The 70,906-nt window shown below is 42.4% G+C and overlaps 4 protein-coding genes and 2 long non-coding RNA genes across 6 annotated transcripts in view; 4 read left to right on the top strand and 2 right to left on the bottom strand.

Annotated features, from left to right (window-relative positions):
- Positions 1–637, bottom strand: part of LOC119776772 (myosin phosphatase Rho-interacting protein-like) — a 37,092-nt gene extending 36,455 nt beyond the window's left edge. The window contains exons 1-2 of the mRNA XM_038275365.1: positions 404–637; positions 1–147 (exon numbers count right to left, since the gene is read on the bottom strand). The exon at positions 1–147 is cut by the window's left edge and continues 51 nt beyond it. Of these exons, the coding sequence (XP_038131293.1) occupies positions 1–114 (114 nt within the window). The 5' untranslated portion in view covers positions 115–147; positions 404–637. The remainder of the gene's footprint in view (positions 148–403) is intronic.
- A 13,316-nt stretch (positions 638–13,953) lies between these two features.
- LOC119776771 lies at positions 13,954–27,207 on the top strand. The gene is made up of 4 exons (XM_038275364.1): positions 13,954–14,130; positions 14,685–15,146; positions 20,539–20,641; positions 26,976–27,207. The coding sequence occupies exons 2-4, from the start codon at positions 14,702–14,704 to the stop codon at positions 27,205–27,207; spliced, it is 780 nt and encodes a 259-aa protein (XP_038131292.1). The 5' UTR covers positions 13,954–14,130; positions 14,685–14,701.
- Positions 27,208–28,679: 1,472 nt separating this feature from the next.
- LOC119776768 (ATP-sensitive inward rectifier potassium channel 12-like) lies at positions 28,680–33,334 on the top strand. The gene is made up of 2 exons (XM_038275363.1): positions 28,680–28,853; positions 30,874–33,334. Exons 1-2 carry the CDS (start codon positions 28,762–28,764, stop codon positions 32,510–32,512), a joined length of 1,731 nt encoding a protein of 576 aa, XP_038131291.1. The 5' UTR covers positions 28,680–28,761; the 3' UTR covers positions 32,513–33,334.
- An 11,043-nt stretch (positions 33,335–44,377) lies between these two features.
- On the top strand, positions 44,378–44,974 carry LOC119776770. Its single transcript, XR_005279822.1, has 3 exons — positions 44,378–44,542; positions 44,629–44,881; positions 44,957–44,974. It is a non-coding gene; the product is annotated as an uncharacterized LOC119776770 (long non-coding RNA).
- Positions 44,975–45,064: 90 nt separating this feature from the next.
- On the bottom strand, positions 45,065–58,291 carry LOC119776769. Its single transcript, XR_005279821.1, has 2 exons — positions 57,836–58,291; positions 45,065–45,211 (listed from the first exon to the last, which is right to left on the bottom strand). It is a non-coding gene; the product is annotated as an uncharacterized LOC119776769 (long non-coding RNA).
- A 2,164-nt stretch (positions 58,292–60,455) lies between these two features.
- On the top strand, positions 60,456–64,236 carry LOC119776777 (transcription factor Sox-10-like). The gene is made up of 4 exons (XM_038275375.1): positions 60,456–60,604; positions 60,891–61,527; positions 61,691–61,959; positions 62,326–64,236. Exons 2-4 carry the CDS (start codon positions 61,085–61,087, stop codon positions 63,108–63,110), a joined length of 1,497 nt encoding a protein of 498 aa, XP_038131303.1. The 5' UTR covers positions 60,456–60,604; positions 60,891–61,084; the 3' UTR covers positions 63,111–64,236.
- The last annotated feature ends 6,670 nt before the right edge of the window (positions 64,237–70,906 follow it).

The raw sequence follows: 70,906 nt of genomic DNA, 5'->3' as shown, positions 1-70,906 counted from the left end.
GAAGTGCATATGATTCGGCCGCAGGCACGAGCTGCAGCGGGAGGGGTCAAAGGCATTGGGCTGGAACCGGCAGCAGTAACGGTCTTCAGCAGGGGGCGCCATGCTGATCCTCATTCTGGTTTATCTGGAACTTCAGCCTCTGATTGACTTGATTAAAAAAAAAACTGCTGTAATGTTATTTCCCAGGATAACAAACCTCATGATAAAAAGCTGAATTATTAGCTGTAATTCGACAGGTTTAAGACCTTTCAGATGTATTTGAAACGCGTATATGTTTTCAGAGTTACTAATTCTAGATAAAGTTAATAGCCTTTAGCTGAAGCAGACGGCTAAATAGATCCTCAGTTGCTTTTGTCATCAAAACAACATAAAAACATTGAGTGAAAAGCAAAAATGTCGTTACCTGCAGGTGATCCAGGCCTAAATTAAAAATCTCCACAACAATCATTATTTGGAAGGACTCCAACAGGCAGGAAGGCTGTAGGTTGACTGAGGGAGTGTATCAGGGGTTGAATCTTTTATGGAAAATAGCCTCAAACCTTCACTGTATCTCACCTGGTGTCAAAACAGAGTAGCCTATCAGGTAACATCCTCCGAAGAAAAGAGAAACCTGCTACCAACTCTTCAGAACAGGTGCTTTATGGACAAAGCTGCACAACAGCTGCTAATCTGATGGCGATTGACTCGTCTTTCTTACTGTCATTATTCTACAACAGAATAAAACCAACAATAACTTCTGTAAAGAGGACTGACCTCTGATTTTAGGAATAATTTTTAAATTAAAGTTGAACAAGAATTGATTTGATTGGAAAATTATGTCAAAAGAAAACAGAAATTCTTAAAAAATAAAAATCAACTAAAACATGTTATCTGCTATGTTTAAAATTGAACTCTTTTGGTATATCGTTTTAAATTATACATGCATGTAATATTTACTTTGTTTTATTAGTAACAAATCAGGTATGATAAAATCTCCAATATGATATTAAATTAGAATTAAATTAAATTAGGATGTAGCCCAGCTGAATGAGTGAGGGGTTTTGGCTAGCTAACGTTAGCAATTTAGTGTGTTGGGATATTCGCCATCCCTGCGCAGCAGCACATGCATTTTACTTAGGTTACACCGAGAAAAAACTTTATGGACTAGCTTAGCATGAGAGAAACACTGGACAACATCTTCTCCGTCGGCTGGCCTCCATAACTCCTCCAGAGTCAGCCATTCATTCACACAGAACATGGAGGGTGCGTGCACGGGCAATGACATCATCACGTCACAGAGCGACAAATGTGCTTAACACTTCCACTCAAAGAAATGTTTACTGCTCTCTCTACTGCGGAGGTCTTCAACAGGGGGTCTGCGACCCCTAGGGGGTCCACAGAGGTAGTGCATGGGGGTCGCGAAAGTTTTGGTTTATTAGACTTTTTTTTATATTCCCAATTCTTTCCACTAATTGAAATGTGTTTAAATCCACATAAACATGAATCCAACAGACTGCAGTAAACAGATAAATGGAGGCAGAAGATGTCTTTCAGTCATCAATGCTCACATTCAGCGACACACATTAAGCTGGGCACCGTTTCATTCACAACACCTGTCCCATCAACCAAGAATCAGGAATACTTTATTAATCCCAGGGAGGGATTACTTTAGTTACATTACTCCATCTGTAATAGAGTGACTATAGGACCAGTTTGATAGAACACTATTTCATACAATATATAATTAGGGGGTCTCTGCTCTATCTTGCCATCAGTTTGGGGTCCTTAGATTAGAAAACGTTGAAGACCCCTGCTCTACTGTATACTAGGAAACAAGAACAAAAACATATCTAATTTTGTACTGTACTCAGTTACAGTATAACCCATAATAAAAAAAAAAAACATTTCACATACTGGCAGTTCTGGAAACCTCCTTTACTTCACTTCTTTGTAACATTAATTTCACCTGCCAGCTTCCATTGCTCTCCGAACAAACAACCAGAGGTGTCAAGTAACAAAGTACAAATACTTCGTTACTGTACTTAAGTACAGTTTTTAGGTATCTCTACTTTACTCCATTACTTATTTTTCTTCCTACTTCTGACTTCTACTCATTTTCTCACCAGTATCTGTTCTTTCTATTCCTTACATTTTTAAAACAAACGTTACTCGTTCCTTTTGGCTTCGGTTTAATGTTTCTAAATCTTTATTTCCCGTCATGTGCTCCATCCAATGCAGATCATTGGCTCCGCCCACATCTAGTGAAAACTAGTGTGATTGGATGAGTCATAGAACGCAAACACTCATTGGTTAGCTAAAGGAAACCATCAGAAGCAAGCAGGTGTTCTTCAAACTGCTAACGTGAATTGTCTATGCCATGCTACAATGTGGGATTCAGAAAAAGATGTTGAAATGTCTGAAAGGTCGGACACAGGCGAGAGCGTATCGGGAGACGGAGACCAACCAGACCTCCCTCATCCTTGGCCCTATCTCACAGAATTTATAGAAATAGTCCAAATATTGAGCTTTCAGTTCATATAGCGGCATCTGGCTGTTTTTTTTAAAGGTTATTTTATACTTTTATACTTTAAGTAGTTTTTGGAGCACAACATTTTTCACTTTGGGTGAAAACAGGGTGTTTTCCCTGTAAAAACATAGTAACTACTGTAACACCTGTTATGAATCTGAGCTGTGGTTTGCCCTGCATACGTCCATAATTGCTTTGGGAGGTTACTCTCCAATAGCATGCATCATGCCACCTCGAATAATGTTCTCCATCCCCGTTCTACTGGGTTGGGTAGGGTGCACTTGTCTCATTCCTTATCCCATTACTCCTAAGTAAGGACTGTAAATCTTGCCCGGTTAAACTCTGTACCGTTGTCAGATCTATTACACTTAATCTTCCCATAGGGAGGATAATCTGCTATGAATTTTTCTGTAGCTTGCTCAGCATAGCTTATTGTCTTCAGAAAATAGGGAAAAATCATCCCACTGTAATCATCAGTAAATGCAATTGTACCCATCTTTATCTGCTGCTTCTATCAGCCCACACAAGTCTGTGTGCACTAGCTCAGGTATGGAGGTAGCCTTTGCATCTGCCTGTCTGTTTCTGCTTTGCGTGGAATTTACCCTGTGTGCATATTTCACAATTTTGGTTGGATTTATCATTTTTGCCCTTAATAGACATCCCTTCAACCGCATTCTCTATTTATCATGACAACCATATACTTTATCAACCTTTTCTCTCTCAGCTGTGCTAAGGTAGTACAGCCTACCGTACACATCCATTTTGATTTTTCTACCGTCCCTGTTGATGAGCCAGCTCTTTAAAACGGACCTCTGCGCCGTTGCCTGTCACTGCCTTGACAGAAACGATGTTCTGTGGGAATGATGGGATGTAGAGCCCATGCTTGAGTCTCCTTCTCACTCGTCGTCCCAGCAAGTAGACCTCGGCGTCTCTCCTCATCTTCGCCATTCCGCTCTCCTCGGTTCTGTTGGCCATCTCTATCATGTGGTCCTCTTGTCTGAAGCTCTTGTCCACCGTTTTGAACCTGTTGGCATTGTTGATCATATGTGATGTGGCCCCGCAGCCAACCATGAGCCCTTTCTTGTTTTCTCCAAGCACTTGACAGTCACTCATCTTAAAGAAAAATGACTGTGTATCTGTCTGTTCATCTGCTTTCTTGATTTGATCACAACCGTGCCCTTTTCCTCGCTGCGGTGTGTCCCATGCTTGATCATCTCTCCTCTGTTGCACGTCATTGGGGCATGCTCGTGCCATGTCTCCTCTTTTCTAGCACAGCGCTCCATGTCGGCCAAGTCCACCTTCTTTCCTCGGCCTCTCCAGCGCGCTTTCATTGCCCCTCCTGTCCTCATCACGTTGTCCTCGGTCACGTCTCCTCTTCTATATTTCTCTGTACTCTCATAGCTGCGCATTCTACTCTTAAATTTGCCAAAAGCCACGACTTCATTTGACTCGGGTAGCCCTTTCACTACCATTGCAATCATAAGTCCATCACTAATTTGCTCATATGCTCTCCTTAATGACATGAAAATAGTCTCTGCTCGAATTATGTATTGGATAATTGTCTCATCGCTAGCTTTGCAGAGTGGCTTGTCCTGGCTTGTCCTTACCAACGTAATGCTTTCGCAGAATATCCAAGGCCTTCCTTCCATCTCGTTCAGCTTCTCTCATTACTAACGATAAACTTTTGTTGTCCAAAACTTGTACAAGTTCCGCATACGCCTCACCATTCTTTGCCTCATCTTGGGCGAGAGCTACTCCATCTTCACCGTCGATTTCTGGCGTCTCTGTGATGGTCTCCCTGAGACTACAAAGTTCCATGTGCACGAGGAACCATGCTTCCCAAACTTTTCTCTTCACCTTTGAATAAAAGTCTGTTCCACCTGTGCCCTAACTGACTGGGCCCATAACCTGTGGGGATATTCGCCATCCCTGTGCAGCAACACTTGCGTTTTACTTAGTTTAAAAATCTTGATGGACTAGCTTAGCATTGGAGAAACACTTGACAAAATCTTCTCCTTTGCTGGCACTCCATAACTCCTGCAGAGTCGGCCATTTATTCAGACACACAGAACATGGAGGGTGCTGCGCGGGCACTGATGTCATCACGTCACACAGCGACCGGATGCTGATAAACATGTCTTTGCTCAAACAACACAAATAATCTGAAAACATTGTCATGGATGGAAATGGTGCTCTTTCACGGTTTGGGACTTGGACTTGATCACGTGCTCTGACTGCAGCGTGCAAAACACAAATCACATGTGACTTAAACAATAAAATTACCTGCAGGTCATGAATAAATATATACATATTGAGAGAAATCAAAAACTTTGTTATGGGTCCTTTGTACGTGTATTTAGTTCAGATTAAATCAAACTTGATGTCTCAAAAACCAAAAATAATGAGTTACACAATCAAATCAATCATTTTATCCAGGTTAGAGTGACGGTCATTAGTCTGAATGAACAGCTACATGTTACAGTTTTTTTTACTGTAGAAGTTGTAATGAGTAATGTAATGAATGTAACCGAGTAACTGTAACTAGTTACTTTTTACCAGCAAATATTTTTCCTTTAACATCGCAGCCATGTGGTCCTTGATTGTTTAATTCTTTACAATTTTCAAGAACATCAGAACATTTTCAAAGGGTGTGAATACTTTTAGACTCTGTTTAATAAATCTGTGGACTAGCGCTTTGAGATGAACACTTTTTCACACGTTATGCGATTAATCTGCAGAGCGCAGCAGCAGTCTGTGGTGTTTAATTACAGTTTTAGAAGCCTGCAGTTTGTCCGGCAGTGCTGAGACACAGAAGTATAATTAAACATTCTGGCACATGAAATGACAATTAAGGAGAGGTATTCTGGTCCTCCGCCGTCGGTGTGACACATGCATTCTGTTGCTACACTCAGCTGCTCTGGCAGAAGTTACAGTAATGAGAAAGTGGAGCAGGTTTCCATGGAGATGCAGTCAGAAAAGTTCCACTCATGCTCCTTAAAACTAGCAGCAAATCAGATCATCCTGTTAAAGCTACTTTTTAATTTGTTCCTCCTCATAAACAAATCAAAATGTGATGTTATACCCATACAGCGACATAAAGAGCGTGAAGAAACAGATGTTAACGCTGTCATCTCTTTTCTATTTTTAAACTTCAGCTTTAACTGGTAAATGGTATCATCAGACCAAATGCTCCATCATGGTTAGCCCAATGAGAAATCTTCTCTTCTACTGTTCCAACATTTCCAATCTTGATCAATAGTATCTTAATAGTTTTAGTAGAAGATGATCAATAATTATCTCTCCATATATTACAATAGGGCTCACTCTGTTATTAATGTTCTGGTTTGAGGTCTTCCTTCATCCAGAAGGCAGGAGGATTAGGGGTATGGTTTGGTTCCCTGGGGATGTCCAGGCTCCAGAGAGGAGTAATTGACTGAGTAAGGTCAGGTTGATGATGTGGAGCCTGCAGTGGAGAGCCGACAAGTCTCAAACTCATTTAAGTTTCCCTTTGAGCAGCTCTGGCTAAATCAGACACAGTAAGAGGGGTGGGAATTAAAGCTGATGCTAATTTTTACAGGATCAGAAGGAAGCTGCATGGCTTTATATTTTGATCAGGTAAGATCTGTTTAACTCCTCTTTAAGATCCAGTTGAAAATGAATCCTCTCTCTCTGCTCGGGTTAAGGTTAGTGTGGCGACTTCTCTGTGATCCACCGTAGATCAGGAACGAATTCCAATCTCTGAATGTTTGTTCAACTCTATCAATAAACCTCATTTATCTGCTATCTGTGCTTCAGCAAACTAGAAAACCAACATGCCAAATTAATCATTTATATTATTGACTTTATTCTTTGAAAAGCCATTGTTGCTCTGATCTCATCTCTGTTAACACAGCATTTTAAAATAACCTGTTTGACCAGCTAACCCTAACCCTTTTAGAAAATGAATTATGAGATAGAAGGTGAGTCAATATGGCTTATATCCAGATGGTCTATGATGCAACATGTAATAAAACACAAGTAATACTTTTATCTAGAGGTTTCTTCTTGTTCAAAGGGAGTTTTTCCTCTCCACTGTCGCTACAAGCATGCTTAGTGTGAGGGATTGCTGAAGAGTCAATGAGTCGATGCAATCAACTGGTTTTCCTTAGATAGAAAACTTTGTATCAATTTGACTGTATGAGATGACATGTGTTGTGAATTTGGCGCTATATAAATAAACTGAATTGAAATTGAATTGAATTGAATTGGATACCAGTTATGTTTCACCCATTTTGGACATAATATTTTTATTTATTTTTTTTACAGCTGTGTGTATGTGCCATTTGGGACAAAGCTTTAAGTCATTGGTGGCTTTTTATAATTAATTTATAAATGAAAAAAAAGGTTTGTGATAAGTTCTGTTTATCACCATAAAGTCAGATAGTCTTTGGAAAAGAGTCTTTATTTGTCACTTCATTTGGATGGGATTAAACTGATTTCAGATAATCAAGTAAAATGGATGTCCATGCCGGGAATCGAACACACTATCACCTGTACCGGAGTTACCTACTGAGCTATCCAGTTGCGTGTATATATATATATATATATATATACACTATATTGCCAAAAGTATTTGCTCACCTGCCTTGACTCACATATGAGCTTAAGTGACATCCCGTTCCTAATCCATAGGGTTCAATATGACGTCGGTCCACCCTTTGCAGCTAGAACAGCTTCAACTCTTCTGGGAAGGCTGTCCACAAGGTTTAGGAGTGTGTTTATGGGAATTTTTGACCATTCTTCCAGAAGCGCATTTGTGAGGTCGCACACTGATGTTGGACGAGAAGGCCTGGCTCTCAGTCTCCGCTCTAATTCATCCCAAAGGTGTTCTATCGGGTTGAGGTCAGGACTCTGTGCAGGCCAGTCAAGTTCATCCACACCAGACTCTGTCATCCATGTCTTTATGGACCTTGCTTTGTGCACTGGTGCACAGTCATGTTGGAAGAGGAAGGGGCCAGCTCCAAACTGTTCCCACAAAGTTGGGAGCATGGAATTGTCCAAAATGTCTTGGTATGCTGAAGCATTCAGAGTTCCTTTCACTGGAACTAAGGGGCCAAGCCCAGCTCCTGAAAAACAACCCCACACCATAATCCCCCCTCCACCAAACTTTACACTTGGCACAATGCAGTCAGACAAGTACCGTTCTCCTGGCAACCGCCAAACCCAGACCCGTCCATCAGATTGCCAGATGGAGAAGCGCGATTCGTCACTCCAGAGAACGCGTCTCCACTGCTCTAGAGTCCAGTGGCGGCGTGCTTTACACCACCGCATCCGACGCTTTGCATTGCACTTGGTGATGTATGGCTTGGATGCAGCTGCTCGACCATGGAAACCCATTCCATGAAGCTCTCTGCGCACTGTTCTTGAGCTAATCTGAAGGCCACATGAAGTTTGGAGGTCTGTAGTGATTGACTCTGCAGAAAGTTGGCGACCTCTTCGCACTATGCGCGTCAGCATCCGCTGACCCCGCTCCGTCAGTTTACGTGGCCTACCACTTCGTGGCTGAGTTGCTGTCGTTCCCAAACACTTCCATTTTCTTATAATACAGCTGACAGTTGACTGTGGAATATTTAGGAGCGAGGAAATTTCACGACTGGATTTGTTGCACAGGTGGCATCCTATCACAGTTCCACGCTGGAATTCACTGAGCTCCTGAGAGCGACCCATTCTTTCACAAATGTTTGTAAAAACAGTCTGCATGCCTAGGTGCTTGAATTTATACACCTGTGGCCATGGAAGTGATTGGAACACCTGATTCCAATAATTTGGATGGGTGAGCAAATACTTTTGGCAATATAGTGTATATATATATATATATATATATATATACACTGCCTGGCCGAAAAAAAGTCGCCACCAAATAAAAAGGTCCTTCACTCTAATAATTTGTTGGACCTTCTTTAGCTTTGATTACGGCACGCATTCGCTGTGGCGTTGTTTCGATAAACTTCTGCAATGTCAAAAGATTTATTTCCATCCAGTGTTGCATTAATTTTTCACCAAGATCTTGCAATGATGACGGTAGAGTCTGACTGCTGAGCAAAGCCCTCTCTAGCACATCCCAGAGATTCTCAACTGGGTTGAGGTCTGGACTCTGTGGTGGCCAATCCATGTGGGAAAATGATGAGTCATGCTCCCTGAACCAGTCTTTCACCATTGAGCCCGATGAATCATTGTCATCTTGGAATATGCCTGCGCCATCAGGGAAAGTCCATTGGTGGAATAACCTGGTCATTCAGTATATTCAGGGAGTCAGTTGACCTCATTCTTTGAGCACATACTGTTGCTGAACCTAGACCTGAGCAACTGCAGCAACCCCAGATCATAACCCCGCCCCCACAGGCTTGTACAGTAGGCACTAGGCATGGTGGGTGCATCACTTCACCTGCCTCTCTTCTCACCCTGATTGGCTCATCACTCTGGAACAGGGTCAATCTGGACTCATCAGACCACATGACCTTCTTCCATTGCTCCACAGTCCAATCTTTATGCTCCCTGCAAACTGAAGCCTTTTTTCACTGATTAGTGGTTTTCTTACGGCTACACAGCTGTTCAGTCCCAATCCCTTGAGTTCCCTTCGCATTGTGCGTGTGGAAACACTCTTACTTTCAGTATTAAGCATAGCCCTGAGTTCTACTGATGTTTTTCTTCCATTTGATCTCACCAGATGTTTAAGTGATTGCCGATCACCATCATTCAGGATTTTTTTCCGGCCTATTTTTCCTTGAAGATGATGGGTCCCCACTATCCTTCCAGTTTTTATTAATGCTTGGACAGTTCTTAACCCAATTTTAATAGTTTCTGCATCTCTTTAGATGTTTTCTCTGCTTGATGCATGCCAATGATTTGACCCTTCTCAAACAAACTAACATCTTTTCCATGACCACCGGATGTGTCTTTCAACATGGTTGTTTAGGAAATGAGAAGCAAGTCATTGCACCAGCTGGGGTTAAATCACTTGTTGCCATCTGAAAGATAATCGCCCATGCAGTAATTATCCAATAGGAGGCTCCTACCAGTTCCACGGCAGCTCCACAGCAGCTCCACAGCAGCTCCACAGCAGCTCCACGGCAGCTCCATGGCAGCTCCACAGCAGCTCCACGGCAGCTCCACAGCAGCTCCATGGCAGCTCCACAGCAGTTCCACAGCAGCTCCACAACAGCTCCACGGCAGCTCCACAGCAGCTCCACGGCAGCTCCATGGCAGCTCCACAGCAGCTCCATGGCAGCTCCACAGCAGTTCCACAGCAGTTCCACAGCAGTTCCACAGCAGCTCCACAGCAGCTCCACAGCAGCTCCATGGCAGCTCCACAGCAGTTCCACAGCAGCTCCACAGCAGCTCCACGGCAGCTCCATGGCAGCTCCACAGCAGCTCCACAGCAGCTCCATGGCAGCTCCACATCAGTTCCACAGCAGCTCCACAGCAGCTCCACGGCAGCTCCATGGCAGCTCCACAGCAGTTCCACAGCAGCTCCACAGCAGCTCCACGGCAGCTCCATGGCAGCTCCACAGCAGCTCCACGGCAGCTCCATGGCAGCTCCACAGCAGTTCCACAGCAGCTCCACAGCAGCTCCACAGCAGCTCCACAGCAGCTCCACAGCAGTTCCACAGCAGCTCCACAGCAGTTCCACAGCAGCTCCACAGCAGCTCCACAGCAGTTCCACGGCAGCTCCACAGCAGCTCCACGGCAGCTCCATGACAGCTCCACAGCAGTTCCACAGCAGCTCCACAGCAGCTCCACGGCAGCTCCATGACAGCTCCACAGCAGTTCCACAGCAGTTCCACAGCAGCTCCAAAGCAGCTCCACAGCAGCTCCACAGCAGCTCCAAAGCAGCTCCACAGCAGCTCCACAGCCACAGCAGCTCCACGGCAGCTCCACAGCAGCTCCATGGCAGCTCCACGGGAGCTCCACAGCAGCTCCACAGCAGTTCCACAGCAGTTCAACAGCAGTTACACGGCAGCTCCACGGCAGCTCCAAAGCAGCTCCACGGCAGCTCCACGGCAGCTCCAAAGCAGCTCCACGGCACCTCCACGGCAGCTCCAAAGCAGCTCCACGGCAGCTCCACAGCAGCTCCACGGGAGCTCAACAGCAGCTCCAAAGCAGCTCCGCGGCAGCTCCACGGCAGCTCCACAGCAGCTCCACAGGAGCTCCACAGCAGTTCCACAGCAGCTCCACAGCAGTTCCACAGCAGCTCCACAGCAGTTCCACAGCAGTTCCACGGCAGCTCCATGGCAGCTCCAAAGCAGCTCCACGGGAGCTCCACAGCAGCTGCACGGGAGCTCCACAGCAGCTCCACAGCAGCTCCACAGCAGTTCCACAGCAGTTCCACAGCAGTTCCACGGCAGCTCCATGGCAGCTCCATGGCAGCTCCAAAGCAGCTCCACGGGAGCTCCACAGCAGTTCCACAGCAGCTCCACAGCAGTTCCACAGCAGCTCCACAGCAGTTCCACAGCAGTTCCACGGCAGCTCCATGGCAGCTCCAAAGCAGCTCCACGGGAGCTCCACAGCAGCTCCACGGGAGCTCCACAGCAGCTCCACAGCAGCTCCACAGCAGCTCCACAGCAGCTCCACAGCAGTTCCACAGCAGTTCCACAGCAGTTCCACAGCAGCTCCACAGCAGCTCCACAGCAGTTCCACAGCAGTTCCACGGCAGCTCCACGGCACCTCCAAAGCAGCTCCACAGCAGTTCCACGGCAGCTCCAAAGCAGCTCCACAGCAGTTCCACAGCAGTTCCACGGCAGCTCCACGGCAGCTCCAAAGCAGCTCCACAGCAGTTCCACAGCAGTTCCACGGCAGCTCCAAAGCAGCTCCACAGCAGTTCCACAGCAGTTCCACGGCAGCTCCAAAGCAGCTCCACAGCAGTTCCACAGCAGTTCCACGGCAGCTCCATGGCAGCTCCAAAGCAGCTCCACAGCAGTTCCACAGCAGTTCCACGGCAGCTCCAAAGCAGCTCCACAGCAGTTCCACAGCAGTTCCACGGCAGCTCCAAAGCAGCTCCACAGCAGTTCCACAGCAGTTCCACGGCAGCTCCACAGCAGCTCCACAGCAGTTCCACAGCAGCTCCACAGCAGTTCCACAGCAGCTCCACAGCAGCTCCACAGCAGTTCCACGGCAGCTCCACAGCAGCTCCACGGCAGCTCCATGACAGCTCCACAGCAGTTCCACAGCAGCTCCACAGCAGCTCCACGGCAGCTCCATGGCAGCTCCACAGCAGCTCCACAGCAGCTCCACGGCAGCTCCATGGCAGCTCCACAGCAGTTCCACAGCAGCTCCAAAGCAGCTCCACAGCAGCTCCACAGCAGCTCCAAAGCAGCTCCACAGCAGCTCCACAGCCACAGCAGCTCCACGGCAGCTCCACAGCAGCTCCATGGCAGCTCCACGGGAGCTCCACAGCAGCTCCACAGCAGTTCCACAGCAGTTCAACAGCAGTTACACGGCAGCTCCACGGCAGCTCCAAAGCAGCTCCACGGCAGCTCCACGGCAGCTCCAAAGCAGCTCCACGGCACCTCCACGGCAGCTCCAAAGCAGCTCCACGGCAGCTCCACAGCAGCTCCACGGGAGCTCCACAGCAGCATTAAAGCAGCTCCGCGGCAGCTCCACGGCAGCTCCACAGCAGCTCCACAGGAGCTCCACAGCAGTTCCACAGCAGCTCCACAGCAGTTCCACAGCAGCTCCACAGCAGTTCCACAGCAGTTCCACGGCAGCTCCATGGCAGCTCCAAAGCAGCTCCACGGGAGCTCCACAGCAGCTCCAAGGGAGCTCCACAGCAGCTCCACAGCAGCTCCACAGCAGCTCCACAGCAGTTCCACAGCAGTTCCACAGCAGTTCCACGGCAGCTCCATGGCAGCTCCATGGCAGCTCCAAAGCAGCTCCACGGGAGCTCCACAGCAGTTCCACAGCAGCTCCACAGCAGTTCCACAGCAGCTCCACAGCAGTTCCACAGCAGTTCCACGGCAGCTCCATGGCAGCTCCAAAGCAGCTCCACGGGAGCTCCACAGCAGCTCCACGGGAGCTCCACAGCAGCTCCACAGCAGCTCCACAGCAGCTCCACAGCAGTTCCACAGCAGTTCCACAGCAGTTCCACGGCAGCTCCATGGCAGCTCCAAAGCAGCTCCACGGGAGCTCCACAGCAGCTCCACGGGAGCTCCACAGCAGCTCCACAGCAGCTCCACAGCAGTTCCACAGCAGTTCCACGGCAGCTCCACGGCAGCTCCAAAGCAGCTCCACAGCAGTTCCACAGCAGTTCCACGGCAGCTCCAAAGCAGCTCCACAGCAGTTCCACAGCAGTTCCACGGCAGCTCCACGGCAGCTCCAAAGCAGCTCCACAGCAGTTCCACAGCAGTTCCACGGCAGCTCCACGGCAGCTCCAAAGCAGCTCCACAGCAGTTCCACAGCAGTTCCACGGCAGCTCCAAAGCAGCTCCACAGCAGTTCCACAGCAGTTCCACGGCAGCTCCAAAGCAGCTCCACAGCAGTTCCACAGCAGTTCCACGGCAGCTCCATGGCAGCTCCAAAGCAGCTCCACAGCAGTTCCACAGCAGTTCCACGGCAGCTCCAAAGCAGCTCCACGGCAGCTCCACAGCAGCTCCACGGCAGCTCCAAAGCAGCGCCATGTCCGTTCTGTTTTTTGTTTTTATAAACGTTTTGTACTTTCCCACTGACTGTCTCACCTTGAATACTCGGCCCATCTGTTCATTACAAAAAAAAATTTAACATTTTGATCAATGAAAATACTAAATAATAACTTTACTCTGTTTGGTAAATCACATCACAACAAAGTTTCCTCAATAGATCATAACATTCATTATCAAAGAGGAATCCTTAAAAATACTGAATAATACTAATATACTACTTAAATATATAATATTTATTAGTATAATATTATAATATAAAACTGTGTTTATCATATTAATATTTAATTACAAAATATATAAATTTGTATAAATTTTGTCCAGTTTGAGTTCAGTTTAAATAGGTTGTAATCTGAGTAAATGTAAGTAATTGTAATGTAACTGAAGGTCATTTTAGAATGTGAGTTTTAAGTAGTTGTGACGTCAGAGATTATCTTGATATTATCTTAATGTGATTAAAATGAGATCTTCTCCCTTTCATTATTTCTGCAGCTGTCTAAACTATGGTCTGACCTAAGATGGCCGCCCTGTAGGCATGTCAGCCTCACTGCAGAGAGCATCTAATGAAGTGTCTCTGTATCGGTCTGTGACAGTGTACGTCACTTCCGCAAAAGCGCAATTCATTTAGAGTAGTTAGCGCCATTTCTGTGGTGAAGAGACAGCAGCAACAAACAAAAGAAAACTAATAGAGAGCAGACGTGTTCTAGTTGCTTCTTTGGAAATAATGGGACACTGGTGCTGCGTCAAAGGATGCAATAGTAATTCTAAACAGAAAACAGCAGATGGGGCCTTACGGTTTTTCGTATTCCCCACTTGGAAAAAAAATACGGACCGCAGACAGAGGACTTAACAAAGAGGCGTCGGGCTCCGTGGGTCGCTGCTGTAAGAAGGAAAGACATCACGTTTCATAAAATATCTCCTCATGCTCGTGTTTGCTCTCGGCATTTTCACAAAGGTAAGTCCTTATAAATATACACTAATAGAAATCAACACGCTGAAATGGTTTGCTTATAAAGTTGCAGGAGTTCATGTAAACCTACTGAAACATGCTGTGGAAGAGAAGCGGAAAGTGATGTTTGTTTTATTTCTTTTTTAGACCGCTAAAATTTAATAAATAATGCATTCTCTGTATATAATCATTTACACAATCTGCAATACAAATATATTTTTTTATGAATAAATATATATAAATACAGTGTACATATAAAAACACTGTACATATAAAAACACTGTACATACCCACTCATCAGCCAACTCACTGCATTTATTCATCCTGTGCAATCGACTGAAGTTTATTTATTATAATCCTTTGTTCGTTATTTATTTACCTCTGGCCTTACTAGTCCGATGTACTTGTGCTGTTTCGGTATAGCAAATTTCCCCACTGTGGGAAACATAAGCATATCTTATTTTATAACACATCTAATCTAATGGGCTCTGTTATTAAGGAGCTTTATATAGTGTTTTGAATAGATGTGTAAAACACTCAACCTTTCATCTACTTTGCAGGTCAACCCGCATATGAGATGATGGAGACTGACCCAGACTTGGCTCCATCCCTGCATTTGGGCCACACTGACATCAGACCATCAGACACAGACCGCTCTTTAAGACGTGGTTATCGGGAACAGCTGAAAAAGAATGCCCTGCAAGCAACTGAAACGGGGCTCCATCAGGCTGATGAAATCCTTCAGCGACAGGATGAAGTTACACATGAGGCGACAGAGAACCCTAACCAGCAACAGACTGACACGCAGAAGGCTGCTGAAAACGTTGGCCGGCCAAACACCAAGGATGACACAGAAGGTGGTCGTCAGGAAGGACAGACAGAATGTAACCTGTGTGTGCTCAGGTGTGCAGAGATGAACCGTCTTTTGGAAGAAAACAGAGAGCTGCGGCGTGAACTTGATGAGCTGCGGATCTCTGATTGCTTCTTTGGAGACACTAATGAAAAAGTCCAGTACTATACGGGTCTACTAAACTTGGCAACCTTTATGGCTTTGTTTAACTTTCTGCTGCCTCTCATGTCTGCTCAAAATAAAATTCTCAGTCCATTTCAAATGCTTCTGTTAACCTTCATGCGTCTGAGATTGGATCTGCCCTCAAAACACCTTGCTTATCTCTTCCGTGTTTCACCAAAGACAGTGTACAGAACATTCAATGAAATGCTGTCATTTTTATATGCAAATCTAAAGCGTGCAATTGTGTGGCCAGATAGAGACACCTTGCACAAAATTATGCCTCATCAGTTTGTGGATGCCTTTGGACATAGAGTCACAGTGATTATTGACTGTTTTGAAATTTTCACAGAGAAACCAGCTAATAAATGAATGCCAGATCAAGTACTGTTTCAACTTTATTCTTCTTTTTTTATTCTTCTTTTCACACAAATAGAATTTTGCTTTTTTTAAAGTTACTTTTGAAAAATAACAGCAAAACAAATATAAGTTTCACCATCACTTCAAATATTAACAATGTTTCTGAGGTTGTAAAAATGTGTGTACAATAAAGAGTGGATTTGAAATTTGAAACAAGTGTTGTTATCTATTCAATCAAGCAGAGAATTTATGAAAATGCAATACAAAATCTCAAATACATAAATAATGCAGAACAGTGCAAAGCTTCAAATGTTTTACTTTTTCTTCCTCCCTCGTATATAGCAGATTGCTCTTTAAATTAAATTAGAAGATTTTCATTTTCCCTGGACTTGTTTTCTCTGTGGTCTTCCGTAGATATATTACCTAACAGGTGATATCTGTGAAGAAGACTGCAGATCCCAGTGAAAACAGGCCTGGATAAAGTGAACAGCAAATACAGTGTGCAACTTATCAATGTGTAAAAATTATGACAAGTTTTTTCGTTCAGTCTGATGAGCAGCACAAACTGCTCTAATAACTGCAGCTATCTGTGCAACTGCCCACAACATCTGCCTTGTCACTATAATAATAATATATAATATCGTTCCCTAGCAGCTTTAGAAAGTTTGTCTGGGTAGGGTATCCGTTCAGTTTTCTTGTTCTTTTCCATTTAACTGATAATCCTCACTGCTGGCAGCGCTCTCCTCTTGTTTTCTGCTGTTTTCTGATCACCACAAAAATGGCGCTAGGGGGCGTGTCAGTCACGTGTCTGACAAAGACCGATACAGAGTCAATGGAGGAAACTCTCTGTGTAAAATAGAAAACCTGCTTTCAGACATAAAAGATAATAATCTCTGAGCTTTTTGACTTTTAGACTGACATTGTTTCATCACCATGCAAAGCATACACTTTTTACCATGTATGAGGAATGTGTGTTTATATATATGTGTGTTTATATGTGTGTATGTATGTGCGGAGCTTTAGCACAGCACAGTGAGAAACCTTTGAAAGGAACTGATGTTATTTTGCCTCCTCCTATCTCTGTCGGCCTGTTTTTCTAAAAAAAAAAAAAAAACATGTTGACCTGGATGAGCTCTGAAAGTGAGAAATGATCCAGCCGCCTGCTTCCAAATAAATTGGCTCTCATGGCATTTTAAGGGAGTCATCAAACGGGCCCCTGGGTAAGACCAATAAATAGCTCCATCAGCTGCACATCACATTTAACCACTAAAGGGACACAGTTCTATGTCGAAGGCTTTTGGTGCAGATTTTCCATCCTTGACCCACTGGATGAAGTTTATTTTGGACGTGTGTGAGTTGTCTCCTGTTGGGGTGGGGGGGGATGGGGTTTGGGGGGGCATGTTAAATGGGTTTTAAAGTATGCCAGTGAAACTGCCTCAGTTTTTTCATACAAAGACGGTGATGCTGGAAAACAGGATGAACCGTTTTACCCATTCAGATACAGATGCTTTGGTTTTTACCGCAGCTCTTTATTTATTTGCTCCTTTATCTCTAAATAAACCTAAATTTGTTTCCAAGTGTAAAAAAAATGTTTGATTGTAAAACCTTTATTAGAATCTTCACACACAAGTTACAACTGTTTTGTTCTCAAGACTTCACGGCCTGTGTTAAGACGGCATACTTATTCACCCACTTTATTAAGCCTTTGACCTTTGACCTACGCCCACACTTCTTACTCAGATATTGCTGCATTCCACTAATGCAATGCAATGCCCACCAGTTGTCTCTGGATCCAGAGGGGTTTTAAATATAAACCTTGTGAAGAGAGCAGATTTATTGTGAGGGGAAACTAACGTTTCCATGGAAACTAAAAAGTTGTGTCTAATTGGTAAGATGCTTCAAAGAGGTAGTGGAAAAAAAGACACAATAAAACCCTGAGTGGATGTTCTACATTCACACGTCTATCTTTCAAAAGTATTTACATAGAGGCAACATCAACCAGATCAGCTGTATTTCTACATCAAAGAGTAGAAGTGTAAAGGCAAACAGACAGACCCAGTTCACTCAGTCACTCAGAGTTCAATTCAATTCTATTCAGTTTATTTCTATAGCTCCAATTCACATCATGTCATCTCAGGTCACTTTCCAGATCAACCAGATCATCCAGTCAGATTGATTCAAAGTTTTCTATCTAAGGAAAACCAGCTGATTGCATCGACTCATTGACTCTTCAGCAATCCCTCATACTAAGCATGCTTGTAGCGACAGTGGAGAGGAAAAACTCCCTTTGAACAGGAAGAAACCTCCAGCAGAACCAGGCTCAGTGTGAGCAGCCATCTGCTGAGGCCCACTGGGGTTCAAGGAGACAGAAGCAGACATAGAAAAAGAAGCATAGATACAAAAGGCAACTGTCAACCAGCTCCACAGGCGGCCCCGTCCAGGAAACACACAGCCAGGCAGACGAGCTCCGAGCCAGCTCCCATGTCAGAGGATGAAGAGAGCACATCCAGTTAGTCACAGTCAGAGAAACAGGACTACACTGGAAAACAGGCCAAGCTCCAACATCTAGAAACAAAGGTGTTGATGATATAGAGATAGCCCTGAGCCACTCTAACTATAAGCTGTTCGCCCATTCATTCTGAAAAACAAAAAATAATTTAAATGTTGTCTTATATCCTTTTCTCTTCCTGTAAGAATCTGAGCTGAGTTAAATATTTTATAAGATCTTTTTTTTTTTATCCCCAGATAAAGTCTTTAGTGACTTTAATCTTTATAAGCGTGACGTTTTTTATGAGAAAAGCTGTTTTTTATGTTTTTATTCCATGCTAATAGATTTCTTTCTGAATGAACCGGGCGTGATTACTAAATAATAAACCACTGATAAATAATCAGAAATTAAATAAACTTTCTGACTGCAACTTTCTTTAAAATCATTTGGCTTTTATGCCTCTGATTTAATTTCAGTAAAATCCCAAATAGAAGAAAATCTACAATCTCTGGCAGCCGCTTTATTCTGGAAGAGCAATAAAAATGAGATTAAATACCTTTATTAACTATTTATTTGTCGGGGAAAAGGCAGCTGATATTCAGTGAAACTGTGAAACCAAATCTATAGAAGTGAGTTAATCTTTATTTTAAAGAAATGTACCAAAATTTAACTTTGTTCTTTGAAGAATAGCAGCACAGCTGAAAGTGGGAAAAGGGATTAATTCCAATAATCCACATCAAGGCTTATTGCATTTTTATTTTACATGCAATGATTCAATTAATAATCTGATTAATTTAGCGTCTGGCTCATAGAAAAACACAGATTTTGATCATTGGATTTCTGGAACTTAGTGAAACTGATTCGTCTTGTTTTATCTCCATATTTCGCTACATCAATTCTGGTTGATAAATTGTCTAATAAAGTGCTTTTTTTCACATTAAATAAAATTCTTCTGTCTCTCAATAAAGCAATGCTGCTATATTTAAAACATGGAAAATAGAAGCAGTGAATTTTATTTTTATTAAGCTTCATATTGTCATAATGGGTGAAGGACTCTAGCCCATATGCAGAACCACTCGGAGACTGGGTAAAGTTTAAAGGTTTATTTAAAGGACGGTAAATTAATAAAACAAGTCCAGGGTTTGGGAAACTGATCAGGATTTGGTTCCCCGCTGGTCTGGGGATGAGCAGAGCTGCAGAGAGGTTGGCAGGCCGAGGGCTAGCAGAGCTGAGTGCTGACAGGAGGTGAACTAACAGCTAGGCTGAGACAGTCTGAGTGCTGGCGGGCAGATTCCAGGCTTGGCTCTCTCTCTCTTCCTCTCTCTTGAGGACCTGGCTGAGGTGGGCGACCTTGAGGGTCCAGAGGCTGTCGGCAGGCTGAGGGCTTGGCGGAGGCAGAGCTTGGTTGAGTGTTTACAGATTCCAGGTTTGGGTTTTCCTTCTAAATTCTTCAGAGAGCGGGCAGGCAGGTCCTTGGCAGGAAAGATTCTCCAGGGTTCTTCAGAGATCAGGCGGGCAGATTTCCAACAGAGAAACTCTTCAGAGTTTTCAGGTTTTCAGGCAGGTTCAACCATAACTGGCAAACACTCTGGCGCTGGAGTGTAGCTCTCCGCCTCCTTAAGTAGGGACCTCTTGATGAGCAGATGGAAAACAGGTGTTGCAGGTGAGCACCAGCCCTCAGGAAGGGATCCTTGGCGCCCTCTGGTGGGCAAGCCTCCGGATCCCAACACATATTTTCCTAATCTATGACTCATATTGATAATAGTCTCCTGCTTTCAACCCCGACCATAAAGTAAATGCTTTGCTTTTCCAAACCATTCAAAATACAACAAACTTCAAATTATGAAAAGACAGGAGATAAATTATCTCATTTAAGTAGAAGCTTGTTATCGACACTAAAACCTGCAGTCAAAATGCAACATCTTAATGAAAAATGAAAATAGCGGCACTGTTTGCTAATAATCAACCTATTTGTTTAAATTTTTCCCAGTGGGACCAAGACCAATAGATACCATGAATTTAATCTTAAAGAAAATAATGTTCCAATAGAATAATAAGAAGTTCTAATCTACTTTAGCATTGAGACTTTTAATGCATACTGTATGTTTAAAAGTTTGTTAAAAAATGGAATTACTAAATTGAAAGTTAGAACTCTGCATCATTAATCTGCTGAGCAGAGAAAATAATGAACATTCAAACGTTAAACATTAAAACTATATAATGTACAGTTAAAAAGTTATGATCTGGAATCTGTTTTCTTCATCATATTTTTAGCAGTCAAAAAATGTCTTTGCATGTATAACTTCAATGTTTTAAATACATTAGACACATATATATATATATATATATATATATTTGATTTAAAGCTATTTTAAGAACTTCTCTCAAAGTGAGTTTATGAATGTCCCTGATAAATCATTGCTGTGAGCTTTAAGGGTTGGTTTGAGTTGGTTAAAGTTTTAAATATCTGCTCTACATCTCCGCTCCCGGGGGAAAACAATAGCACTTATAAATAGGCACATAATCAGAGCTCTCTCTGTTTCTCTCCCACACACAGGCAGGCATCAGCAGAGATACACCATCAGACAGGAGGGGAAGATGGAGCAACAGGACGCAGCTCTGGATGAAGACATGTCTAAGTTTACTCTCCAGCCTTCTGGGTGAACAATCCTACAAAACATGTTTGACTGTTAAAGACAAAGAAGGAAGAGAGGAAGGAGGAAAGCAGCCATAGAAAACCTACGACTGTTCATACAGAAACCCAGTTGGTTTTCCTGTGATTTTGGCTTAAACAACACAAATGGTGAGTGTTTATAGCTTTATTTATATATATATATATATATATATATATATATATATATATATATATATATATATATATATATATATATATATATATACTGTATATATATATGTATATGTATATGTGGAGCTTGATGCTCCTGATGGAGAGGCTGAAAGGTCTCCACCTCTTTGAAACAAACTAAATCTGAAAGTTTTGTACTGAAGTTGGCATGTTGCATTCTACCCTGATTTCTGTTCTATTCAGAGTAAAAAAAAGAAAGTATTACTTTAACTGAAATTAAGGTTTGCAGAGAGTTAACAGATGTATCACCCAATCCTTCTTCCTGCAGCACTTAGCAGTAGCAATCCTCATCACAGTCAATTGTTCCTGCGGGGTGATAATTGATTTTCAGCACCGGACAGCTCCCCTAGTCAGAATGAGGCGAAGCACGTCACGGCAAACAGCCTCGTTAAAAACCTCAGCCTGCATGAACCCATCAACCTGGATTCAGGACTTTCTCCTGCTGGGGTCTGAAGTTAATATCTTATTTTTAAAGGTTTATTTTTAATGAAATATAACAGTGAAACAGCTTAAATCATAGAAAATGGGTGAAAATCTTAATTACGTTTAGCCATCTGACTATTTAAAAGTATTTATAACCATGATGTAAACTAACCACATGCATCTTATTTAAACTGTGAGCATGTTAAGGGTTCCTTAATGCTGAATGTATCATATTTGATGTTTTTGGAGACCAATACATCATCAGTGGGACATTTTTGGTTTGGAAAACCCTGACTTATACAATCAGAAATATTTAGACAGAAAATATCTAACAAAATGAATGGAAATATCTTATTAATCACGAAAGATTTCTATTTCAATTTATTTAAGAATTGATGGTTCTTTATCTTCATTTGTCAGAATGTTCAATAACTCTAGTTTATAAAAAATATAATTTTCTCAAAGTTATAATATTAGGCCATAAGGGACTCATTGGAAATTAGTTGAATTTTGTAGTTGATGAACAAATCCCCTAATTATTAAAAGCAAAAGAAAAAGAAAAAGTCAAAATAAGCCACATTATATAATCCCGTTCTATAACAGCTGAACTTTTTCGCAGCAATAATTCGGAAGATGATAAATTTTAAACTCATAAAATAAAAGAGTTTTCTTTGGACAAACCATAACTGTCCTGATAGATAATCGTAGGCGTTTATTTAACATGACTGCAGTCCTGCTAGAGCTGAACCAGGAACAGCAGGAGGCCAGAATAACTACTCAGATATGAAGGAACATCTTTCACCAAATGAGAGAAATTCTCTTCAATTAAAAAGAAATCCTGTTTTTCTTTAGAAAGAGAATTAAGTTTGTTGAGTTTGTTTGTTTTTTAAATGTTTGGGATTCAAATCTAAAACAACGTCTTTCTGTCTTTCTTTTATCTTTCTTTCTCTAAGAAGTAGAAAGTCTGTATTATTTCTTTTCCTTCATAATTATTCACACCAGTCAATAACTGAATAAATGTTTTGTCAATAACATCTCAATGCAATCTATTAAATGTGAATTATTGATGTTGTAAACTAATAAATGATTAGCCTTACTGTTCCCTACATTAATGTTGCATCTCCATCATTGAGGTCAGAGGATGACACACAGTAGAGTAACATTCACACCATATATCAGGCGCTGTTGCTTAGCAATATTGATATTTGAAATTGTTTTCTGATAGATTGTTAGAAAGGAATGGGATATGACCCCCCCCCCCCCATATTTAATTAAAGACTCTGATCTTTTTAGAGAGCAAAAAGCTTCCTGATCCTTTAATTTCTGGTAAATCTCATATTTTTTAGCTTCTGACTGGGAAATAATGATGCTTACTACAATGTGACCCTCTTCTTGAGGGGGCCTTTAAAACACCTGGTCTATTTTAATACACTATCCCTGTTTTTACTGGATTTTATGAGTTGTAGCTAGATTATGTTAACTGCTTTACACAATAAAACATCATCACTGATTCACAATGAACAAAACAAGCCAGTAAGTGAACTAGAGAAGACATGTTCCCATGGAGACTGCCTTATACAGTAATTAAGATCATTATTACTTACCGCTACTCTCTTCCAGGACTTCTGTCAGCTGGGAAATGGCTGAGCACACACTTGAAGAAAAGTGAGGCAGGTTTACTTTGATTAGAAGGACTCAGTGGTCATTTTATCAACAAAAGCAGCAGAACGAAAGAATCAAAATTATTTTAGGCTAAATTATTGAATGATGAGCTGAATAAATGTAGGATCTGTTCCTCCAGGATTTAGTAGCATCTGGGATTATGATTAAATGGAAAAATTTGGAGAGCTTGAAAACCCTTGAATAAACAACAACATGTTTGTGAAACGAGCGAGGAGGCCAAGAAACATCCAGACCTTTATGATAAACAGAAGCTTCTGGCTCCTCAGAGACCAGAAATGTTTAACTGAGGCCTTTTCTTAGCTTTTTTATGTTGCCTTGAGGACCAAGAGTAGAATTTAAGTTAATTCAGTTTATTTCCAGATCAGTTTAGATGAAAATCAACCAGATCTTCCAGTCAGATTGATTTATAGCTTCTATCTAAGGAAAACCAGCTGATTGCATCGACTCATTGACTCTTCAGCAATCCCTCACATTAAGCATGCTTGTAGCGACAGTGGAGAGGAAAAACTTGAACAAAAAGAGAGCTCCGGCAGAACCAGGCTCAGTGTGAGCGGTGTGGAGTAAAAAACATTGAGGTATGTCTGTTCTTAGCCTCCCAGGCTCCAAACGAAGGTCATGAGAGACAAGAATGAGTCACTCAGCCTCCTTCATGGAATGAAGGGGAGGACTGCTGTTATTAGGAGATCCATCTGACCACTGGAAGATAGATTAACCTAACAGGGAACGGCCTTCATGAACTCAAGCTGTTTTTCCTCCAAATTTTCAAGTGTGAGAAAGTTCTTTATGCAGGGGGTGGGTTGGTTCCCTGCTTCAGACAGAGCTCTATCTCTCCATCTCAGGAAGTTACATAAATTTAAACCTTTTTTCTTGCAAGAAATGCCTCTGCCTCAGCTTCCTAACTTGACAGAAGCCATCTGCTGAGGCCCACTGGGGTTCAAGGAGACAGAAGCAGACATAGAAAAGGAAGCATAGATGCAAAAGGCAACTGTCAACCAGCTCCACAGGTGGCCCCGTCCAGGAAACACACAGCCAGGCAGACGAGCTCCGAGCCAGCTCCCATGTCAGAGGATGAAGAGAGCACATCCAGTTAGTCACAGTCAGAGAAACAGGACTACACTGGAAAACAGGCCAAGCTCCAACATCTAGAAACAAAGGTGTTGATGGCAGCAGCACAGCTGGAATGATAAAGTCTGACATGGGAGCTGGCTCGGAGCTCGTCTGCCTGGCTGTGTGTTTCCTGGACGGGGCCGCCTGTGGAGCTGGTTGACAGTTGCCTTTTGTATCTATGCTTCTTTTTCTATGTCTGCTTCTGTCTCCTTGAACCCCAGTGGGCCTCAGCAGATGGCCGCTCACACTGAGCCTGGTTCTGCTGGAGGTTTCTTCCTGTTCAAAGGGAGTTTTTCCTCTCCACTGTCGCTACAAGCATGCTTAGTGTGAGGGATTGCTGAAGAGTCAATGAGTCGATGCAATCAGCTGGTTTTCCTTAGATAGAAAACTTTGAATCAATCTGACTGGATGATCTGGTGAACTGGAAAGTGACCTGAGATGACATGATGTGAATTGGAGCTATAGAAATAAACTGAATAGAATTGAATTGAAATTGAATTGATTATCATAAATCAAGTCATTGACCAGCTGACTCTTTGTTATTTTAATTTTAATTAGATTATCATGATTTACTCCTTTGGGAATCTTTGCTATTTTATTACATTATGTCTGGATGGAGTAATGAGTAACAGTAGAGAAGCTGCAGAGAGGTCTGTTAAACTACTTCCAAATAGAAAATAACATTAAAGCAAGAAGTTTCATTTTAACAGAAACAATCTGTGTAACTTTTTAAAGTTTATTTCAACTCACAAAGATTCACAAAGAGAAAAGCAGCAATTAGAGAGTTTCATTGAGGTGAAGAAATGAAAAGGTTTTTATCACTCAGACTCCTGCAGAAAACATTGGTGCTGAAAGCAGCTGTTTAATGTTAGAGGTCAGCTCTGACTTATAGGCGGCAGAGAAATTTAATAAGTTAACGAAGCCAATGACAAGTTAAACTAAAGTAGATCAGGTCTTCATTTGTTAAATATTCTAAACAGGCTGAGACTGAACCAGCCTCAGATCAGTGTCCTAAACCAACCCTTCACATAATTCATCATTTTCAGTTCCTTCCAGAAGTCTTTCTGTTTCAGGTGAAGCTGTTGCTGGACTGAAAGGTCAGGAAGTTACGTCCAAACAGGTGCATCAGGGGGTCCTACGCTGAAGCACCTGTTAATGTGAAAAGGACGAACACCATCATCCAACAGAACCTAGAATAGTCCAGTCAGAGCTGTTAGCACAGTAGAGCCACCAACCGCAGCAGGATCCCATGGTTATAGAAAACAAAGAACACATATTTTCTAGACCTTATGAAGAAAAACTGTCTCCCTAAACTGTGTGTTTGATTTCCAATAATCGGATCTGTATCATGCCAGATGATGACTCCTCCATAGTGTCCAGAGCTTAGAGGGATAAAATGGTCTAACTTCTCTCTGTACAAAAGAATCGGTTGATAAAGTGGCACCAAACAAGCAGGAATAGTTTCCTGTTTGAATGATTTTACGTCTGGCTGGAGGATCTTCCATGTTTTCTGTCAGCTAACGCTGTGATTGGTTGCTGAGAAAGTCCTTCTGCTCTCTATGCATTCATGTTCAAAGATCATCCTCCCAGCCGACCAATCAGAAGCCAGTTTATAACGTCAGCTCTGGAAGCGTCACTTAGACTCAGCAAATATGAAGGAAAAGAAAATCCCATCAAGCTTGGAGTAATTTGTGTGCAGAGGGTTTTGTCCTTATTAGTAAAACATCAGTTCTGTTGAAACGTTGCTTTTAAGCTGCAGCTCGCTGGATTTATTGTTTGTTTTTCTGAAAGCATCCATCATTATTTTGTTTAATGCTGTTTAGTTATTTTAACCATAAACCACTGATGACCTTTCTCATCACATACGATTGGCCCTCTGGAGCTTATGCAACCCAGTGCTTTCTGGTTCCTCTTGCTGACATAACCTTGAAATGGGGCCAAAGAGCAGATCAATTGTTCCTCTAACAGTGGATTACCACTGATTCCGCTCTTTTTCAAACCTTCCCCTGCCTGTCTGGTTTTCCACCCGTGGTTGCTCTGAAGCGGCCTAGGGCTAATCACTGGCTAAGAATGCAATCAATAGGCTTTCATTACGCAGATCTGTTGCGTCTGCTCCGTGCATTAGGCAGTGCTGACACCTCTCGCACATTGACCATGAGACTCACGCAACCGGCCTGTTTCACACGTTCTTCAACCATACAGCAACTTTCACACTTGGTTGAAAAACAATTTCACATCTGATAACATCACCTTCTAAAAAGAGGACAGAGGCAATAGACTGGGAGAGAGATGTGAGGAAACTCCTTACTTTATGCACTATGACTTGACTTATTTTACACCAAGCAGTGAAAATGTCAACTGTGACTCTGGAGGAGCTGTAGAGACCTACAGGTGTGGTGAGAAGATTTTTATATCACCTCCTCCCCACCGACCCCCTTCCATAAACCAGACAGATGTAAATAAACTGTTGAGAAGACAGAAGCCTTGAAAGCTGCAGGACAGATTCCGTCTCTCCATCCAGCTCTATGCTGATCAGCTGTCTCCAACGTTCGCATACATTTTGAACACCTAACTGGTCACATGACACGCACCATCCTGCCTCAGATCCTCCACTGTTATCCCTGTTCCCAGGAAGACAAGGTTCACATGACCTAATGGACCCGTCACCCTGACCTCAGTGGCTATGAAGTCCTTAGAGCACCTTGTGCTCTCACGCCTAAAAGAGATAACTGACCCCCTCCTGGACCCCCTACAGTTTGTCTACAGAGCCAACAGGTCTGCAGGCAACGCTTTCAATTCGGCCCTTCACTCCATCCTCCAGCACCTGTGAATTGCAGCTCTGCCTTCAATCCAATCATCCCAGCTTTGCTCCAGGAGAAGCTCTTCCAGCTGAAGGTGTCTGACTCCACCTGAAGGTGGATAACAGACTTCCTGTCTGACAGGAAGCAGCAGGTGAAGCTGGGAAATGATGTCTCCTCCTCCCAGCTCCTCAGGGCTGTTCTTTCTCCTCTGCTTGTCTCCCTGAACACCCGCAGCTGCACCTCTAGTCATCAGTCGTTGAAGCGTCTGAAGTTCATGGACGCCGCCGCTCTCATGGGACATATCTCTGATGGAGACGCCTACAGGTGGACGTTGACCATCTGGTGACCTGGTGGAGGTAGAACAACCTGGATCTGAAAGCAGTGGAGATGGTTGAGGGCTTCAGGAAGAACTCAGCCCCAGCTATGTCCATCACTCTCTGAGACTATTGACACTGTGGAGTCTTTCTTCTTCCTGGGAACGATCATCTCACAGGACCTAAAGTAGGAGCTGAACATCAACTCCTTCACCAAGAAAGACCAGCAGAGGATGAACTGCAGCAGCTGGAGGACAACGATGGTGCTCTTCTACTCCTCCATCCTCCTCACCTCCTCACCTCCTCCACATCTTCCATCTCTCCAGGATCTGTAAGCCTCCAGGACTCTGAGGTCTGAAGGCAGATTGAAGCTCATCATTTACACCCCAACCACAATCTATTTCAGTCCCTTCCCTCTGGCAGGAGGCTGCGCTCCATCAGGACCAAAACCTACGATCTTCCCATCTGCTACCAGCCTGAGACCCCGGTCACTCTGACACTGCCTCTCTCTCCTCTGTTCAGGACCTACAAGCTACACCAACATGTCTATTGTGTATATAGTATATTTCTATATGCTATATTATGTCTTTATATTGTGTATAACTATTAATTCTATATATATATAATTTGTCTGCATCATCAACATCAAGTCAAACTCCTTGTAAGTTCAAACCTACTTGGCAATAAATCTGATTCAGATTCTGACAAAATATGTTTATGTATGCCTTGCAATGCACTCGCGGACCACTAGGGGTACGAGTAACCCCGGGTGGGAATCACTGATCTACTCCATTAGTTTCCCACATAACAAGCTTCTGGTTTTGTGAGGCTTGTTTCTCTCAGTAGAGAATTGGAGGGGAAAACTTTACTTTATAATTACATTTCATATACCTATGATAATGATATATATATATATATATGATAATATATATCATATTATCATATATATATATATATATATATATATATATATATATATATATATATATATATATATATATATATATATATATATATATATATATATATATATATATATATATATATATATATATATATATATATATATATATTTATATATATATATATCATATTCTATAGATTCTAAGGAAACATATTCAATAGAGGAACAGGCCGACGGGTTCATAAGAGCAACGCTGCAACCCTTTTTCTTTCGCCTTTGATTCTGCCTGTTTTTCTTCATTTCCTTGTTGGATAAATAATTCATAAAACACAGTAATGTGTTATTATGCAGAGTTATTACAACAGGGCAGAACCAAGGACTGTGTTGTGCGGATCATACCATCTCATTAACATTTTGTTTCTCTGCACGTTCAATACTTTCTCACCTGTCACAAGATTTACAATTAAACCACAATCTGTCTTTGCATTTAGTTATCACAGTATGAATTTTCTTTAGTATTATTCCTTTATTCATGTTTAGAGTCCATGTTTCTGATTATTCAGTAAAACACGCTCTTCATCTTATCTTTCCACAGGAAATGTTTGAAGACAAAAGATGCCTGATCAGCACCGTACGACAGGCCTGAGCTCCTACATCCTCCTCGTCCAGTAACAGTACGTTAATGGTTGCAACTGGCTGCCCCAGCCTCCATTACTGCCCTCGCAGACACAGCCTGATGATCAGCGGTGCCATGGGAGCGGTGAGGGTCAACAGGTGTGTTCACTTTAAATCAGACCATAAAACCTGAAACAAACACAGTTATTGTTTGGGGTTTTGGAGTTAAAGGACAGTATGTGTCTTCTTTTGTTTTATACATTGTGGGGCCCATTTTCAGGGATAATAGCATGTTGTGAGGACCGGCTGCTCCATGTGGGCCCCGATGCCTGGACCCCACCAGGGGAAATGTGGTTTTTGGGTCAGGGGTAACTTAGAACTAAGGTGTGAATTAAGTTTAGGGTTAGGCTAACGGTTAGACTGTAGAAATCTATGGAAGTCAATGGAAAGGCCCCGCAAAGAAAGAGAGATGGGCCTTGGGGGGTGTTGTTGGTGCTGGAGGGGCCCCTGAGCTCCTTTAGCTGCTCATAAACAGCAGGCGGATGCATTGATATCCTGCAAAGCAGAGAGTTTAAAACCCAAGCTGGTATGGGGTAGTGGGAGGTCAGGCGCAGCATTGACGTCAGCAATGTGCATCAGATTTGATTTCACATTTACTCTGAAATGCTGCGGCTCACAGGTTTCATGAGCAGGGATTCAGATCCGATGTAAAGGTCATAGGTCAGCAGGGGCAGGGGTTATTCAGAGCTGGGCTAATTTCTACCCCAGTGGCTGCATCTGACTGCACCTCTGCATGGTTAATGATCAGCTCACTTAACACCTATGATTCTAACTGGCAACCAAAATATCCTTTAGATTTTAATTATCTCACAATGATTTATGTTTCTTAGAGCGAGGAAACACTTTACCAGTCCTGCACATTAACACTGATCTTAATCTCTTTCAAATGTGTCAGAATTCATCTCAAGGCACTTTACAGTTCATCTGTTGTCAGTTTTAAGAAAATATAAGAAGAGTGTAGTCCTGTTTCTCTGACTGTGACTAACTGGATGTGCTCTCTTCATCCTCTAACATGGGAGCTGGCTCGGAGCTCGTCTGCCTGGCTGTGTGTTTCCTGGATGGGGCCGCCTGTGGAGCTGGTTGACAGTTGCCTTTTGTATCTATGCTTCTTTTTCTATGTCTGCTTCTGTCTCCTTGAACCCCAGTGGGCCTCAGCAGATGGCCGCTCACACTGAGCCTGGTTCTGCTGGAGGTTTCTTCCTGTTCAAAGGGAGTTTTTCCTCTCCACTGTCGCTACAAGCATGCTTAGTGTGAGGGATTGCTGAAGAGTCAATGAGTCGATGCAATCAGCTGGTTTTCCTTAGATAGAAAACTTTGAATCAATCTGACTGGATGATCTGGTGAACTGTAAACTGCCTTGAGATGACATTATGTGAATTGGAGCTATAGAAATAAAATAAATAGAATTGAATAGAATAGAATTGAAGAGCTGCAGAGTTAGGAAATCCCTAGAAAGAGTTAACATCATGGCTTAGAAGCTGATAACTTAGCAATTAACTTAAAAATGAAAATATTTATAATCATCTAAAAATATTATTCAATCAAGCCTAATATATTGTCTGATAATCTCATTATGAATTAAGTAATAATAAGATTTCTCTTTTTTGCGTTAATTTCTGAGAAACTGATATGGAGAAATATCAGATTATATGTTTCTGTTATATATTTGTCACGACTCAAAACAGAAGGTCTCAGTATTCAGGCAAAGCAGATTGTGGGATTATTCAAAAAGCGTTTATTTAAAATGAGCAGTCTGCGGATCTGCAGTAGCAGCAGTTAGATTTGATTATCTCGTTTGATTTGCAATTAAGGCAGGAAACTCTGGAGAAACAGAGGGCGAAGTAAGGAGGAAGATCCAGGTTCAGTCCACAAGTAGAATCCAACAAGAAGCCAAAGACAGGTCAGGCAAACAGAACAGGCAGGCTCAAAGGTCCAAAGACAGAAACGGGTCAGGATCAGGCAACCACAACACAAACTGGTAAAGCTAGAATAATTCTCACACCCAAGAATGAAACGAACCATTAAGCCAGTGATCAGCGCCAAGAAAATATTCATACCACTATGATGTTACCTGGTCATTTTAGTCACTATTTTTCCTCTTCTTTCCTTCATCCTTCAGATACAGCATTGTTTCCACTGATGAAGATGCCTTAAAGATATCCAGCTTGGGTCTCCACAATGGCCACAGTCCTCTGACTCAGCAGAACCTATCAGGGGCGTGCATTCGGGGTGAGGACGGAGGGGGAGAGTATTTAGGAGGTGAAGAAGCTCATGGGGCTTTGCCTTTGAGGATGACCAACGAGCCAATCATCCACAGCAGCTGTCGCTCCTCACCTTTGTGTCGTCTGGACCTTGATCTCAGCACCGGACGGCTGCGCAGCCGCTTCGTCAAGAAGAATGGCCAATGCAACGTGGTTTTCAACAACATGGAGGGTAAATCACGAAGATACCTGGCTGATATTTTCACCACTTGTGTAGACATACGCTGGCGTTACTTGCTGCTTATCTTTACCGCCACCTTCCTTCTGTCCTGGCTGCTGTTTGCTTTCATTTTCTGGGGAGTGGCTCTTGTTCATGGAGACTTTGAGCTGCAGCTCCCTGTAGCAGATGAGAATCCTAGAAGTAATCCAGAGGAGGCCAAAGATAAAAGGCGTCCATGCATTCTCCACATCCAGGGGTTCATTGGGGCTTTCCTCTTCTCAATAGAGACCCAGACCACTATTGGATATGGCTTCCGTTGTGTCACCGAGGAATGTCCGATTGCTGTTGTGACAGTAGTAGTGCAGTCCATTGTTGGCTGTATAATTGACTCTTTCATGATCGGCACCATCATGGCAAAGATGGTTCGCCCTAAAAAGAGGGCGCAGACCTTGGTGTTCTCTCATAACGCCGTCATCGCTCTGCGAGATGGTAAGCTGTGCCTCATGTGGCGCCTGGGGAACATGCGTAAGAGCCACATTGTTGAAGCCCATGTGCGTGCTCAGCTCATCAAAGCGCATGTGACGGCGGAGGGTGAGTACCTTCCCTTGGAGCAGACAGACATCGACGTCGGCTATGACGACGGACTAGATCGGCTGTTTCTGGTGTCCCCGCTGGTTGTGGTCCACGAAATCAACAAAAACAGTCCTCTGTATAACCTGAGCCGCTGCGACCTGCAGAAGGAGGACTTTGAGATTGTGGTCATATTGGAGGGGATGGTGGAGGCGACAGCCATGACTACACAGGCCAGAAGCTCCTACTTGGCCAGGGAGATACTTTGGGGTCACCGCTTTGAGCCAGTGGTGTTTGAAAAGGGTGACCGCTACCATGTGGACTATTCTCGCTTCCATAAGACTTACGAAGTGCCATCTACACCTCACTGTAGTGCCAGAGAACTGAGCCAGAGGAAGGGCCACAGTGGTCACTTGTCCTCCTCCAGTTCAAGCTTCTCCCGATCTCCGTCACTTTTCGCTCCGAGAGCAGCAAGACGTTTGCAGGGATCTCACTCTCCCAGTGCTTTCTGCTATGAGAATGAAGTAGCTCTGTGCTGCGGAGACGACGCAGATGATGAGGAAGCAGATAAGGACATGGACAGCCTCAAAGCAGGAAGTAAAAGGGAGATCAAAATTAGAGATGACATTCACTTGGATTTCAAAGGGGCATTTGTGAAAGAGCAAACAGTGGAGATGCTGTGTGTTCTGGACTCAGAAAACCAGATCAGCCTGGATAGACTCCAGCCGACTCTTCCTTTATACATCAGCAGAGAATCGGGAGTTTAACCACAATTTCTGCCTTTTTTGTTATTGTCTGATTCAACCAAAGTATTGAACTGATTGAAATTCAAGATATAAGATGCATGATGTGAGAAAGCGTTGTATTTTTCTAGACCTGGAATAAGTTTTGGCTCTATATAACATTTACCAATTTCATTTATAAAATACATGTAGATGCCAGTCAGTGCTCCTTTACTTCTAATTGTGGTGACCAAGTATTTATTTCCACAAATGTAAATGTATTTCCTGATCCGTTCAGTATTATTTGTGCTTGATCTGTTTCACAAACCGAATATTTTTCTTGTCAATTTGCATTTTTTTTTTGTAAATATTTGCTTTTATTAATTTATCTCAGATCTTTTCAGATCTTAGGGCAGAATTTTAACTTATTATTTGCTATAATGGCAAGAAAGCACAAAATCCTTTTCTAGATTATCTGCTTTTTAAAATTCTGTCTTTAATGCGACTATTTGCGGATCAATCTACTTTGTTTCTAAGTGACCAAACGCAAATAAGTTATATAGTGCAGAAAAAGAGACTTTAAAGTTAAACCTGTACGAATGAAGAACAAGCACTTTATTCTATTGTTATCAACAAAAACAAACATTTTGTTTTGTTTTTGTTTGATCAAAGCATCCATTAAACAGCAGTTTGTAATGTTCCAGTTTTCTCTCTGCCTCTTTTTACCGTTGCCCTCTAGTTTTACTCAGGTGTTTACCTTCTGCTTAGTACAGTGGGTAGCACTGCTGCTTTGCAACCAGAAGGTTCCGGGTTTGATTCCAGTCCTGAGTTTTTCTGCATGGAGTCTGCATGTTCTCCCTGTGCATCTGTGGGTTCTCTCTGGGTAGTCCGGCTTCCTCCCACAGTCCAGAAACATGAATGTTTCTGGAAACATTTTTCCCACAGTCCAGAAACATGAATGTTTCTGGACTGTGGGAAAAATGTTTTTTTGTTTTTTTTCTCTGGTAGCCTGGAGTTTCAGACCGTGATGCGTGTGCAGCTGACTGTGAAGCCTGTTAATGTCGGTGACGGTATAAAGAACATGCAGAACTTTAGAGCACCTTCAAATAAATGAATGACTGAACCAAATCATAAACTGCTCCTTAATCTTTTGGATTAAAGTTACACCCAGCTGAATAAAGGCGTTATGCAACACGTGTGTTTGTTGTTGTATCAGTCAGATTTAAAGAGCAGATAAATAAGGGCAGTGATGGCCTAGTGGTTAGAGAAGTTTGCTTGTTTACTCAGATGGTTCCTGGTTCAATCCCCACAGCCTCTACTCTGGGTCCCTGAGCAAGACCCTTAACCCCACACTGCTCACCAGGCGCCGCACCTTGGCAGCCCACTGCTCCCCAGGGGGAGGGGTTAAATGCAGAGGGGGAATTTCTCCAATGTGAGATTAATACACTTCTATTATTATTATTAAATAACATCTTAATTTGACCTTTTTTCTCTCCCAGTCTAATCTAATCCCACAACGTGAGACGCCTGGAGAAGCGGATTGAGCTGAGTTAGCTTTAGTAATGTCTGTGTGTTTCTTGAAATCCAACAGCTTTTCATTAATGAGAAAAAAAGAAAATGAAAAAGAGAGATCATATCTCTCCTGTCCTGGCTACTCTTCATTGGCTTCCTGTTAAATCCAGAATAGAATTTAAAATCCTCCTTCTCACATATAAAGCCTTAAATGGCCAAGCTCCATCTGATATCAGAGATCTGATTGTTCCTTATGTTCCTAACAGAGCACTTCGCTCTCAATCTGCAGGTTTACTAGCGGTTCCTAGAATTTCTAAAAGTAGAATGGGAGGCAGATCTTTTAGTTCTCAGGCTCCTCTCCTGTGGAACCAACTACCAGTTTTAGTCCGTGAGGCAGACACCCTGTCTACTTTTAAGGCTAGGCTTAAAACTTTCCTTTTTGATAAAGCTTCTAGTTAGAGTGGCTCAGGTTATCCTGAGCTATCTCTATAGTTCTGCTGCTATAGGCTTAGACTGCTGGAGGACATAGGGACCCCTTTTTCATCATTCTGCTTCATTCTATCTCTATTCTCCCACTCTGCAGAATCTGTTAGTTCAATCTCTAACGTTCTGCTCTCTCTGCTTTTTCTCATAGTAGCTTCATCTGGTCTGTTCCTGTTTGGCTGTGACTCCATCCTGGAGAGAAATATCAGCTGTGCTGCTGCCATCAACACCTTTGTTTCTAGATGTTGGAGCTTGGCCTGTTTTCCAGTGTAGTCCTGTTTCTCTGACTGTGACTAACTGGATGTGCTCTCTTCATCCTCTGACATGGGAGCTGGCTCGGAGCTCGTCTGCCTGGCTGTGTGTTTCCTGGACGGGGCCGCCTGTGGAGCTGGTTGACAGTTGCCTTTTGTATCTATGCTTCTTTTTCTATGTCTGCTTCTGTCTCCTTGAACCCCAGTGGGCCTCAGCAGATGGCCGCTCACACTGAGCCTGGTTCTGCTGGAGGTTTCTTCCTGTTCAAAGGGAGTTTTTCCTCTCCACTGTCGCTACAAGCATGCTTAGTGTGAGGGATTGCTGAAGAGTCAATGAGTCGATGCAATCAGCTGGTTTTCCTTAGATAGAAAACTTTGAATCAATCTGACTGGATGATCTGGTGAACTGGAAAGTGACCTGAGATGACATGATGTGAATTGGAGCTATAGAAATAGACTGAATAGAATTGTATTGAATTGAATTGAAAATAAATCTGCAATCATGTCAGAAATGTTGGAGGAAATAATCATAGGGAAACTTTGTGGAAGTTTTTCTGATGTTTAATATCTTCAGCAGATTTTATGTTGATTAAAACCTTTAAGATTATTTCTCTACACTCTGATTTTCTCACTTTGATTTAGAGACAGAACTTAGTCTTTGCTTCAAGTCTAAAACCCAAAGTTTTCTGACGGTGTCTTCAGAGGCCACTGACTGAGACTCAGGCGCCACCCTGTGGTTGAGTGGTGAAACTACACTAAGAGTCATTTATTCCACTAATCAACTATTTGATTTACAGCCTGTTTTTCACCACTTCTTCCGGCTTATAGGACATCTGGTGTAATAGCTTTCCTCTAACAAAAGCAAACTAATCCATGTTCAATCTTATAAAATAGTTTAACCCTTAAAGGACTGATTCTGCTGTTTACTTAAATAAATAGTGCCCAGTTTTATAAAACTACCGCTCATATATGTAGAGGTTAGAGAAGTGGTCCAGCAGGCGGATATCAGCTCACAACAAATCTGATCCTTAGGAAGTTTGGAAAATGCCTTCATAGATAAAAGTGATAAGAAGTTTCCATGAAGCAAAACACAACATACAGTAGAGAAATAAGACGGCGCCTGAACGCACCATCTGGAGGGGGACACATAGTAGTGCCAGCATCATGCTGTGGGGAATTTTATCAGCATGGACAACATCCAGAGTTCTACTGAATGTTTTACATCAAATGTATGTTCTAAAATGGCCTAGTCAAAGTCCAAGTTTTCCACATTCTCTCTACATTAATACTGAAAAAACTTTTAATTTTAAATGTTTGCTGCTGTCCGAAGATGATAATCCTGTTATGTTTGATACATTAATCCCATCATATAGTCCCAGATTACAGTCAGTTTATTTTAATCTAAGCTGAATTGGTTGTTAATCTTTATCTGATGACTGTTGCTGCTTTGAACTTTAGACTTTCAAAGATTTCCGATTATTGAAAACTGAATGTTTTCCTGTTTCCTTCTCTAGTGTTATTGTTACTCGTAATTTATAGTGTTACAAACTTTTCCTGTTCATCAAAGGCAGAATAAATAATGGAAAATAAAATAGACAGAATATTTAAAGTGACATCCGATGCTTTAAAACAGTTAAAGATTAAAGTTTGATTTTCTGAACTATGAAGTCAGTTTAAATGTCTTTAAATATGTTATATGAGTCCAGGCCTGCGGATTTCATTAGGGTTTCATTTTGGTTTATTAAAAGATTGTTTTCTAGTTTTATTTCTAATTGTTTTAGTTGGTCCTTAGTTTTCATAGTAATAGTTTCTTAGATGTTCTTTGTTTATTCCTGTTAATTCTCCTGTTCTTCTTCAGTTGCTTCTCTGTTATTCATTTTATCACCTTTTCGCTCCACCTCTATGTCTCTTCGTCTGTTTCCTGTTCTCGTTTTCTTTTTATTCTCATGAACTCACCAGGCTTCCTCCAGCTCACAATCATTCTGCACTTTGATCCAGAACCCCTGATCACTATCAGACATGTATAATAGTGCAAATAGCGTTTTGTCAGAAGGTTAGGGTTTCAAGCACTCTGTGATTTATTTTCCTTATTTTTTAGAATAAACCATTAATTTTAGCTAAAAATCTCTGGTGTCCAAATGGAAAATGTTGAGGCTCACCTTTGATTTTAGTCCCTGGGAGGCGACAGTCTACAGACCAACTGATTAAACTTATCATCAGAGCTGAATTAATTTCTGCCTGCTTGAATTTGGTCTGCAGAGAGAAGAGAAGCAAAGTGTTTTCTTCTCTAAGCAGATATTTCCCTCCCTGCTGTCATCCCGTCCTGCAGGCCGGTTAATTATCCATCCTTTTGCATCCCTCTGTCATCATCGGCGGCGAGGAGAGCAGCTGTGTGACCTGGGTGACCTTTGGTAAGGCTGCTAATGGCTGACTAGTATCCTGCTAATAAGCTGCTGTTCGTTCTGATGGAGGCTGACTGTGCTTTCATGTGTGTGACACCCCTCAGTATCTGCCGTGCCCTCTGCGGCCTCACTGTGCCCTTGGGCTGGTGACAGGGCGTGCGTGCACAGCAGGGGACAGTATTTAGGCACCGAGAGCCGCGGCTGGGGGATCTTTGATTCCATAATAAGCTGTTGTCTGCAGTAGAGCAGCGGAGCAGCTCGCTGGCTGGACAGAGGAGCATTGTTTGCAGCTGAGTGATGCTCAGCTCGGCCCGCTGAGCCACGCTGGGAAACACCAAACCTCCTCTAGAAGCTCATATATTCTTACATCATGTTATCCAAGAAATCCAACCCCTTTGTTCTACTTTATTTCTCTGAAACAGTAAAGAAGGTTTCTTTGACATTCAACGTTCCACTTTAAAAATATAAGCTAAATTATTAGGGAAACTTATCAACAGAATGGGAACCAGTGGTTTTCAGCACAATACACCCAAAAGTCACCCAAAAGTCACTATCACCAAAATATAATGAAATGCTTGAGTTTGATTTTCAACCGACTATAAAACTGAGACTCATTCGAATGTTGAGACCAAAGGTTTTAAAATCATTTCTAATCTCTCTGATTCTATGCTTTCTAATTTCTTGGTATCTTTAGAGGAAAACAAAAAGGCCCGCAGCATCACAGATCTTCCCACGTTGTTGCTTGTTGCATTAAAAACCTATTGAATGTGTGTGAGAGCGTGTACGAGCCCATCTCTCCTTGTGTACGAGCCCATTTCTCTTTGTGCAGAAGCCCATCTCTCTTCGTGCAGAAGCCCATCTCTCCTCGTGCACGAGCCCATCTCTCCTCGTGCACGTACCCATATCTCTTCGTGCACGAGCCCATTTCTCTCTTCGTGCACAAGGCTATCTCTCCTCGTGCACGCTCTGTTTAATAGTTGCTGTTTGGGTCACTCATACAAGCTAACTTTCAAAAAGAAGATTAGCATTTTCTCCATGATGTCAGACTCACCAGCGCGTAGGATTGCCTTAGGTAAACAGATCACCAGAATGATTGAAAGTTAGGAGGACCACTCATTGAGATGATCCACCCGGAAATAAAACATCAGAAGTGTCAAGTAACAAAGTACAAATACTTCATTACTGTACTTAAGTAAACTTTTAGGTATCTCTACTTTACTCCATTACTTATTTTTCTTCCTACTTCTGACTTCTACTCATTTTCACACCAGTATCTGTTCTTTCTATTCCTTACATGTTTAAATCAATCGTTCCTCGTTCCTTTTGGCTTCGGTTTAATGTTTCTAAATCTTTATTTCCCGTCATGTGCTCCATCCAATGCAGATCATTGGCTCCGCCCACATCTAGTGAAAACTAGTGTGATTGGATGAGTCATAGAACGCAAACACTCATTGGTTAGCTAAAGGAAATCATCAGAAGCAAGCAGGTGTTCTTCAAACTGCTAACGTGAATTGTCTATGCCATGCTACAATGTGGGATTCAGAAAAAGATGTTGAAATGTCTGAAAGGTCGGACACAGGCGAGAGCGTATCGGGAGACGGAGACCAACCAGACCTCCCTCATCCTTGGCCCTATCTCAGAGAATTATAGAAATAGAGCTTTCAGTTCATATAGCGGCATCTGGCTGTTTCTATTAAAGGTTACTTTATACTTTTATACTTTCAGTAGTTTTTGGAGCGCATACTTTTTCACTTTTACTTCAGTAAAGAGGTCAAGTTGATACTTCAACTTTAACCAGAGTGTTTTAAAACTGCAGGATCTATACTTCTGCTTAAGTAACAATTGTGTGAACTTTTGAAACTGCTTTAAAACATCCTCCACTATAGCTTTAAATTCTACCAGATTTAGGATAACTTTATGTGTTTAGCAGGATTATAAAAGGTTGCTTTAGTCTGACCTAAAGCCGCTGCTTTAGTCTGACCTAAAGATGCAGCTTTAGTCTGGCCTAAAGCAGCGGCTTTAGTCTGACCTAAAGCCGCTGCTTTAGTCTAACCTAAAGCTGCTGGTTGGCCTGTAGAAACGCTGATGCTTGTTATGATCATCCTGCAGGACATCCAGCCTGCTGACTGGTTGCGTCATATTTATCCCCCAGGGGAAAATAAGAGTCAAGGTTTACTAATTAAATATTTATTGAAAACAAATATGCAGTTGTTAGATTTTTGTGAGGATAATAAAAAATCATTGATATTAATTAAATATTGAATAAACTTTTTGAATTTCCAGAGTATTTCCTGAGGGTTGTGCTGCTCCCCTAACATTTCATTTTACAGTGAATATTTCACTAGTTTCTCTCCAGCATTTTAATTATATTTGCTCTTTAAAAAGCCTTTATTTATCTAACCCAGCATTTTTTATTTAACAAAAATACAGAACATTAGTATAGCCTCTCTATTTGCTACAATATTCAGAATAGATTATTTGACACTTTAAATAACTAAATTCCACCGACACCATTTTTTCTTTTGCTCAATCGATTTCACATCCTGTTTTTGCTGTTATTTAATCTAAAGCGTTAAAAACCTTAAAATCTTTTGCTTTGAGCAACTGCTGCATAACATTTTAACACCCAGTGAAATTGTTCAAATTTATGAGGACATTAGTCAGAGCAAGTTTCAGCTCAGCCAATAAAAAGCAGGAAAGTAAATGAGTGACATGAAGAGTCAACGATAAATCACCCAATTTCTCCCAAATATCTCATCCATCTTTATGTCTGCTTGTCCTTTTATCTCAGCGTCTGCGCCGACAACAACAGCCTCTTTCATGTCGCCATCTTTGACTCGGAGCCTCGGGCGCTCGCCTTCTTTCCCCTTCGTTCACACGGACTAATTAAATGTTCTGAGAAGAACTCATGATGGGAAAGTCAAATCCACTTTCTGTTTTTCTCTTCTACTCCAAACTAAACCTCGATTCACAGTATTTGAAATAAGAGACGAATCACATTTATTTCCAGAGATTTGCGATTTTTATTCTTCTTCTTTTAAATCAGATTACATTTTAAATCATTGAGAACATTTAAAGAGTCATCGCTTACAAACATTACAAACAATAAGATAAAAGTAGAAATCTCATATTTACTCTAATTCAATAAACAGTCACTTTGAGCAGATGCTGCTTTCCTTTATATAAATGAAAATTTACAGCCATAATTTATCCTTTTTTATATATAAATCAACTTCAGATATATTCACTTATTTACAGGAAATGAAATTGTTTATATACTAGAATATTTTCTACAAGAAAATTACACTTTATTTTAAATAATATTCGTTTGCTCAAAGTTGTTTAGCAAAAACAAATGCATATAAGAATAAATAAATAAATATGATAAAATGTTTCTTTGGTAGAACTTCTGTTTCCAGATGTTAAATAATAGGTTCAGTAAAATAATAGTAAACAAAACAACCTTAACTTAAAAACAGTGTTTCTGTGAAATTCAGTCAGTTTGATCATCAGTTTGCAGCAGAGACATAATTTTAATAAAAATATCATCATTAGATTGAAATAGAAACAAGAGTTCTAACCCAAAAAAACTGGACAAATATGGACAATAACATATTTTAACTTACTAGTGAAGTGGAGATCAAATACAAAATAATAATACAAAGTAAAAAAAAAAAAGATTACTTAAGTTATTCCAAAAAACGAATCACTAATGTCAATATTTATGGTTGATTGATGTGAAATAAGAGAAAAATAAGTTTAGTTTGTGGTCTTTAAGTTGCCTGATAGCTGAACAGCTAGCTTAGCTAAAGTACTGCTGAAGAGTCATCCAGTTCATGGTCATTCCAAAAAAATTCAAAATCAATACTTTGGAACTTGTTTCCAAATTTGAAGACATTTCTCTTCCCATCCAGGAAACATTTTAATTCAAAATGTCTGGATTAGGTTTGAGTTCCAGGTTTTATACCCAACATTTATAACCCAACAAAGCCTGACTATTAAACATCTTCAAACTTGGAAACAAAGTCACAAAGTCCAGTGGAGAAATATATATATATATATAATAAGAAGTTACTCTACCAATAATACTTGTTTGGTAATGAAGTATTGGAACATGTTATGCTGCAAATGTTGGAAATGACTGAAGTAGATCTCTCCTCTGTTATCTAAGCCATGTTAAAGGTCTGATCACAAAGGCTGCAGGCTGCAGGCTGTAAGGCTGTAAGGCTGCAGGCTTTAGGCTGTAGGCTGCAGGCTGCAGGCTGTAAGGCTGTAAGGCTGCAGGCTGTAAGGCTGCAGGCTGTAAGGCTGTAAGGCTGCAGGCTGTAAGGCTGTAAGGCTGCAGGCTGTAAGGCTGCAGGCTGCAGGCTGTAAGGCTGTAAGGCTGTAAGGCTGTAAGGCTGCAGGCTGTAAGGCTGCAGGCTGTAAGGCTGTAAGGCTGCAGGCTGTAAGGCTGTAAGGCTGTAAGGCTGCAGGCTGTAGGCTGTAGGCTGTAAGGCTGCAGGCTGTAGGCTGCAGGCTGTAAGGCTGCAGACTGTAAGGCTGTAAGGCTGCAGGCTGTAAGGCTGCAGGCTGTAAGGCTGCAGGCTGTAAGGCTTTAAGGCTGCAGGCTGTAAGGCTGCAGGCTGTAAGGCTGTAGGCTGTAAGGCTGCAGGCTGTAAGGCTGTAGGCTGTAAGGCTGTAAGGCTGCAGGCTGTAAGGCTGCAGGCTGTAAGGCTGCAGGCTGTAAGGCTTTAAGGCTGTAAGGCTGCAGGCTGTAAGGCTGTAGGCTGTAAGGCTGTAAGGCTGCAGGCTGTAAGGCTGCAGGCTGTAAGGCTGTAGGCTGTAAGGCTGTAAGGCTGCAGGCTGTAAGGCTGCAGGCTGCAGGCTGCAGGCTGTAAGGCTGCAGGCTGTAGGCTGCAGGCTGCAGGCTGCAGGCTGTAAGGCTGCAGGCTGTAAGGCTGTAGGCTGTAAGGCTGTAAGGCTGCAGGCTGTAAGGCTGTAGGCTGTAAGGCTGTAAGGCTGCAGGCTGTAAGGCTGCAGGCTGCAGGCTGCAGTCTGTAAGGCTGTAAGGCTGCAGGCTGTAAGGCTGCAGGCTGTAGGCTGCAGGCTGTAAGGCTGCAGGCTGTAAGGCTGTAGGCTGTAAGGCTGCAGGCTGTAGGCTGCAGGCTGCAGGCTGTAAGGCTGCAGGCTGTAAAGCTGCAGGCTGTAGGCTGCAGGCTGTAGGCTGCAGGCTGTAAGGCTGCAGGCTGTAAGGCTGTAGGCTGCAGGCTGTAAGGCTGCAGGCTGTAAGGCTGTAGGCTGTAAGGCTGTAAGGCTGTAGGCTGTAAGGCTGTAAGGCTGCAGGCTGTAAGGCTGTAGGCTGTAAGGCTGTAAGGCTGCAGGCTGTAAGGCTGCAGGCTGCAGGCTGCAGTCTGTAAGGCTGTAAGGCTGCAGGCTGTAGGCTGCAGGCTGCCGGCTGTAAGGCTGCAGGCTGTAAGGCTGCAGGCTGTAGGCTGCAGGCTGTAAGGCTGCAGGCTGTAAGGCTGTAGGCTGTAAGGCTGCAGGCTGTAGGCTGCAGGCTGCAGGCTGTAAGGCTGCAGTCTGTAAGGCTGTAGGCTGTAAGGCTGTAAGGCTGCAGGGTGTAAGGCTGCAGGCTGCAGGCTGCAGTCTGTAAGGCTGTAGGCTGTAAGGCTGTAAGGCTGCAGGCTGTAAGGCTGCAGGCTGCAGGCTGCAGTCTGTAAGGCTGTAAGGCTGCAGGCTGTAGGCTGCAGGCTGCAGGCTGTAAGGCTGCAGGCTGTAAGGCTGCAGGCTGTAGGCTGCAGGCTGTAAGGCTGCAGGCTGTAAGGCTGTAGGCTGTAAGGCTGCAGGCTGTAGGCTGCAGGCTGCAGGCTGTAAGGCTGCAGGCTGTAAGGCTGCAGGCTGTAAGGCTGTAGGCTGCAGGCTGTAAGGCTGCAGGCTGTAAGGCTGCAGGCTGTAAGGCAGCAGAGTGGCTGTGTATTTCCCTGGGCCTGTTTCCATAGAGACGGTGTTTAGGTGGCGTTGCGTTTTTGCAACGGAGCAAAATAGCATGAGGAGCATGGAGACAGTATGATGTGACTATGTTTTGTTTTTATTTGCGCCGGGGGGGGGGGGGGGGGGATGGGGGTCCAAAATAAATATTCCATTCATTGACTCATTGACTCTTCAGCAATCCCTCACACTAAGCATGCTTGTAGTGACAGTGGAGAGGAAAAACTCCCTTTGAACAGGAAGAAACCTCCAGCAGCACCAGGCTCAGTTGCAGTTTATGGATTTTATGGGTAACTAATTGTTTTGTGGAGTAACTAACCCATCAGTGGCACTATTGCAAGTCTGATAATAAAACCTTGACCTAGTTTTGTGTCATGTCCCCATCTTTGCGGCGCCTCATTCCCCAACGGCTCCACGCTTCAGCAGCTGCTTCAACCACTGAAGAGAGAATTTGCTCAATTTCATGACTTATGTATATAAAACCATTCTGCTTTCACATCAGTTATACTATGTTGCCTTGTCTCCATCACTCACTACTGCAGACAGAACATGCGCTCATTTGTTGCCAGTCTAGTTTCAAATCTCAGGCTGGACTTCTGCAGGTGGATGAAGAACATCGTTAAGTTGGATTTTAAACACAACAAAACTGATATTGACAAAAGATGGCCGCTCACACTGAGCCTGGTTCTGCTGGAGGTTTCTTCCTGTTAAAAGGGAGTTTTTCCTCTCCACTGTCGCTACAAGCATGCTTAGTGTGAGGGATTGCTGAAGAGTCAATGAGTCGATGCAATCAGCTGGTTTTCCTTAGATAGAAAACTTTGTATCAATTTGACTGTATGATCTGGTTGAACTGTAAAGTGCCTTGAGATGACATGTGTTGTGAATTTGGCGCTATATAGATAAACTGAATTAAATTGAAAAGAAGGGGGGAGCTGATCATTTGGGAATAGACAACAACACCCAGATCCAACATAAATATTCATTTTCATTCTCCATAAGAATGTTATTTTGGATGCTTATACTGCAGCTACTCTCTACATAGAATACTAAGGTTTTATATGCTTATAGAGCATTACTTTTAGGTGTGGTACTTGTTCCATCATCTTAAACATCATTAAATGCTATAAAATCCAAATGAAAACAGAGAAATTAAATGAAAAATAACCATTTCAGCAACCTTTAAAGTGTAACTTCCCCCAAAACAACTTTTTTTGTGGAAAATGAATAATTTATAATTTTTTAATCTTACTGAACATTTTCTATAGATTTCCATCTTATTTATCACTCAGGAAACCTGTTGGGATCTGGAGTTGTTCCACCTTTCCCCAGCAGAGTGCGCCGTGGGTTCTCTGGGCTGGAGCTCACCAGCACACCTGGAGCTCGTCAGCCCATTAGAGGACCCTCTACTTAAGCAGATGCCAGACCTTTCTTCGACGCCGCAGTGTTAGCTAAGTTTGGTTAGCGAACCTGAGCCTCTTTGTCTTTTGATTTTGTCCCCTTGAGAAAACTGAATTCTAACCAGCCTTTGTCTTGTCGCTCCTAGGAAAACCTGTCTCTCGTGTGAAGCTCTGGGAGAGCTTAACCTGAATCTGCCTGCCTGCCCTAGAGAGCCAAACCTGAAGATCTCACTTTGGAATCCACCTGCTGCTCTCAGAAGGAGAGCTAACCCCTCAATCCAAGGTCTGATCCAACAGTCAGAAGTTAGACGCTGCACCTGCTGAGCACTCTGTCAAACCAACAGTCTCTGGACCCAACTGGTTCCCCCCCTCTGAGAAGAAAGCCTGAAACTCTCCAAGGTATAGATCTGCAATAATCTGAAAACTAAACAACGCTTCCTATCCACCTGGTTAACCAAACTGTCATCTCTGCAGACGCCTGAGAATCCAGCCTGGACCTGTTTCCTTAACGCAGTCTTATTTTCCTGTCTCCTGGTAGTGTTCTGCATGTGGGTTTGATTCAGAACCAATCATGACAAAACCTAAAGTTTATAAGATTTATTTACAAGCTTCAACAGAAAACCGAATCCACAGGAAGGATGGCGTCAGGATTCTGCTTCCAGGATGGTCTGTGGAGAATCTGCCGGGGGGGGGGGGGGGGTCCGGCAGCACACAGAGATCATCTAAAGCCTGAAACACAGGAATGGAGAAAAACATGAGACTGACAGGAAAGCCAGAAATCACTGGAACAACTACAGGAGCTGGAAAACTGTCTGGAGAGATTTATCTGGTGATGATCCTTTTAAACACCAGTCAGTTGGATGAGAAGATGGCCGCCAGGTGCAGCAACACAAAAAAACCAAACACGTCAGAATCCTAACAGTATCATGTCAGCCAGTCCTCTGCCACTTTGGCAGAATCTGCTTTGGGAATTCAATAGAACCACATTCAACAGATTGGAAACTTTTTCACTCTGAAAAGGTTGAAAACAATAGAGACTAGAGTCTAACAGAATACCGGGTACAGCTTAACATTTGAGAATTCACAAGCTCCCAAAAAGACATTGTGCCTGAAGCCAATATATGCATTGGCCACCAATACAGATAAGACTGGAACCAATGACATGTATGACGTCAACTAGAAGCAGAACAAACATGGCTGCATGAGCAAAAGGTTGCGGTTGGTGCTTATTGCTCCTGATTTGGAAAGAGATTTATTGATCAGTTAACTCCACCAGTTGTGATAATAAATCAAGAATGTGAAAGGGCACAGAATTTACTGCTGCTGCAAAAGCTTGAAATAGGAGGCAGGTGCACCTTGGAGATTCACCCAATCAGCTCAAGGAATTGTTCCCCTTTTTCATCATCCTGCTTCATTCTATCTCTATTCTCCCACTCTGCAGAATCTGTTAGTTCAATCTCTAACGTTCTGCTCTCTCTGCTTTTTCTCATAGTAGCTTCATCTGGTCTGTTCCTGTTTGGCTGTGACTCCATCCTGGAGAGAAATATCAGCTGTGCTGCTGCCATCAACACCTTTGTTTCTAGATGTTGGAGCTTGGCCTGTTTTCCAGTGTAGTCCTGTTTCTCTGACTGTGACTAACTGGTTGTGCTCTCTTCATCCTCTGACATGGGAGCTGGCTCGGAGCTCGTCTGCCTGGCTGTGTGTTTCCTGGACGGGGCCGCCTGTGGAGCTGGTTGACAGTTGCCTTTTGTATCTATGCTTCTTTTTCTATGTCTGCTTCTGTCTCCTTGAACCCCAGTGGGCCTCAGCAGATGGCCGCTCACACTGAGCCTGGTTCTGCTGGAGGTTTCTTCCTGTTCAAAGGGAGTTTTTCCTCTCCACTGTCGCTACAAGCATGCTTAGTGTGAGGGATTGCTGAAGAGTCAATGAGTCGATGCAATCAGCTGGTTTTCCGTTGATAGAAAACTTTGAATCAATCTGACTGGATGATCTGGTTGAATTATCTCTATAAAGTGACAGGATGTGAACTGCAGATATAGAAATAAATTGAATAGAATTTAATTAAAATTGAACTACATGTAGGAATCTAGCTAATGCAAGGTCAGGTGGAAGACACATAAATTACAAAAGTTTCATCGCTGTGTCGGTGCTGAAGTTAGATCCTTAAAGTAAATGAGTCAAAGTCTGTTGCTGATTGGAGTGAAAAACATCTGAATGTTGTGATATTTCACTCTGAGTAAGGCTACGTTAGGCTACGTTAGGCTACGTTAGGCTACGTTAGGCTAGGTTAGGCTAGGTTAGGCTACGTTAGGCTACGTTAGGCTACGTTAGGCTAGGTTAGGCTAGGTTAGGCTACGTTAGGCTACGTTAGGCTACGTTAGGCTAGGTTAGGCTAGGTTAGGCTACGTTAGGCTACGTTAGGCTACGTTAGGCTACGTTAGGCTAGGTTAGGCTAGGTTAGGCTACGTTAGGCTACGTTAGGCTAGCTGTCCATTTCTCTTGCCCTGATCATATACTAGCTTAACCCCTTCAGGTCATCCTCTCAATCCGCTCTCCATCTCTTTGTCTGACCAATCTGGTTTCCATAGGAACAGGGTAATGTTTGATAGTGTTACGCTTTAAAATGACTTTAAAATAACTGTGAATTATAGAGCACCTTCTACTGGTCTAATGTACTTTGTGGAGCGAGTCTGAAGATCTTTTTTAACTGGTGGCTGTTTTTCATTCACTCTATTTTCTGTGATTGCAGGATTTGTCTTTTGCAGCATTTTCCTGTTGTGTTTGTTTGTTTACTTGTTTTTTGCAGCATGTTTAGCCTTCTGCTGTAGTTTTGCACGTGTTTGCTTCTGTAATGAAAAGTCAAAAAAAACTCCCAGCTCATGTTGAAAACCTATCAGGACTGCTCTCATCAGAAGACCTTCATTTAAAGCCAAGTTCTTATAAGATTACAATCATTTAGGAAAATGTTGACTAGCCTAAAGAGAAAGAAGCAACATTTTATAGACTCATGAAAGCAAGATATTTTTTTTTTCGGTCAAGTAGGTCTAGACAGCTTATCAGATGATTAAATTCAAGCCAGATTAGAGCGTGAAGCACGATGCCCCAGGCTTTATGATATAGAGTCCTTTCTCACACCCCAGTGTTGACCTATTTATTGCACAGTAAGGGTCATTGATGAAATTTATATGGGTTTATGGATTTAAATCACAATTATCATTTCAATATCAATGCTTGCAAGATCCTAATTGGAAAGAAAAGCCTGAATTCAATATTTGGTTGGATATCATAAATTAAATGCAATGCATTTACTGAACACTCTGCATGGCAACAGCAGGTCAGCTGGATCATCTCAGAACGCCCTTGATGCTCATCTTGTGCAGGTGTTCTACCTGGAAGGTACGCCTCAACGAAAAGCGTAAGAAAATGTCAATAATGTAAAGACAATAAGAGCATTTGGTCATCATAATGAATGCCTTATTGCAGTTCTTTCCTGAAATGGAGTGGCTCTGGTGGAGAGTTAAACCATAATGGTTCCTCTTTCATGTGGGAGACAGATATTATTGAGACTTGGTAAAAAGAAATGCTCAAAGGTGCAGAAACTAACAACTATTCAGGCTAATCTAGTTTAAGGTGATGATGACATGTCCAGGGCATATAGGGCCATGTTGGAGGACATCAATGTTCACCCAATTCCCACCAAAACTACACGTTTTCACAAGACAACATCAAGTTCGCCCTGTTTATAGAATCCATTGGTCATTGTGACATCATGATGTCATTCATTGTGACATCATGATGTCATCCATTGTGACATCATGATGTCATCCATTGTGATATCATGATGCTGTTTCAAAGTGCTTTACAAACAAAAGATCAGTTTGGATACAGTAACTTGGAATCAATTTAACCTCCTTTTATAGAAATGATAAAGTCTCTTCCTGCTCCGTTATATTTTTAAAAACACTGGAGTCAAGTTTAGTTTATTACGATAATTGATTAAACTTCTGTCACTGATTGTGAAAACTGGTATGGAAGTAAATCTGTGCCGCTGGGATTTAAATTAAAAATGTTCCTTAAAATATAAATGTTTATTTTGTACTTACTCTTTCTGTGTTAAGATTTATCCAGAAAACATTTTTAATCTAAAAAAAAAAAACATTAATTGTCACTATATCTATATAGTTGAAATTGTATTTGTTATTTTCACTTCAAGCTAAAAATTCAGGACTATTTCACAGTTAATACATTTTCAATACCTGTTTTTTTTTCAGTTTGACTTTTCAGTGTTAAAAAAGCAACATATAAAAAATTCAGCCTCTTAAAATTCAAACTCAATATTTTCAGCAACTGAGATTCAACTGGATCAATTTCACTGTTAAATTCAGCGTCTAAATTCAATGTAAAAAGGTTACTTCAGGTCACAGACATTAGCAATGGATTGTGGCGTCCAACACCCAGCTAATCCCGTACAATACTTGCAATTGCAACTTGTTGCAATACTACAGAAATATTAAAGCAATAAACTCACCGATGCGTTAGTTTGCATGACCGCCTCCTTGATGCTGGTTTTCCTTCAGTATGAGCGCCAAAAACGTCCCGTCACGTGACTAAGAAACTGTAACGGGATTTGCTGGGTGTTGGACGTTATATCCAAGTAACGTTGGAAGACGTTACTGGATATAACCTAACGGAATATCTTCAGAACGGCTCCAAATGACACTAAACTCATATGGGAGAGTAGAACATGATGGAATAACGAGAAATCAAGGGACCAATGGAAAAAACCCGAAATTCGACTTTAATACTAGAAAACCTCCCACCAAAGGCTCAAGAATAATCTGACACTGATGGCTGGGACCAAGCACTTTAAATGGAAGCAGGAGCAGCTGGATCACGTGAGCAGTGATGAGAAACAGGGCCGAGCTGGACAGGTGAATGAAATGATTAATTAAGCCAGCCATCAGCGCTAAGATCAGGATAATATCTGGTTGTCTTTTGTACAGCAGCACTTAAAATGATGCGTTACTATTTTACTGGACAACTGGAAAATATCCTGACAGACTGAAGACATGCTAAACGGGCTGCTAACATGCTAAACGGGCTGCTAACATGCTAAACGGGCTGCTAACATGCTAAACGGGCTGCTAACATGCTAAACGAGCTGCTAACATGCTAAACGGGCTGCTAACATGCTAAACGGGCTGCTAACATGCTAAACGGGCTGCTAACATGCTAAACGGGCTGGTAACATAACAACCTTGTTGCTCCTTATTAGCATCAGCCTTAACAATGTCTCATGAAATTGTAGACATTTGATATCGTTAATATAGAAGGTCAAATGTGGTCTTTATAAAATCAGAGCATTATGACATCTCTGTATTTCAGTGGAGACCTTTCCTCATTTCAATAAAGCTCAACTCTGAACAAACAAGCTGTGACTGAAGATGCTCCATCTGAGCCGAGAATTATGTTCTTCTTCTGAGGGCTGAAAAAAACAACTGATCCAGCAAAATTTGAAGCTTGTAAACGACACATGATCTGTGCTGCCCGATAAGTTTCACTACGATAATAAATGCTACAATAAAAGTGACCTTAGGGGACTAACCAAACGTTCAGCACATGGATTCCTGAGAAGTTTGAAATGTTCTGGAAACAGAGAAGTTTTCCTTCCTGCCTCCTTCTGGTTCGTTATCGTTTGCATGATTTTCTAATTCTCTTTCCTCTTTGCTATAAAAGTTAAACTTTGTTCACTCTCCTAATTCATATAAACTTGATTTTCATTTGTTGAATTAAGAATTTTTCATTTTTTAACTTATCAGTGATCAATAAACCTGAGTACAAATAAAACCTGAGTATGAAATAATGGCGTAATGGGTAGTTAACCATTAAAATTAAGTTTCTTTAACTATTTAAACTTGTAACTATTTATTGTAAATTATTTATATTTAACTATTTATAGGATATATTTATTGAAAATTATTTATATTTAACTATTTATAGGATATATTTATTGTAAATTATTTATATTTAACTATTTATAGGATAAATTTATTGTAAATTATTTATATTTAACTATTTATAGGATATATTTATTGTAAATTATTTATATTTAACTATTTATAGGATATATTTATTGTAAATTATTTATATTTAACTATTTATAGGATATATTTATTGTAAATTATTTATATTTAACTATTTATAGGATATATTTATTGTAAATTATTTATAAGATTTCAGATTGTTTGATTATATTTGTCTGTTTTGGTTACCACTGTTTTGTATTTTGTTTTGTTTATTGTAATCGCATGTTGTAAAATTTCCTTTGTTATGTACCTCGCGGGCTGCCGTAGCTTAATGAGGACAGGCCCTATAAAGGCCGGCAAAACGCTGTATCAATGAATGCCGACAATAATCCTCAGAGCTGTGCTTGCACTGGGATTCTTAGCGTTCCCTGGTGAAAGCAGCGAGTTTTCACGGTGACTGAGATGATCCACATCAAGGAAAATAAACAATATTGAAAATCACCTGTCAAGACCGCTGAAATTTAATTCACATGCTGCGGAGCTGCTACAAATGGAGAAGCATCATGTTTATAATAACATTTCCATTATTTATCTTTGAGGATGAACTGCAGGTCTCTGTTGAAAGGCGTCTTTATAATCACGCTAATCTTCATCTCCCTCCAAAATAGAATCTGTTGTTCGCCATTCCATATCCCAATATATATCTATATCTATCTATATATCGATATATATATATATATATATATATATATATATATATATATATATATATATATATATATATATATATATATATATATATAGACATTTAGAGTAAATAACACCAAATTAAAGGTGTTTGTCTGTTGAGCTTCTATTGAGATTTTCTTCACCTCTCATATGCAGGACAAAAAGCTTTGGGTCATTTTTCCTGTTTTGATTGAAAGATGAAATGCGAGCTAGTCCCCCCTCCCCCACCTGATGCTGACCTTTTTTGACTGAACGATCTTGACTCATTCATTGGTTTGACTAATGAAATAAAAGCCTAACCCTGATAGGAGTAACATAGTGAAGATATAATTGATGACTCTGCCTCTTCCCCACCATGTGAGAAGGAAACAACATTTTCTTGTCATCAATCTAGTAAACATTGGTTGCTTTCCGTCTTTGCTGAACTCCAGGCAGGAATTTCAGGGTGAATAAGAGTCAGCGTAAATGCATGACTAAACAGCACGCTGGCATGTATGACTGAAGGGCAGGCAGTCATAAAGTTGCAGCCTGAATGCCATCATTGTCTCCAAACCCATCATCCTCCTCATCATCACCACCATCATCATCATGACACTGAGATTTCACTTCCCTCTTCATCTCCAGCATCCCTCACTATTGGACCTGGTCTGATACTGTGGTGTTTTGTGGAAGGCGGGGGTGGGGGGATTTATCACGTTCAGACGCCGTTTGTAGGTTTCTGTCCTTCATCTCCTCTGTTTTTCTCATGCTTTGCTTCCATTGCTTCTAGTGTTGCTGAAAATGTGAGCAAAGCGTCGGAGACGCAGCAAAGAGCCGAACAATAGACCATTCATGGTGCCCTGCAATGCAATGATGATCCTGCTCTGCCCTCCACCTCCTCGCCCTGCACCAGCCTCCACAGCTGCACAAGAATGCGGTCCAACAAGTCCCCCCCTCCCCCCCACCGCCACCACCATCGCTACCCGCCACCACCACCTCACCAAGTGCTGCCGCCATCGCAACCGAAAGCCCTCGTCTTTCCCCAAACAGAAAAGACGAAGAAGGCAAGAAACCATGGGGGGGGGGTCTGCAGATGGAGCACAAAGGGAGGATTCATGCTTGGTCACATACACCCTGAGAGGAAAGAAAGAGGGGCACCCATTTAAGCCTGGTGCAGCTGCAGTAATTCACTTGGTGAAAATGGGCAGAGGTCAGATAGCGCTATCTCTCTCTCTAAGTTCATCCCATGGATGGCGGCGCACTGCATCATTACAGAGAAACGCATCATCATTCATGACGCATCAAGAAAAAAAAACACCTGCAGCCAACGACTTCATCTCTGTCTGGATTCTGTGGTGAAATAAAATCCTGGAACTTTTTCAGGTCGTCACGTGTTAAAAGGTTTCATTGGTTGGATTTTAAGTGAAAAACCAGGAAGCATCAGATTCTGAGACGCAGTTTGATTTAAATTCAGGCCACAGATTTAAAGCTGATATCATCTCTAATGTGATGGTGCTTCAAAAAAAGACACTTATAAATTCAAATCTTATTTAAATGTAAAATTCTAAATCCAAATCTGGTATTAGACATAATAGTATTATTTTAATTATTTTATGTCTATGATGATTCTTGTTGTTATACAATAATCATCTTTGCTTGTTTCAGTGAAATATTAGCTTCTCTATCAATGAACAGATAATAAGGCGTATTTGATTTTTAAAAAAGAGATTGATAAACCAAAATCATGCAGTGAGACATTAAAAAAATTACACACTGATTTCCAATTGTCAAATATAACTGTTATAAAAATAGGTGATTAATTCCTGTTAAAACCGGTTCTGGTTTTGCTGTCCAATCAGGGATCGACACACTTTTCTTTTCTTTTTGTTTTATAAACTCCTTCAGCCTAAATTGAACATCAGTTTTCTAGTCTGGCCATAAAGTATAGATCAGGGATAGGCCTGGACTTTAACTAGGCCATTCCAAGGTTGACGCCTGGTCACATGAATATAAATGAACCATTTGATTACTGGGAATATGTTTAGGCTCCACCTGCTCTGCTGGAAGGCGAGCCTCACCTACAATTTAAGATCATTTGCAGATTTAAACAGGTTGTCCAGTTTCCCTGTAGACCAAGAAGTTCACTGCTGCACTAAGCTTAGAAGTAAACAGGGGATGATTGAAACACATCATCATAAACTGTGGCGGATCTATTAACTCACTTCATTCACCTGCTGTACCCTCCCCACTCTCTAAATATGATTCCTCCTGTTCACCTGCGCCCGCTGCTTTATATATGGTTCAGACCAGCTATCGGGGTCATTAGTGTCCATGTTTTCTCTGAGTCGTTTAGTTTTTGTTTAGTCCCTGGTTCGCAGAGGCCAGTGGATTGAGAGGGTTTGGTGTTTTTCTCCTGTCTCCTGATCGGGTCCCGGCTCTTCTCCGCGGAGCCCTCAGGGTTTTGACGCGGAGGAGGCCAGTTTGATCCTGGCTCCTAGGAGGAGTACAGTTTAAAGTTCTGCAGTTCTCCTGGTACCATGTCTTGTCTCTGTTCCTCTCAATCACTGGGCCCTCCTGTCTCGATCTGAGCGTGTCTGTCTGAGCTAGCTGCTAGTGCTCTGAACCTGCCTGAATGCCCTCTGGATTCCTGGAACCCTGGATGTGTCTGTTCTTGTTTGGATCGGAGGCCCTGGTCGGGCTGCGGACTACTGGATTTCAGAACAGTCCGGCTCCGAACTGTTTCCTTGACATAGATCTCCTGCCTGTTCAATGGGGTTGCAGCATCAGGGACGCTCTGGGCGCCGTATCTCGTTGGCGGTGCATCAGCTGATCCTGCCTTTGATGAGAGGATGGACTGAACCAGGTAAGTGACTCACACGGATAATCATCTTCTGTCAGATTATCGTGGTCACTTGCCTGTGGTTCTCCCTGATCCACAGTGCCAGTGATGGGTTGTGGCCCACCCCCTCGCAGGCACTGCATGTCCGCTGATTCACAGCTTCATGTTCAGTTTTCTGTTTTGTTTCTGTCTTTTATTTTATCATTAAACGTTTTGAAGCTTCCTGCTGTCTGACTCGCCTGAATACTGGGTCCATCCGTCCTTTATGACATAAACATAGTTGTAAGATTTTTAGACCATCTTTCTACTTCCTTCCCATTCGCAGATCTATTCTACTTTGTGTGGATCTATTAAGTGAAATCCTGGTGAAATAATCTGATAATGTTTTAACGGGCCTGAATACTTTTACAAAGCATAGTGTGGCATCCCAAAATATGACGCCATAAACATCGCATGGGACGGAGCTCAGCACACAGATCCCGGAAAGAATCACATGAGATCCATTTTTATTGACAGCGAAGCTTAGAGCTGGAATTCCCCAAGAAGAAAAGCTCTGACCCTCCAGTGTGTTCTTCACCCAGACCCTCAGAGGAAATGACATTTATAAATTACAGTGTTTTCCACAAGCCAAGAAAATACACGGCCAACCCGGAGCACGAGAAACAGAGTGGTGTTTACTGATTAATTCTGTTTTTAAGGCAGCTAGACCAATTTAGATCAGTTCCAACTTACAATTTCAAAGCCTTTCTGAAAGTTCGTCATCTCCCGGAACAAATGGTGCCATTCAGACAAAACCAAAGAGCGCCTATTGACATGGGAGTGAATACTTTCCAGCAATTATGCATCAGTTTAATGCAGAATGTGACCCAGCATGTGAATGTTTGACCGCCTGCATGCTTCCCTTATCTGCATCTCTCTCCAACTCTCTCTCTGTTTTTCCCTCTCTCTCTTCCAGCTTCAAATTTCAGGAATTTCCCCAAGAGAGCTGAAGTCAACGTTAAAGGATTTCAGTTTGCCTCTCTTCTTCAGGCACCTGATCAAAAACTAATTCTCCTATCAACATTTTCCAGATGCATCACAGAGTAACTGAGAATAAAGCAGCAGTTCTATCTTATGACAGACGTGCACCTGGGGCTGAGTCTCTGACCCACTCGCATCGCTGACCTCTTCTCCTGATCATGAGACCCTGTCCTCCCATCGTCTCCCCGCTCTCCCCCAGGAGCCAGGAAGCAGGCTCTTGTGACACGCAGCCATGGAGAGACCCATTAGTGCAGTCACATGGCAGGTTAGCACAGTTACTGATGCAACCATGTGAGCTCTATTTTCTAACAAGCAGCAGCTGCCCTGAGGTCCAACACAGCCTCAGTCAGGGAAGGAAATGTTGTCTGTGGACAAACAGCAGAGATTTGGGAGAAATCTCAGTTGCATGTATTGAGTCATAAATTATGTCCACTGTGGCCCCAAAGTACGATTCAGTTTCTGACACCAGATAAGGCAGACTTTTCAAATCTCACTTGCTCAGTAAAAATCTGTTGTGCATCTCTATGCAGCCCAGAAGTCTGATTGTCAAAGTTCAAACTATGTATTCAGACTCATAAAGTCAGAGTTCCTCCTAATGATTGACCAACATAGTTCCAGCACATAGAAAACAAAGTGAAATGTCTATTAACCAGCATTTTACAGTTTATATGACATTAAACTAGTGGCAGAAACAGGCTGAACAACATCTAACAGCATCACCCCTTCGATTTTAAACCCTTTAAATGAAAATACGACATCTCTCTTCTGAAATGCAAAAGTGATTCTATGGGTCCTAATAGAACTAGAATAGAACTAGAATAGAACTAGAATAGAACTTCCTGAAGTTACAGGTCTCTGCAGCCTCAGGTTTAGTGTTTTACTGTCAAATTTCATTCATCTGAATATGTTCCAATAAAAGTCATTTTTCAGATTAGATTAACTCTTAAATAGTTATTACAAAAAAACCACATCTATATATTGAAATGTTTTTCATTGCTTTCATGTAATAATCTAATCTTAAATCTGATGTTTTCAGCTCTACGTGAGAAATCCTCATAATTAACATAAAAAAAGAATATTAGTCTGTGTAATTAATCTCTATTATGTTACAGAAATGAACATTTCAGTCATTTCCTATCAGTTTAATTTAGATTAATATTAATATTCAGTGAACTTTCCATGTGCAAACTTTCTATATCAAGCTAATAACATTCTTTAACAAATTAATTAAACATCTTAATTTTGTGATTGAATGCATGATATGCAGAGAATTATCTGCAGTTGCTATTAGCAACACAATTAGCAAATGGAATGGTTAGGGTCCCAAAAAGGAATAAAGGAAGGAAAGTCTGCCTGCCTGCCTGCCTGCCTGCCTGCCTGTCTCTGTCTGTCTGTCTGTCTGTCTGCCTGCCTGCCTGCCTGCCTGTCTCTGTCTGTCTGTCTGTCTGTCTGCCTGCCTGCCTGCCTGCCTGCCTGCCTGCCTGTCTGTCTGTCTGTCTGTCTGTCTGCCTGCCTGTCTGCCTGTCTGTAGCATAAAACATGGCTTTGCGCTCCACACCTGTGTGACGTCATTCTCAGGTCGGTGTTTTTCCCTCGGTGGGAAATGGACTCTTGTTCTGGCAGAAGAAGCAGCGTTTGAGTTGCAGGTCAGTTTAGTCTGATCTAAAGATGCTCATTAAGGCCTTGATCAGAGTCTAAAGCTCACATTAAAATAGATCTAATATTATATCAGTGGTTGACCTTCGGCTGGAAACATCCAGTCAAAGCTGCAACAGGCCTTCATGGTTCCTAAAGAAGGAATATTTCACCTTTAAAATATCTTCACCAAATCTCCCCTCCCCCCCCTCCCACACACACACACACACACACACACTCCTGCATAAAGTTGAACATTTTGAATCAAGAAAACTTTTCGTTAGAAGCATAATTTTCAATGATAAATAATATTTTGCTTCTATAGAAACAGGAAACATTCAGGCTGCGTCATTAAGGCGCTTTAATAAACATGATGAAGCTGAAAGGGTTAATCACGACTGGAAAAAGTTTCTTTGATTTAATTACTTCTAATGATCTGAAAATATTAAAATATTTATTATTTTGATCGTCTATATTTATTCTTTTATTTTTATCTTTTATATTTATTCTTTTATTTTTATCTTCTATATTGATTCTTTTATTTTTATCTTTTATATTTATTCTTTTATTTTTATCTTCTATATTTATTCTTTTTGTTTTATCTTTTATATTTATTGGACTCCAGAATAAAATCTTTTTCCACTGAGGATTTGTTTTAACACAACGTAATAATTTCATTATAAAACATAATTAAAAAAAACAACTTTACATGTAAAACAGTAAAAAAAAACAGTAAATAACATCGAAACAGATTAACTCTTAAAATCCTTTTTAAAATAAATCCTCGCGCAGTAAATTCTCATATGGAAATTATTGCTGTTTATAAATAAATAAATGATTTAAATGATTTTATTTGGTAATAATTTAGTTTATAAATTATTATATAAATTATAAATTATCTAAATTATTTGGTAATAATTTAGTTTATCTAAGGAGAAACTTTGCTTGGAGGCAAATAGCGCATCTAGAAGCATGAACCAAACCACAGCCTTCAACAACAATCTGCGCAAAAACACAGAAATTAAAAAGTTTCGCATTTTAAGCTTTTTTTTCTGCACCAAAAAAACAAAAAAACAAAAACAAAAACAAAAAAAAAAGAACAAAAGGAAAAGAACTAAAACTCACTCAAGCCTCAGAGGCCTCAGGAATCCCTGCGCCGGCGGCTGCAGCGAGCAAGGTGTCCCCCCCCCACCCCCCAGACACACACACACACCTCCCCTCCATCAGCATCTTCCTTCCAGCTCCACCACCAATCACCCAAACTCCACCATCAATCGCCCAAACTCCACCATCAACACCTCCGAGGCCAAAATCCCAGCCGTCGATCCGAGGAGCGCAGAAAGTGTCTCCCAGTCCGCCGCCTGCTTCCTCTGCGGCCGCCGCTGCTGTCTTGGACATAAGGGGAGAAAGACGCACACATCGCTCTCTGTTATCATTTTTTTCCCATGTTTGCAGCACAAAACTGCTTTTTGTTCCCCCCATTTTTTTCATTGACGAGGGTTAATGGATAGAGGCTTGGGCGTTTGATCACATGGCTGCAATTCACCTGAGATGCAGACAAAGAGAGCAAAGAGAAGCAGCGGGGAGAGAGAGCGAGAAACGGACACAGGGGTCATTGTTGTTTGGTGACTCTGTGTCTCATCAGATGCTGCTTCCCATCAGACTTTAACGGTTTACATCATGGAGGCAGAGCGCGATAATCCGCCATCAGCTGCAGACACGCAACAACTTTCCCAAAACCAAATATGCAATAAATTGGTTTATTAAACATCCTGTTGTTCTACCATCTTCATCTGAGAATAATAAAACGATTTCTTTATATAATTTTAAAATTAGATAAAAAAATATGCAGATTAAAACTCGAACAAAACAGTAATTGCTCATAAATAAATAAATAAATAAATAAATTCAGTTGTGCATCGATTAACGTTTCAATAAACACATTGTTTTTAGTTGCAAATGGAAAACAATGTGGAATAGAATAATAGAACAAAATAGAATAGAATAGAAATCCCTTTATTGTCCCAAAATGGGGAAATTTACAGCAGCAAAAAAAAAAAAGGTCACAGAAACGTGGACCTTAGAAAAAAATGTCTTAAATTAGCATAATAGTGAAGAGTTAAAAGATAAACAATAAAATCCTGTAAAGTGTTTTAATAATATTAAACTGGAGAATAAATAACCAACATGCAGCTATGGACATTTTTACAGTAATTTGAAAATAGCAGCAACATCGGAGATGAAAGCAGCAGGTTATTGAACTGACTGAGGTAGAAATCAGCATGAATGGAAGAACTGATCCAGGTTTTTGGATATTTGGAGAATTAAATTAGAGGATGAAAATATAACAGATGTAAACCTCAATGTTAACTTTGCATAAAATCTGCTGCACCAACATTTAATCCACTGGATCCGTTTTAGGAACATTAAAGTAAACTTTGTGTTGTTGTTTTTATTTTCAAAGAACAATCATATTTCTTCACTGCACATTTTAATGACTGTAAAAATAACCTAAGTTCTTGATAAAAGAAAGATTAACATATAAATGAGATTTAATCATCAAATTCAGCAGATCTGGTAACAAACACTCTATGAAAGCTAAACTTTATACATTAACATGTAAAAATAATTCATTCAGAAAATTGCTTTTGCAGGAAGTGACAAATGATCCGAGAATTTAAACCCATTAAATAATAGACTTTATTTAATAGATGCTGCACACACACCAAGTCTGAGGGACTTTTATAGTTGTAATGAAAAAAGTTAAAATGTTTGTTACAAAGTGATTTTGGAAACAGTGCCTTATAAATATCTGGGATATAAAAACATCTTTATTAGCATAAAAAATAATGAATTAAATGGATTTTATTTATTATGAATATAAATAAAATAAACTGTTTTTATTTAGGGGTGTCAGGGTCAAGAGTGAAAAAAGGGAAAATCATGTTATTTTGGGGAATTATAGTTTATTATTATTACATGTTATTAAAATCTATTGACTGTTTCAACATGAGTGGATTTCTGGCTAAAATAGTGATTTTTTTTTTCAGATAGATGCAGAAAAACATTTACTGCAAAGTTTCCTTCAAAAAATATGATTTTTTTTCTTCCGCAATTAAACTGAGCAAAAACTCTCCTCTCTAGTTTATAGAGAAACTCTCCTCTCTAGTTTATAGAAAAACTCTCCACTCTAGTTTATAGAAAAACTCTCCTCTCTAGTTTATAGAAAAACTCTCCACTCTAGTTTATAGAAAAACTCTCCACTCTAGTTTATAGAAAAACTCTCCACTCTAGTTTATAGAAAAACTCTCTTCTCTAGTTTATAGAAAAACTCTCCTCACTAGTTTATAGAAAAACTCTCCACTCTATATAGAAAAACTCTCCTCTCTAGTTTATAGAAAAACTCTCCTCTCTAGTTTATAGAAAAACTCTCCACTCTAGTTTATAGAAAAACTCTCCACTCTAGTTTATAGAAAAACTCTCTTCTCTAGTTTATAGAAAAACTCTCCTCTCTAGTTTATAGAAAAACTCTCCACTCTAGTTTATAGAAAAACTCTTCTCTAGTTTATAGAAAAACTCTCCTCTCTAGTTTATATAGAGGGTAGTTTATTTGTTTTGCTGCTAACAGAGGCGGCCTTCTCCTGCAGATAAATGGCGCACTGTGACGCTTTAAGGTAGAAATCTCACCTCTGCTCTGCAGCCGCGTCATGAAGCGACCAATCAGCGCGCAGAGCTGTGCGCAGGGGGCGGGGTTTAGCCGTGTACAGGAATGCTGTCTCTTTGGGAATGTTTTCCACTTTCAATCCCTTTTTTTTTCCTCCTCACAAGGCGCTCTTTAAGCTGCGCTGTTTGCACACAGAGCCGCCATTCATCGCCGCGCAGGCAGCCGCACCGGTAGGTTATGTCATTTTATAATATGCAGCAGAAATCACATTTATGGCAGCTCTAGAACATTTACAGTCAAACATGGTTGGATTTATTTATTTTTTAACCAATAATCTCGGATTTATTTTTAAATTATGTAGAAATGTTTTTTCAGAGCTGATAAATTTAATCTGTTTTCGTTTTCTGAGGTGAGATGATGTTAGTTTGTTTTTTTCTTTTTTTTTCTGACAAAACATTGTTTTTAATTATTATTATATTTATTTGAGTGTTTTTTCTCCTTTCTTTCTTTTTTTAGCTGCTATTTCTTCCCGATATCAAAGGATCCGATCTGGATGTTTGAGCTCATTATTATTATTATTATTTTTTGCAGTAATTCTTAACAGGAGGAACTTTTTAGCGAGTTAATTTTAAAAAAGAGAAACTTCTTTTTTAAACTGAATTTGCATTAAAAGTCAGTTTTTATGAGAATAAGCTCCTAGAAATCTCAGAATGTCTGGAGAGGAGCACAGCCTGTCCGAGTCAGAGCTCAGTCCTGGGGGGTCAGAGGAGGGCCACCCGCTCTCACCCGCTCACCCCGGAGCGCCGCCCGGACCGGGCTCCCCCCTCAGCGGGCCGCCGCAGCAGCTCACCGCGCTTTGCGTGGCGGATGCGGGCGGAGAGGACGGCGGCAGAGCTCGGGCCAAATCCGAGGAGGAGGACGAACGCTTTCCGATCGGCATCAGAGAGGCGGTCAGCCAGGTGCTGGACGGATACGACTGGACGCTCGTGCCAATGCCGGTGCGCGTGAACAACGGGAACAAGGCGAAGCCTCACGTGAAGAGGCCCATGAACGCCTTCATGGTTTGGGCTCAGGCTGCCAGGAGGAAGCTGGCTGATCAGTACCCCCACCTGCACAACGCAGAGCTCAGCAAGACCCTGGGCAAGCTGTGGAGGTGGGTGAAACCCTAACCCTGCTCCAGATTAGGATTTAATCTTAGATTATGGACACCGAATACACCAGCAGTCAGCAGGCTGATCTGATTTGAAGTCAAATAATAATAACAATGTTTATCATTTACTGAAGGATAAATGTGTCCTGGCTTTTCTGGCCCCCAGGCTGCTGAACGAAAACGACAAGAGGCCATTCATAGAGGAGGCAGAGAGGCTGAGGAAACAGCACAAGAAGGACTACCCAGACTACAAGTACCAACCCCGCAGACGTAAAAATGGCAAACTGACCCCCGCCAGCGAGTCTGACAGCCAGGGGGAAGGGGAGGCCAGCCACTCCCAGTCCCACTACAAGACCCTACACCTGGATCACAACGGTGGGGCCGGGTCTCCCCTGGGCGACCTGCACCACCACCACCACCACCACCATCCTGCAGGTCAGTAGAACCCTGAGCTATGACATCATCATCCTTAATCCCAGATCTATGGTTAAACTAAACCAGCAATGGACATGATGGCCATCCTTTGATAAAAGAGGAAATTATATTCTAGTTTAATCTGAACGGAACCCCAAATTTAACTTAGACACAAAGTTTGTTTAATCAAAGTTCCTTTGCTGAAATCTTTCATTTCTCAGACTCATCTCCACTTATTTAGATTGAAGTAAAGAAAGGAGCCGATTTCTATTGTCTTCAACCGATTTCAGCTCTAGCTGAGAATATCACTAAGAAAAAAGTCCAAAAACAGCAACAGACAAGCCGCAGTTCACCTGACGGTGCTGATCTGTCTCCTCTGTGTTTCAGGTCAGGGTCACAGCCCCCCCACACCCCCCACCACCCCAAAGACCGAGTTGCAATCTGGGAAACTGTCCGACTCCAAAAGGGAGGGTGCAACAGGAGCGGGCGGAGGATCTGGGGGCTCCCGGGGGGCCCTAGGAGTGGGAGCTGAGGGGGCGTCTGGAGGTCCGTCATCAAGCACCAAACCCCACATTGACTTCGGTACGATGGACATCGGGGAAATCAGCCACGAGGTGATGTCCAACATCGAGCCGTTTGACGTCAACGAGTTTGACCAGTACCTCCCTCCAAACGGGCACCCTCAGAGCGGCGCTGGGGGCCCGTCGGTCAGCTCGTCTGCCTCGTCCTATGCTTACGCCCTGGCTGCGGCTAGCGGCCACTCGGCTTGGCTCTCTAAGCAGCAGCAGCAGCCTCAGGCCTCCCCCTCGTCCTCCGATCCATCAAAAGCCCCCATCAAGAGTGAGTCTGCCACCGCCAGCCACTACGCAGAGGCTTCATCTTCCCCCTCCTCAGGTACCCACGTCACCTACACCCCGCTCAGCCTCCCCCACTATGGCTCTGCTTTCCCCTCGCTGGCCTCCAGGGCTCAGTTTGATTATGGAGACCACCAGGCCCCGGGGGCATACTACACCCACTCCAGCCAGGCCCCAGGGCTGTATTCAGCATTTTCCTACATGGGTCCCACACAGAGGCCCCTGTACACTACCATAGGAGACCCCTCCAGCGTGGCGCCCTCTCACAGCCCCACACACTGGGAGCAGCCTGTTTACACCACCCTCACCAGACCTTGAGGCGGAGCGGCTGAGCAGTGGGAAATATGGGAAGTTTCTGAGTGAATCTGTGGGAGAAACGTCTTTGAAACGAGGGACTGTGTGTTTCTGTGCCATATTAGCGGTTTTCTTTCATTTTTTATCCAACCTGATATAAAGCAAGAGATTAAAGGAAATGGAAAATCACGGGGCAACAGCCAATCAGAAACAGGAGAAGCCTAACCAATGTGTGCCACCCTGTAAAGCACTTGTATATACCTTAGAAGAAGTAGCAGAGGGAGAACTGGGATTGGACCAGTAAGCTGGACTCACCCGGAGGTGACGGGATTTTAGAACGACAGAATCTGATCTTATTAACCAAACTAAACAATTATTTGGTGTTTTTGTGTTCATGCCACCTGTACATTTATTTCCTTATCACTGGTGTAACTATCTTGGCACCATCGCTATGGAGAAAAGAAGGAGCAAGTTTTGCCTGTTTTCACATAAAACCTTGAGGTTGTTTGGTTGTTTTCTCTCATGGGCCATAAATGGACGGCTCAAACTTTTTTCTGTTTTGTGTTTTTCATTGTTGTTGTTCTGTAGATCGCTCAGCCTGTATTTCTTCCTTTTTGATGAACTAAATAAGCATGTATAACGGGGAAAACATAGGAAAAACACAGGGAAAGAGAGCTCTTAAAGACGTATGACTCTTTGGAGATTTACCTCAGTTCTGTTTGCTTTATGGCGATCACCGAGACTCCTGAACTATAAACGTAAAGCATTTTGTCGAGTTTTAAATGACAAACACTTTGATGGTTTATCCACTGCAGAAGTTGGATAAATGATCCAGAAGTCTGAACCAAATCTTTTGGGTAATTGCTGAGCTGTGGGAATTATTTTAGGATTAGAATCACATGTAGAAGGCTCTAGAAGTGCCTTTGCCTTCAGTTCTTTCCCTCTTTATCAACCTGAATAATGGTCATTACCACATGTTTGCCTTTATTACTTGACTCAGATGTTTTATACTGACCCTTTTAGCATGTTGTTGTTGTTTTATAATGCGAGTAATGATGCATCATGTGTCACATCTTTGCTTCTTCCATTTTGTATAATTCTGCTTAGTTTTGTAAAGTGTTTGGTATATACTTACTCAAGTATTTTTGCTTCCTTACAAAAAAGCAATGTTGAAATATTATTGTCATCTATTAAATCGATTTATTTATAAAAAAAAATGCATGTGAGAATCATTAAGAGCAATAAGGATATGAAGGGTGAAAAAAGTAAATAAAAAACACGGTGCTGACGTGTTAACTGGAATAACAACACAATCAGAGCCCCAGCAGCCTAAGCTGTTTACGGTGTTTGTGTGTGCGGCGTGAGGCTAAAATTGACTACTAATTCCCGGCGTTTAATCGGCTGGGGACTGCGTGTTACTGAGGGGCACAAAGGGAGCCTTTCAGTCAGCGATGCAGAAAGAGACAGAGAGGGAAGGAGGGAGGGTGCAAGGAGCCAGAGGCAAAGGAACCGCTGCACACTTGGACTTTTGTGCAGGGCTTTTCCTCTCACCCGTCTCTCCACCTGAGGCTCCCTGCTTCACATTCAGCTGCAGTTTCAACTCATTAGCAGGGCATCCAAAATTCAAATGTCAAGTTCAGTGCTGGGTCTGTGTTCCAGGATCATACCGGAGCAAACTTAAACCACTTTGGACATAAAATATAGAATTATGCAGCAAAAATATTCTAATCACTTGAATATTTCAGCATTTTCTAACTTTATAACCAAAGACTTCAGTCTTTTGAGGATTTTCTGTTGTTCAACAGTAGAGCAGGTTTTTTTTAAACTAAAATAGTAATTGAAACGGAAACAGTAAAGAAATCTGGATAAATATAAAAGCAGAGCGTTTCTCACTGTATGATTGTTTCTTTCTGACCCCCTCCTTTGCTCTTCTAGATGCTGTTTTTTCACTCCTTTCTTTTTCTCAATCAAATGAGGACTTCAGAGAAAAGCTGAGATAAAATGATGGTGTTTACGTCTGAAAGCAGCTTTCTACTGGACCTCATTTAAGTTTATCAGAGTAAATGCATAGAAACATTAAAAATGAAATATTATAAAAAATAACTTTCATAGATTAGGAAGGGGCTGTTATCTTCTCGAAAGGATCTGTATGAATATGAGACAAATTAATGTTAATTATCTGCAAATGGATTGCATCTATATTTATTCAGTAATAATATTATGATCTTATTTCCTTTGTAGATCAATATTTGGTCAATTTCCAGTTTTTAATGGCAGTAAATTATGATCATGCAAAACAAATGCTGAGGAAAGAAGCAGGTAAAATATGAAACTAAGTAAAAAAGAAAAGGATTAAGATGAGAGGCGGTTTAATACTAAAACTGAATTAAGATTAAAAACATAAACAAAAGAAAAAAACAGAAAAAATAAAAAACTGATGCTAAAACAATATAAAAATATCACAATCAAAACCCAAAGTTTATGCATAATCCTTCATTTATAACGTTTTCCAACATGTTAGCAATGAAAAGAGTTTGTGGGGAGAATAACAAAGTTTATTTTTTTTTTAGAAAAAAAGGGATAATTTTAAACAAAATGTTTTACTCAGGTTGATGGTTTAAAATGAAACGTATCAAAAACCAGAAATTTGATCAAATTTATCTTCAAAGCTCAGATCCTCCAGTGGTTCAACTTAAATCCAATCTCTTAGAAACATTATTTTTTTATTGGTTTAATTTATTTCACTCAGAAGAGGAGCATTTAATTCAACCAAAGGAAGTCATCAAATGAGCCGTTAACAAATACTTATGTTTGCAGAGCAAATTAAACTGGTGCATGTTTGAACATGTCTGACTCAGACAAACAAATCCCATCTGCTATAAACCTGATGGAATCAGCTTTCCAGTTAGCCTTTCTTCCATTGTTCCCAGTCTGACCGTTTCCAGTTAGCGTCTCTTCCATCGTTCCCAGTCTGACCGTTTCCAGTTAGCGTCTCTTCCATCGTTTCCCAGTCTGACCGTTTCCAGTTAGCCTCTCTTCCATCGTTCCCAGTCTGACCGTTTCCAGTTAGCGTCTCTTCCATCGTTCCCAGTCTGACCGTTTCCAGTTAGCGTCTCTTCCATCGTTCCCAGTCTGACCGTTTCCAGTTAGCGTCTCTTCCATAGTTTCCCAGTCTGACCGTTTCCAGTTAGTGTCTCTTCCATCGTTCCCAGTCTGACCGTTTCCAGTTAGCCTCTCTTCCATCGTTCCCAGTCTGACCGTTTCCAGTTAGCGTCTCTTCCATCGTTCCCAGTCTGACCGTTTCCAGTTAGCCTCTCTTCCATCGTTCCCAGTCTGACCGTTTACAGTTAGTGTCTCTTCCATCGTTCCCAGTCTGACCGTTTCCAGTTAGCGTCTCTTCCATCGTTCCCAATCTCTGACCGTTTTCAGTTAGTGTGTCTTCCATCATTCCCAGTCTGACCGTTTCCAGTTAGCGTCTCTTCCATTGTTCCCAGTCTGACTGTTTCCAGTTAGCGTTTCTTCCATCATTCCCAGTCTGACCGTTTCCAGTTAGCGTCTCTTCCATTGTTCCCAGTCTGACCGTTTCCAGTTAGCGTCTCTTCCATCGTTCCCAGTCTGACCGTTTCCAGTTAGCATCTCTTCCATCGTTTCCCAGTCTGACCGTTTCCAGTTAGCCTCTCTTCCATCGTTCCCAGTCTGACCGTTTCCAGTTAGCCTCTCTTCCATCGTTCCCAGTCTGACCGTTTCCAGTTAGCGTCTCTTCCATCGTTCCCAGTCTGACCGTTTCCAGTTAGCCTCTCTTCCATCGTTCCCAGTCTGACCGTTTCCAGTTAGCGTCTCTTCCATCGTTCCCAGTCTGACCGTTTCCAGTTAGTGTCTCTTCCATCGTTCCCAGTCTGACCGTTTCCAGTTAGCGTCTCTTCCATCGTTCCCAATCTCTGACCGTTTTCAGTTAGTGTGTCTTCCATCATTCCCAGTCTGACCGTTTCCAGTTAGCGTCTCTTCCATCGTTCCCAGTCTGACCGTTTCCAGTTAGCCTCTCTTCCATCGTTCCCAGTCTGACCGTTTCCAGTTAGCGTCTCTTCCATCGTTTCCCAGTCTGACCGTTTCCAGTTAGCCTCTCTTCCATCGTTCCCAGTCTGACCGTTTCCAATTAGCGTCTCTTCCATCGTTCCCAGTCTGACCGTTTCCAGTTAGCGTCTCTTCCATCGTTCCCAGTCTGACCGTTTCCAGTTAGCGTCTCTTCCATCGTTCCCAGTCTGACCGTTTCCAGTTAGCCTCTCTTCCATCGTTCCCAGTCTGACCGTTTCCAGTTAGTGTCTCTTCCATCGTTCCCAGTCTGACCGTTTCCAGTTAGCGTCTCTTCCATCGTTCCCAATCTCTGACCGTTTTCAGTTAGTGTGTCTTCCATCATTCCCAGTCTGACCGTTTCCAGTTAGCGTCTCTTCCATCGTTTCCCAGTCTGACCGTTTCCAGTTAGTGTCTCTTCCATCGTTCCCAGTCTGACCGTTTCCAGTTAGCCTCTCTTCCATCGTTCCCAGTCTGACCGTTTCCAGTTAGTGTCTCTTCCATCGTTCCCAGTCTGACCGTTTCCAGTTAGCGTCTCTTCCATCGTTCCCAATCTCTGACCGTTTTCAGTTAGTGTGTCTTCCATCATTCCCAGTCTGACCGTTTCCAGTTAGCCTCTCTTCCATCGTTCCCAGTCTGACCGTTTCCAGTTAGCGTCTCTTCCATCGTTCCCAGTCTGACCGTTTCCAGTTAGCCTCTCTTCCATCGTTCCCAGTCTGACCGTTTCCAGTTAGCGTCTCTTCCATCGTTCCCAGTCTGACCGTTTCCAGTTAGCGTCTCTTCCATCGTTCCCAGTCTGACCGTTTCCAGTTAGTGTCTCTTCCATCGTTCCCAGTCTGACCGTTTCCAGTTAGCGTCTCTTCCATCGTTCCCAGTCTGACCGTTTCCAGTTAGTGTCTCTTCCATCGTTCCCAGTCTGACCGTTTCCAGTTAGCGTCTCTTCCATCGTTCCCAGTCTGACCGTTTCCAGTTAGCGTCTCTTCCATCGTTTCCCAGTCTGACCGTTTCCAGTTAGTGTCTCTTCCATCGTTCCCAGTCTGACCGTTTCCAGTTAGCGTCTCTTCCATCGTTCCCAGTCTGACCGTTTCCAGTTAGTGTCTCTTCCATCGTTCCCAGTCTGACCGTTTCCAGTTAGCGTCTCTTCCATCGTTCCCAGTCTCTGACCGTTTTCAGTTAGTGTCTCTTCCATCATTCCCAGTCTGACCGTTTCCAGTTAGCGTCTCTTCCATCGTTCCCAGTCTGACCGTTTCCAGTTAGCGTCTCTTCCATCGTTCCCAGTCTGTGACCGTTTCCAGTTAGTGTGTCTTCCATCATTCCCAGTCTGACCGTTTCCAGTTAGCGTCTCTTCCATCGTTCCCAATCTCTGACCGTTTTCAGTTAACGTCTCTTCCATTGATCCTAGTTTGACCATTTCCAGTTAGTGTCTCTTCCATCGTTCCCAGTCTGACCAATTCCAATTAGTGTCTCTTCCATCGTTCCCAGTCTCTGACCGTTTCCAGTTAGTGTCTCTTCCATCGTTCCCAGTCTGACCATTTCCAATTAGTGTCTCTTCCATCGTTCCCAGTCTCTGACCGTTTCCAGTTAGCGTCTCTTCCATCATTCCCAGTCTGACCTTTTCCAGTTAGTGTCTCTTCCATCGTTCCCAGTCTGACCATTTCCAATTAGTGTCTCTTCCATCGTTCCCGGTCTCTGACCGTTTCCAGTTAGTGTCTCTTCCATCGTTCCCAGTCTGACCGTTTCCAGTTAGCCTCTCTTCCATCGTTCCCAGTCTGACCGTTTCCAGTTAGTGTCTCTTCCATCGTTCCCAGTCTGACCGTTTCCAGTTAGCGTCTCTTCCATCGTTCCCAATCTCTGACTGTTTTCAGTTAGTGTGTCTTCCATCATTCCCAGTCTGACCGTTTCCAGTTAGCGTCTCTTCCATCGTTCCCAGTCTGACCGTTTCCAGTTAGCGTCTCTTCCATCGTTCCCAGTCTGACCGTTTCCAGTTAGTGTGTCTTCCATCATTCCCAGTCTGACCGTTTCCAGTTAGCGTCTCTTCCATCGTTCCCAATCTCTGACCGTTTTCAGTTAACGTCTCTTCCATTGATCCTAGTTTGACCATTTCCAGTTAGTGTCTCTTCCATCGTTCCCAGTCTGACCAATTCCAATTAGTGTCTCTTCCATCGTTCCCAGTCTCTGACCGTTTCCAGTTAGTGTCTCTTCCATCGTTCCCAGTCTGACCATTTCCAATTAGTGTCTCTTCCATCGTTCCCAGTCTCTGACCGTTTCCAGTTAGCGTCTCTTCCATCATTCCCAGTCTGACCTTTTCCAGTTAGTGTCTCTTCCATCGTTCCCAGTCTGACCATTTCCAATTAGTGTCTCTTCCATCGTTCCCGGTCTCTGACCGTTTCCAGTTAGTGTCTCTTCCATCATTCCCAGTCTGACCGTTTCCAGTTAGTGTCTCTTCCATCGTTCCCAGTCTGACCATTTCCAGTTAGTGTCTCTTCCATCGTTCCCAGTCTCTGACCGTTTCCAGTTAGTGTCTCTTCCATCGTTCCCAGTCTCTGACCGTTTCCAGTTAGTGTCTCTTCCATCGTTCCCAGTCTGACCGTTTCCAGTTAGCGTCTCTTCCATCGTTCCCAGTCTCTGACCATTTCCATTTAGCGTCTCTTCCATTGTTCCCAGTCTGACCGTTTCCAGTTAGCGTCTCTTCCATCGTTCCCAGTCTCTGACCATTTCCATTTAGCGTCTCTTCCATCGTTCCCAGTCTGTGACCGTTTCCAGTTAGCATCTATTCCATCGTTCCCAGTCTCTGACCGTTTCCAGTTAGCGTCTCTTCCATCGTTCCCAATCTCTGACCGTTTCCAGTTAGCGTCTCTTCCATCGTTCCCAGTCTCTGACCATTTCCAGTTAGCGTCTCTTCCATTGTTCCCAGTCTGTGACCGTTTCCAGTTAGCGTCTCTTCCATCCTTCCCAGTCTCTGACCGTTTCCCGTTAGCGTCTCTTCCATCGTTCCCAGTCTGGGACCATTTCCAGTTAGCGTCTCTTCCATTGTTCCCAGTCTGTGACCGTTTCCAGTTAGCGTCTCTTCCATCATTCCCAGTCTCTGACTGTTTCCAGTTAGCGTCTCTTCCATCGTTCCCAGTCTGGGACCGTTTCCAGTTAGCGTCTCTTCCATTGTTCCCAGTCTGTGACTGTTTCCAGTTAGCGTCTCTTCCATCGTTCCCAGTCTGTGACCGTTTCCAGTTAGCGTCTCTTCCATTGTTCCCAGTCTGTGACTTTTTCCAGTTAGCGTCTCTTCCATCGTTCCCAGTCTGGGACCGTTTCCAGTTAGCGTCTCTTCCATTGTTCCCAGTCTGTGACTTTTTCCAGTTAGCGTCTCTTCCATTGTTCCCAGTCTGTGACTGTTTCCAGTTAGCGTCTCTTCCATCGTTCCCAGTCTCTGACCATTTCCAGTTAGCGTCTCTTCCAATGTTCCCAGTCTCTGACCGTTTCCATTTAGCGTCTCTTCCATCGTTCCCAGTCTGTGACCGTTTCCAGTTAGCGTCTCTTCCATCGTTCCCAGTCTCTGACCGTTTCCCGTTAGTGTCTCTTCCATCGTTCCCAGTCTCTGACCGTTTCCAATTAGTGTCTCTTCCATCGTTCCCAGTCTGTGACTTTTTCCAGTTAGCGTCTCTTCCATTATTCCCAGTCTCTGACAGTTTCCAGTTAGCGTCTCTTCCATTATTCCCAGCCTGTGACCGTTTCCAGTTAGCGTCTCTTCCATCGTTCCC

Source organism: Cyprinodon tularosa, unplaced genomic scaffold (genome assembly GCF_016077235.1).
Source record: "Cyprinodon tularosa strain WSP-4 unplaced genomic scaffold, ASM1607723v1 ctg955, whole genome shotgun sequence".
In the NCBI taxonomy this organism is placed as follows: domain Eukaryota; kingdom Metazoa; phylum Chordata; class Actinopteri; order Cyprinodontiformes; family Cyprinodontidae; genus Cyprinodon; species Cyprinodon tularosa.
The sequence above is the reverse complement of the archived record's forward strand: the minus strand, read 5'-3'. Positions and strand labels throughout refer to the sequence as shown.

Bases quoted from the DNA above. Each gene is read 5' to 3' on its own strand.
- LOC119776771 (XM_038275364.1), top strand. From the start codon at position 14,702: ATGATGGAGACTGACCCAGACTTGGCTCCATCCCTGCATTTGGGCCAC. The intron at 15,147-20,538 runs GTCTACTAAACT...TCCCACACACAG, and splicing joins AAAAGTCCAGTACTATACGG to GCAGGCATCAGCAGAGATAC. The intron at 20,642-26,975 runs GTGAACAATCCT...CTCCACCTGAAG, and splicing joins TTTACTCTCCAGCCTTCTGG to GTGGATAACAGACTTCCTGT.
- LOC119776777 (XM_038275375.1), top strand. From the start codon at position 61,085: ATGTCTGGAGAGGAGCACAGCCTGTCCGAGTCAGAGCTCAGTCCTGGG. The intron at 61,528-61,690 runs GTGGGTGAAACC...TCTGGCCCCCAG, and splicing joins ACCCTGGGCAAGCTGTGGAG to GCTGCTGAACGAAAACGACA. The intron at 61,960-62,325 runs GTCAGTAGAACC...TCTGTGTTTCAG, and splicing joins CCACCACCACCATCCTGCAG to GTCAGGGTCACAGCCCCCCC.
- LOC119776768 (XM_038275363.1), top strand. From the start codon at position 28,762: ATGGTTGCAACTGGCTGCCCCAGCCTCCATTACTGCCCTCGCAGACAC. The intron at 28,854-30,873 runs GTGTGTTCACTT...TTCATCCTTCAG, and splicing joins GGAGCGGTGAGGGTCAACAG to ATACAGCATTGTTTCCACTG.